This window comes from Ostrinia furnacalis, unplaced genomic scaffold (assembly GCF_004193835.3).
Source record: "Ostrinia furnacalis isolate ACB-3 unplaced genomic scaffold, ASM419383v2 OfSCF7554, whole genome shotgun sequence".
Classification (NCBI taxonomy): Eukaryota; Metazoa; Arthropoda; class Insecta; order Lepidoptera; family Crambidae; genus Ostrinia; species Ostrinia furnacalis.
Window position 1 is genome coordinate 560,150 of NW_021137793.1, and position 72,089 is coordinate 632,238.

At 37.5% G+C, this 72,089-nt stretch overlaps 2 protein-coding genes across 3 annotated transcripts in view; one reads left to right on the top strand and one right to left on the bottom strand.

Moving 5' to 3' along the window:
* Positions 1 to 955: 955 nt before the first annotated feature.
* LOC114365095 (zeta-sarcoglycan) lies at positions 956 to 25,322 on the bottom strand. The gene is made up of 6 exons (XM_028321565.1): positions 25,022 to 25,322; positions 6,280 to 6,505; positions 5,822 to 6,011; positions 4,524 to 4,716; positions 1,804 to 1,927; positions 956 to 1,267 (listed from the first exon to the last, which is right to left on the bottom strand). Exons 1-6 carry the CDS (start codon positions 25,102 to 25,104, stop codon positions 1,073 to 1,075), a joined length of 1,011 nt encoding a protein of 336 aa, XP_028177366.1. The 5' UTR covers positions 25,105 to 25,322; the 3' UTR covers positions 956 to 1,072.
* Positions 25,323 to 68,488: 43,166 nt separating this feature from the next.
* Positions 68,489 to 72,089, top strand: part of LOC114365080 (delta-sarcoglycan) — a 5,567-nt gene continuing 1,966 nt past the window's right edge. Inside the window, exons 1-3 of one of the 2 annotated variants that reach the window (XM_028321540.1) lie at positions 68,489 to 68,630; positions 71,205 to 71,499; positions 71,938 to 72,089. The exon at positions 71,938 to 72,089 is cut by the window's right edge and continues 62 nt beyond it. In XM_028321540.1, coding sequence (XP_028177341.1) covers positions 71,251 to 71,499; positions 71,938 to 72,089 — 401 coding nt within the window. In that variant the 5' untranslated portion in view covers positions 68,489 to 68,630; positions 71,205 to 71,250. Of the gene's footprint in view, positions 68,631 to 69,038; positions 69,299 to 71,204; positions 71,500 to 71,937 lie in introns of those variants that run through there. The other variant, XM_028321541.1, reaches the window with a different exon arrangement.

Sequence of the window (72,089 nt, forward strand, 5' to 3'; positions counted from 1 at the left end):
AAAGACATGTATTATAGGATTACCCGGTTGCCTTATAGATCTGACTCGCATAGTATAAATAATAATAAATATATAGGTATAGTATCAAAGAATCTACATTTACTTAAAGTTTTTAAACTTTTTTGCTCAATAAAAACTAAACACGTTCGTTTGAAATTATGTTAAACCATTTATGTATTTCCTTACTACAGTTTTGCCGAATATTATTATTCATGAACACTTTTGTGAGTATCACATCCAGTCAAATAGGTAATTTACAAACAATAACTTACTTATTCCATAATGACGTGTGAAGCTGTGCTTTGATGATAGTACTTTAGTTAACAACAACATTGTTTTTGCCAATCGTTATCCTAAACGTGATTCCAAAAGGCACTGATGTTAATTTTAGTGTAAATCGATACGTTTTATTAATCGTTGTAATTTCGTAGAGTCAATACTCGAATACATAATAACTTCAAGTTAACCAACTAATTTTCTGTGTCAAATTCAGTGCTTGTTTATAGTTATATCGGCTAAGATAATATCCACATTTATTTACAAAAAGCGAGTAAATCAATCTTTCAAAGTTAATCAACAAACTTTACCTATATTTACCAAGGAACCATCACGCGGCGTTCAAATTGATAATTTGAATGATAAAGGCAGAAACTATAAAAATACCTTAAGCAAATTTCAAAATAGACTATTGAGAACATTAAGTATGTTTTGTACGTACTAGAGCAGCCATCTAACACTCTGTATAAGGGATATTATATTAAATCACAAAGAAATGATCATTGAATGGCACGAATTGAAAATAGTGTTTATTTATTGATCATTTCTTTCAGATTAAAGACAGAACTGTGCGTTAAAACACCGCAAAAATTACAATATATAGCACAAAATTGCATTAAATCTCGTTTCTAGTACCTTGCACCTACATTAATATAATTCTGTAATAAATCGGGCTACGCTCGTCTCGAATAAAATCATATCGATTATTTTTGACATCACATGTATGGGCTTATCGTCTAGAATCGATAAGATTATATCGTGGCGTGCGTCTTAGCCTTCCTGCTTGTGCGAGCCATCATCGGCAGATGAGGCTCTCCTCGCGAGCGGCGCAGGCGCCATGTGGGGGCGCTAGGAACAGCTTACCGTTGCTGCACGCGCATAACTGGTAGATGTTCTGGTGGTGAGGGTCGTGGGAGTGCGGCGTCGAGGGTGGCAGAGGCAGCGCTGACTTTAGCTTGGGCATGTATATGTTGGGTGCGTCTAGACGAATCTGAGAGAGATAAATATAGTTATTAAGAGCCTTAATTCACTACGCCTAAGTAATGAATGGCATACGCTAGAGCTTGTATTTAAACGGTATTACCTTGCTAATGAGTTCAACATTTTTCAAATGCCATTTTGGCGATTGTAGAGAACGTTACTTAACCAATTTAGAGCCTAATAAATATTGAACTGATTAGCAAGGTAAAACAGTTGAAAAGTATCTTTTAACCAAAGGGCTAAGCCTGCTGCCAGATCAAGGTCGCAACTAAGTGTTCGGTTAGCGAATGTTCCCGGAAAGCTGCAGTCCGCGAGGAATGGCGCCGTATTACGAGGAACATCACTCTGTATCGTGATTCACAATGATGACCATGACCACTCTGACAAGAGTGTACCAACTGAGAAGAAGAAGCCTGCTGCTTAGCTTGTGGGGTGAGTCATTCATTTGAATTTCATACAGAAATAAAGGATAAATTCATAATAGAGCTTCGAACGTGTCTTCCTTCATGGTGTGCGTTATAATAAATCCAAAGCACAAATACTAACGGCGCCAGCGACGGACTTGAGGTGGAAGGTGGTGAGGCAGCTGGCGCTGATGTCGCCGGCCCGCGACTCCAGCGCGATGTTCTGCGACGCGTGCATCTCCAGCGAGCGCGTCGGCGACTCTAACCTGTCGAAACGAAGATCGTCAATATCTAGGAACGCTGAACTTTAAGGCTGAGTTGCACCACCTTATTTTAATCGTGACTATATCTTATCTTAATCCTCCTTATTCGGTGTTTTTATATGGAGTTTAACAGAGTTTTGACGTTTGTCAAAGTTAAAGTAAGATAGTGCAACCCAGCCTAATAATTATTATTTGAACTATGGAGAGATCCATGTAAATAATACTTAAGAATACATTTGTCGCTAATTAATTTTCATTTGACATTATATTTCCCTCTACTTGTAAATTGGGGTTTCAGTTATATAATACAATAAGCTTTTTTTAAAACTCCACCAATTACTTACTTGATGTAACTGGGTTCGAATTCCTGTTGCTTTTTTATTTCCATTAGTATCATTAAACTTATTATTTAAAATTTCTTATTACTAAAATTGCCTTTACCAATAAATTTCGATCGCGACTGCTAAAATTGTGGCAAATTGTAGGTTCTAAAGATTACTTGCGGAAACTTTAAACGTCCATTTGTTATGCTATGAATAACTTACGCTAATTGTTTCCAAGGCGGGGTGAGCGTTTGCACCGCTTTCTGCATGCAGTAACCCCGGGGGACTGGTCACGGTCAGCGCCTTGGCGCCTTGTTCCGGCAACATAGTAGCTTCTCGCTCCTTTAGCCGTGACATGATCACTTACAGTAATTGTTTCGCAGGTGAAGTTTGCAGATGTTTGCATCACGTTCTGCAGTCCCGGCCAGTGCCTCGGCTTATACTGTTTTACGTCCGGTATTGCAGTAACGTTTGGCGCTTGTCATGGTTTGATCACGCTTTCGCACCATTTATAATTCTCCCACTAATTGCTTCCCGCACAAGTGGCGTCTGCACCGCGTTCTGCAGGTTGACCCCGGCGGGGCTGGTCACGGTCAGCGTTTCAGCGCCCACGTTGACCGCGTCCTGCCCCACGTAGGTAAACACACAGGTGTCTCTAGACAGCTTTAGTCGCGCTTCTGTTAATCACACTAATTGCTTCGCCGGCGGGGCCCGCACGAGTGGCGTTTGCACCGCATTCTGCAAGTTGACCCCGGCGAGGCTGGTCACGGTCAGCGTCTTGACGCCCACGGTGTCCGTGTCCTGCCCCACGTAGATATACACACAGGTGTCTATAGACAGCTTTAGTCGCGCTTCTGTTACTCACACTAATTGTTTCGCCGGCGGGCCCGCACGAGTGGCGTTTGCACCGCATTCTGCAAGTTGACCCCGGCGAGGCTGGTCACGGTCAGCGTCTTGACGCCCACAGTGTCCGTGTCCTGCCCCACGTAGATATACACACAGGTGTCTATAGACAGCTTTAGTCGCGCTTCTGTTACTCACACTAATTGTTTCGCCGGCGGGCCCGCACGAGTGGCGTTTGCACCGCATTCTGCAAGTTGACCCCGGCGAGGCTGGTCACGGTCAGCGTCTTGACGCCCACAGTGTCCGTGTCCTGCCCCACGTAGATATACACACAGGTGTCTATAGACAGCTTTAGTCACGCTTCTGTTACTCACACTAATTGTTTCGCCGGCGGGCCCGCACGAGTGGCGTTTGCACCGCATTCTGCAAGTTGACCCCGGCGAGGCTGGTCACGGTCAGCGTCTTGACGCCCACAGTGTCCGTGTCCTGCCCCACGTAGGTATACACACAGGTGTCTATAGACAGCTTTAGTCACGCTTCTGTTACTCACACTAATTGTTTCGCCAGCGGGCCCGCACGAGTGGCGTTTGCACCGCATTCTGCAAGTTGACCCCGGCGAGGCTGGTCACGGTCAGCGTCTTGACGCCCACAGTGTCCGTGTCCTGCCCCACGTAGGTATACACACAGGTGTCTATAGACAGCTTTAGTCACGCTTCTGTTACTCACACTAATTGTTTCGCCGGCGGGCCCGCACGAGTGGCGTTTGCACCGCATTCTGCAAGTTGACCCCGGCGAGGCTGGTCACGGTCAGCGTCTTGACGCCCACAGTGTCCGTGTCCTGCCCCACGTAGGTATACACACAGGTGTCTATAGACAGCTTTAGTCACGCTTCTGTTACTCACACTAATTGCTTCGCCGGCGGGGCCCGCACGAGTGGAGTCTGCATCGCGTTCTGGAGATTGACCCCGGCGGGGCTGGTCACGGTCAGCGTTTCAGCGCCCACGGTGACCGCGTCCTGCCCCACGTAGGTATACACACAGGTGTCTATAGACAGCTTTAGTCACGCTTCTGTTACTCACACTAATTGCTTCGCCGGCGGGGCCCGCACGAGTGGAGTCTGCATCGCGTTCTGGAGATTGACCCCGGCGGGGCTGGTCACGGTCAGCGTTTCAGCGCCCACGGTGACCGCGTCCTGCCCCACGTAGGTAAACACACAGGTGTCTCTAGACAGCTTTAGTCACGCTTCTGTTACTCACACTAATTGCTTCGCCGGCGGGGCCCGCACGAGTGGAGTCTGCACCGCGTTCTGAAGATTGACCCCGGCGGGGCTGGTCACGGTCAGCGTTTCAGCGCCCACGGTGACCGCGTCCTGCCCCACGTAGGTAAACACACAGGTGTCTCTAGACAGCTTTAGTCACGCTTCTGTTACTCACACTAATTGCTTCGCCGGCGGGGCCCGTACGAGCGGAGTTTGCACCGCGTTCTGAAGATTGACCCCGGCGGGGCTGGTCACGGTTAACGTCTCTGCGCCCACGGTGACCGCGTCCTGCCCCGCGCCGAGTAGTAACGCTCCTCTTGCGTCACGCACCTCTAACCGCGCCACATTCACCTCCAGACGGTCGTGGCCTGCACAAACATCACTTATGTTAGGTACTTACCTTTTTCGAGTATTTTGAGGTCATGTATGACAAGGACTATTTAAGGGAAACGCGTAGTTCGATAGTTGACACTGTTGACAGTAAGCTCAATAATATTTAAATCTAAGAAAAAACCTCCTACTAGTAACAGATCGCTAGATACACACGGTTTTTAAATGCCCTACGTTCATTTCCAGCCGATTGTGGGACCACTGCGAAAGTGACATCGCTAGTCTCAGTATCATGTTCGGTTGAGATATGCGATTGAATGCCAAACGTAACTTGGCACCGGTGTAGTCGAGTGCAATTGTAACATCGTGTTTCCTAAAATTGCTTTCGTTTGATCGCTACTACAGCGCTCTAGTTTCTAGTCGCATTACATTCGTGAAATGATTTTGGCAAAAACTTTTATCTAGAGTCAAAGTAGTTCTGGCTTACTATAATAATATCAAACAATGCAGTTTACTGGATATAGCTTGCAATTTACCGCCCTAATTTCTTTAATTTAATTTAATTTCTGCCCGGCCGGGTTCGATTCCCGGCCGGGCAGAAATTGAAATGATGAATTTTAATTTCTGTGACGGGTCTGGGTGTGGCTATGTATAATATTTATGTATTTAAAAAAAAAAGTATATAAGTAGTATATCCGTTAAGCTAGCACCCATAACACAAGCATTAAGTTGCTTACTTTGGGGCTAGCTGGCGCTGTGTGAAATTGTCCAAAGATTTATTTATTTATTTATTTATTTAGAAATAGGTTTTAATAAAAGACACCGTATTAGCTACACTAGCACTAAAACTAAAACAAATTATTATTGACCAGCAGCTATGCTACCGACCGCAGTTTGTGTTGGCATTAGAGTTTGATTGAGAGATTGTGTGTCAATTGCAGCAACAGGTCCATAATTTCTCTATAATTAAATTATAGTGGTTTTATTACCAAGTTGGCTATAATACAAATTATTTGATAGCGCATAATAAATCGAACTGAATCCCTCATTGATGCATCCAAACATTTCTATTGTCACATATTTAAATTGCCACTAAAAAGCTCGGTAGTTCCTAAAAATGCTCGCAAATGCAGGTGGGCTTACCTAAAAATAGCCTACTCTGCAGCAGCCCGTGGGAATCCCGCGTCGAGACGCTGAAGTTCCTCGAGGACTCCACGGTAATGGGCTGTCCTCTCCGAGACTTGATGCTTGACGCGAATAGCGAATCCAACACCAGAGCTTGACCTAGGAGCTGTAGCCCGCCCGGCACGATGCGAAGCTGACCCATTCCATCCTAAATAAGGTAAATTATGTTTGGATACAAAAATATTAAGGCTGAGTTGCACCATCTTACTTTAACTTTGACAAACGTCAAAAATCTGTCAATTTCCATACAAAATTCACCGGTTATTATTATTGTTACGGTTAAATTAAGGTGGTGCAACTCAGCCTAACACAGTTATGATAGTCGCAACTGTACTTGTTTTGCGATAACGGAAAATAAGAATCATACAAAAAGCAACTTATTTCATTCAAAACTAAATTATAAAAGTCAAAATTACCGAATTAAAATCCAGCACTTTCAATACCCACAGCGTGAGCGCGAGATTAATGATCATCATAAACATGAGTGCCATGACGAGGACGTAAAGGCATTTCTTGCGCCAGCCGTAGATGCCAACTTTGAATTGGCTATTATAACTGTTCCTGATCGAGTCGGCCTTTGTGTCCCGCCCCGTATTGTTGTTCAGGATGGGCTCCGGGGTGATCTTGTCGGCGTATGGTATCCTGAAAGAAATATATTTCTTTGAAACAATGCCAATAGGCCCGCGGAACTTTTATACGTTTTTATTCAAAGTTAAAAAGAACGCGAGATTGCATTTTTAGTATTCGCTCTATAGAGAGCAACCCATTTTTTCCACTACCTGTCGGAGACTAGATGGAATTTGAAATATCCCGTAATAATGTGCCAATACCAGACATTTAGTTTTTTGTTTTCATCATGAATGCAGCAAAACATTTTTTGTAAACGAGCTGAATGAATACAAAAATAATTTGGTATCAAAAGCGTTGAATTACATTCCAAAACTTTTGTACAAAAAGTGCAGATTTTTTATGAATAGACGACCGAATATCAACCTAACAACTCTGCCCTGTTATGTAGTTAATAGATGCATTTTTAGATATAAAATAGCTTAGTCCGATACCTGTATTAATTATTTATAATATATAAGGGAGAGTCCGGTAATTTGGACCAGTTTTTTTCAATCCCATTTTACACATAGTTTTTTTTTGTTTTTGCTAATGTTCATGGTATATAATTAAAGAGAAATTATTCAACTTACTATTTCATAGGTATTAATCAACATAATTGTTGTATATTTAGCACAAATCAACAAAATACGAGTTCAGAGCTTCGGTCCAATTTAGCCAACCGGTTCGATAATTTGTACCACAGGGTTACTAAATTGGATTTCAATAAATTTCAAGCCTATAAAGAAAACTATGGCAAAATATTATACATTCTTAACAAATTAGGTAACGAAAAGGAACAGTAGTTAATAACATAGACAATCGATATTGTTTTACACGTTATCACGATTTTGAGTAAAAGTTTTGTAATTCCAATTATCGTAACGCACACTTGTACCTAATCTACTTTGCCAGTCTTTTGCTTTCATTTATTGTTAGTCAAACATAACTACGCTATTATAACTTCAAAATATGTTTAACTAAAAAAAATATCAAAATCCTTTGGTAAAGTTCCATACAACTTGATGTGGTACAATTTAGCCGACTAGGTGATAGTGCTTTTAAAAAATCGGTAAAAAATATAGCTTATAAATACCGAAAAATGTTTCAAATAATTGTAATCCGCACTAATTTACGCTTCTAAATAATATATTAGATACACCCTGTGATTAAATTTAACAAAATTACAAACTAAATATGCATTGTCAAAAGTTACTTGAAAACAATGAAAAAATACTTTTCAAAATAAAACACACGTGTTCCTTGTCACGACAAAAACCAAATGGCCGATATTAATTGAATTTAGTTGTGTATCGCTGAGTGTTGCAATTACAGACATTCAATAAATACTTTACGAAATATGAGGGTGGTACAATTTACCCGGCGGTACAATATACCGAACTCTCCCCTAATATAATATGTATGTATTTACAAAAAAAAGCATTTAAGTATGTTTATATCCGTTGTCTAGTACCCATAGTACAAGCTTTGCTTAGTTTGGGACTAGCAGCGCAGTATAAAATTATTATTATTAATTTAAATAAAATATTTATAGTAGGCACGCCTCAAACTATCAAGTTACATCTCATAAAGTAAAGATTACATCTGAATACCTATTTAAAACCAGTTTTCATTGGTAAGGTCAATTGTAAACTCAATGATAAATTAATATTAGTCCATACAAACGTGTCTTGTAAGTTCAGTACAATAAATGTAAGTTCAGTACAATAAATGCATTCACACAAATATTGGCAAATGTTTCCGAACAAAGCTTTCTGTGTTCGAAACAAGTAGCAATAGGTGGGTTTAGTGTTGGTGAAAGTGGAATTTGTCGCGGTCACTGTTTGGAAGCGAGCTTTGAGCATCGCGCCCCAACACATCTCGCTTGCATAAATCATAACTTTATTTCCTCAGCGATCGCCAGCACGTCTGCCGCAAATCACGCAGATGCCGTGGCATCTTGGGAGATCGTCCTTAAAACTTAAATCCATGCTTTCAACTTAGCCCATTCTTACACGTTTCAAACGTTATCGGAACAATTTTATTGAAAACGCATTGTTTTATTGTACCTACTTTTTATCTAAATTAATGGACGATTAAATTAAGCAGATACTTACATCATCATCTGCCTAATCGTACTTATTAGGTGGTAGACCTGCTACTAACTAAAATAGCTTTAATATTTTTTAAACTACCATTAACATTTAAATCAATGCACCATGTCTATAACAGGCATAAAAAAAAATTAATGGCCTACGAATACTTTTACGATCCAGTTGAAATTGTTTTTGATGTAATAAAATTAAGTGTAGGTACGTAACTACTATTCTGTTTGTTAGACTAAAATAGTAGGTCATAAAGTTTTTAATAGCTTGTGCGATATAAGCAAGTTTAACAGTCTACATACATATCAATTTGTAGCGGTAACCATGCCAGCTATGCGCAGTAACCACACGATTAACTGTCTGCACAGTTCGGATTAAAGAATCAGCAGCTTCGTTAACAACAACCGGCAATTAAGTAACTAGCTCTCCAAACTTATTTACGTTAACTATGGAAGTGTATTCAAAGTTCTATTTAAATTATAAGATTTCGATTTTACAGCAAGCAGATGCCCGCGACCTTTAGAAATTTAAGTAGAATTGTTACAGTCCAGTTTTGACTGTGATATTGAAAGTGATATTGACCAAGAGCATCAGTCAAAACCAGTTTTGACTGATTTTTGCAGTCAAAAGTGGTTTTGGCCGATTATGAGTTTTGATTTTGACTATAACAATAAATAATAGGCCTAGTCTAGTACAGGCAATGTGATTTCAGTAAAAATATTATTATTAAGTAAGCGTAAATTAAGTTTTTCTTTCTTGTAACTTGGAGCACCAAAGCGACGATGCAACCTATATCCCTAAAGAGCGCATCTTTTGCGGAGACATGTACAAAAGCACCCACCCTATCCTGTATTCGTGAAACTGGCCACCGTCAGCGGGCGAGGGCCATAAATTTCCAAGGATTCGGGCGCGACAGGGCATTGCACACTGAAAAATTCTAGTGGCCATTCTTGCGCGGTGTAAGGGTTATGTTCGCCGCACTTGCATTTTACGTGGCATTTAGACCCGCCTCATGTATCATCATACATTATAAAGCATCCTTGGATATGTTATTTTAATCATTTATGAAATTGATTTAAGAAGTTCATCTGTTGTAAATTTCATACCAAATTAAGTCATTTTTACGGTTTCAGAGATACCAAACGTCTCGACTGCAAAATCACCTCATTTAGCTACATAATTAATTTGCTCTACTTATTCACGCTCAATAAACTTTCAATTCAGTGTCACCGAGCGTTTAAGGTTATTTTACGATTTGACCTTACTTCGAGGATAAAACTGTCAGGGCTGTCTGTCCAGATTTTCTTTTCAGTTGAAGAGCCGCTTAAAATGCAAACACAGATTCGTCGCGCGTCGCGGCGTCGCGTCGCACCCAGCGTGTCCCACGCAGGATTTAGCCTAATCCTGATACAATAAGAGGGGAACCCGGCGCGCTCAATTCTACATACTCTTAACCCTCCCGGCGAGCTGGCTTGTGTTTATGGAACAAACAAATTACTTATATCTGACTGGCTATGAAAATCTAAGGAAAATCCAGACATTTTGTAGATCTATTATTTGTCGACGCAATAGTGATGTTACTACTTTCAGCAAGCTTCTATACAGCTAATCAACGAGCCGAGAACAGAGAGGCGTTCGTGTGGAAGAACACACATTTTGGTTGCGTTCTATAGAAGGTAAGTTGATGTTTACAATAGTTAATTTGCTTTATTATATGAATGAAAATTTTGAACGAAAATTAAATGAAATCTAGTATTAAGCTAGCTTTATATCGAGTAAAGGCGCATACTGTAATATTAGATCTTCTTAAGTAGATCTTAATGCTCGTAGTAAACTTTAAACTCACTATAATTAGCTTTCCACAACAATCGGGGCATCTGAAGTAGGTCGAGAAAAAAAGGCCAACATAAAATTGGAGCAAAATCTGTGTGAGAGGCTTCGTGCACTTTATCTCGCCGCCCAGTCCCGCAACACGTTTGGGGGTTTTACGCGGCATTAGAAACCAATTACAGTGGTAATACTTGCCGTTCGCGGACCTTCTGTTCAGATAAACGGCAAAACACTGACGAAATTTTAAAGGTCCGTGTATGGCTATAGATAAAGACAATACACGTGCCATTACAAGCTTTTAAGCTTTGAAAAGTAATTTTATGAAGTAATCTTTTGAATGTCACTGTCTTTTCTAGCCATTGAATTTTTCAATATTTACATGAATAAATTGAACATGTGCCCGGCGGCCAGGCGCAGAAAGTTTCATGAAATAACTTCGTATGAAGTTCCGACTTGGTTAGAGTGGTTTGCTGGAATGTTTTGGTCCACTTACACTTAGCATGTTGAGGATGTATAATAAACATTATTTTTAGAACTAATGATAAAATGTAATTAAAATATGTGAGTTTAGATTCATATTCAAAAGTAAGTTTTCTAATACATGTAAAGGAAAATATAGCTGTATTTTGCTTTACAAACACATTATGCAAAAGAGCATTAGATATTGCAGTGCACTTCGTCGTAGATGACTTTTTATGCGGAGCTCATTGTAATCACCCGATAATTTAATGCTAACGATGCGATGCAAGAAAATTGTGTTATTATATTAAATACAGGGTGATAAAAGGTATAAATGGGGTGGAATCTAATAAATTCTGGTTGGGGAAGCGTAAACGATGTACACGGATACGGGCACGTAGCGCTGTAGCTTCGTAGCACCGTAGTCTCGTAGCTCGTAGGCCAGCCGCCAAGAATCGGCTACATTTGTTTGTACATTTTCGCTATTTGTACTTTTAACAAAACATAGATTTTCGCGTAAAACGTTTTCGTAACATTATTCAATGGTGTTGTGATCTCTTTTCCGCGTGGTTATGCATGCGAGTTTCAGTTTATCATAAAATATTAGCACACAGCTTTTTGTTTTGTTTTTTTATCGGAATGTAAAATACATAATACAGTTTCACCCAGTTCACAATTTTGAATATTCCGTTCATAAATAGTTAAAGAAAATAAGTACATGTTTATTTCATAACGCGCTTGGCACGTTATCTCCAGGTCTAGCGCAGTGGTTCTCCCTGCGAGTGGGCGAACGCCGCAAATGAGCCATATTAATCATTCCCATCACGGGAACTCGACTTCTGCGCTTCTTCCGCTCCCAGATTCTGTTAATAGGACAGCCTCGTTGCCGCAAACAAATAAGACACGTTGGACATTGAATCACAAATAAGATCACGAACAGGTAGATGTTAAAAAGGTTGTTTTGGAAGATGGACTTCTTCACACATGCAGCTAGTAAACAGAACTTTCGGAAAATGACCGTAGGCTTCTTCACAAGTCTTGAAATGATGGTCACGTAAAGTAATGCTATTATTTGTCAGGCACATCATACGTTAAAATGATACAAAGCTACGCTAGTAAAACATAACTCTTTAACGAAACAAAGCAATTGATTTATGTCTAACGTGCCATGGAATATCAGCTCGAAATCAGGCCTTACGAAGTGGCACGAACTAATTCTCAATTCAGGCACACACTCGTGGCTGCGAGCGTAGTATATCATCGTAGACGCATCCCGAAACATCACCGGATAAACGATGTAATAGAGATCCTGAGTGAGCGTAGCGCTGCAGGCTTTGACTGCAACATATACATAATTCATAGATTGTGTTGAATTACTGGCATTTTATATGAAACGTAGGTAGTCCGCCAATGTGTGTGCTAATTGAGCGTTTCACCGCACGCCGACCGGCGGAATGCGCGCCGCCGCACATTCGTTAGCAATATTCCGCTAACGAACCAAACTAATGGCTATTAAGTTGAATAACGTAGCACTTTGCGCTTCGAATACGGTACACAGTCCTCCTGACACATGATTCGAACAGTTTTTTAAAGATGCCAAAACGAGAGCGACAAAAAATATCTTCATGAACATTTCGGCAAAACATTATAAACACTAAACAATAAAGCTTCTCAACAATCCTCTAGCTAGGGTAATCGAAAAAATAAATAACATTTAACATAACGTAACGAAAAAACGGCATTCATATCCACATCAACATTTTTTAGTCGCGTTTCTCAGCAAACGACTTTGCAAGGCTCAGAGCAACAAATGCAAGAAGAACGAGTACAAATAAGAATATCCTCAATATTTCGGGTGTCAGGCGGTAAGCTGTGTAAGCTCACGCGCCGGCAGACCCATAAATTAAGTTTTCAATTTGCCAATGACGTATCGCTAAGACACCCCGTAGCTGCTACCCTTGAGCATGAACATTGTACTTTCTTGGGAAATTAAAAGACTGAACTTGTTTCATGTTTACCATGTCTGTTCAGTTACTGATATTTTGAACTTTAATACTAATACAAAGGAAAGTTTTCTTTGAACCACACTGAAGCAAATTACACTCTACGTCGTAAGTTACAATGAAATAGTGAACCATACGAACCGTATGCAATATTTCGTGGAACGTCATAAAACAAATATCTGCGAGCTATAAAATTATCGAGTATACACCCTCAGCAAATGTGCTTGAAATATTGGGCATGCAAATCTTGTGACTTCGGAGCCGTGTATTAAAATAAACGAAATGATGTTTAGCCGTTCGGTTCGGTTGCATGCAGCGAGTGCAACGCAGCCCCATTATGTGGCTCATAAATCACTTGCATTGAAATCTCCTTCCTCCTTCGTGTCGGTGAAACATCGCCGGAGCGACGGATATTTGAACCAACGCGCCGAACCCTGAACTGCCGGTCTACCCACACTCGCTGACTTCCTTTTGATAGCGCATTTCGCCCCCGTTAGTGCTATCATTACCATCCGTGTACTTGGAATATTTCGTCTCCTTCGTAGATATTCAAACGATTTTAAAATAGAATACTAACTGTGGCCACACGATACCTTTTTATTCGGAGCTGCGCAGTGCGACGATACACGGTTACGAACAAATGCAACGAATTTTTATTTCTTAGATATCTAAAGAGTTACCATTATCACTAGATACATATTAATAATTCTGCGTGATATTTATCAATACTTAATATTAAGTATTGATTGAAGATAGGTATGATTTAAAAATAGACTCAGGCCTAGGTATGTTCGTATGTCCAATAATCGAAATTGAATTTCAAATACACTTTGATTAATTCACCAAAACTTAGCTGTAGCTAGACTAGTACACGTACTCAGATGTGCTGTGCACCGCAATGTCATATTCATGTTCACACAATGGTCGGGCCAGCGGGTTCGAAGGAACAACCATTCACTCAATGTAACCGAATGGCTTTTGCATGTTGCATTCTGTAGTTCGAAAGCATTCGAACTTGTGCGATGCTCATATTTCTGTCCTCGTGAATTCGTTATAAGTGGCTTAACTGTCTGCCTTGCTAACATAAACTCATATTGATGATGTTACAAATCATAATGAAATGCTAAACCCATTTTTCAGTTAGTTTATTGTAATCCAAGTTACATCCTACGTGAGAGATAGGTACTATACCTATTTAAAGCATTCGTTCAGAGCATTTATTTTTTAACCAGAATTATAAATATTTTCCGGATTCATAACATGAATACTTTTATGCAAAAAATATAATATATTTTGCTCTTATTAGTTCCCAGAATTTCATTGAAACTAGTACGGTAGCTCAGTATTCGAGCGATAGTAGAGCGAATACCATCCACCCATTATAGATCCAAATATTAATATAACTTTTGATTACCTAAATTACGTTTACATAAACGTCATCATAAAAATCTGCAGTCTTACGACTTTCTCAAAAACTCGAAATCTTGCCTAGTTTATCATATAACTAACTAGTAGATACGTATAGATGCACCGAATAGGCACAGGGGTGTCATGTTCGGGCTAATACCTCGCCTGCGAGACATGTCGGCCGGCTCAGCGAAATGTCAAAGGGAAATTGAAAATTAATTTATGCTCCTAAATTTCATACACAGAGCTCTCAGAGATTGCAAATCGCTCGCACCAGACTCTTCGTGGTCACAAAGTGTCGAGCCATAGCAGGTAAATGCGCTATATCCATAATAACACGATCAACGTATCTATGATGGCCATAGTTACTTGAGTACATACTTATACAAAAAAATATTTTATAAATAAGCAACTCTAACATAAAACGCAGTCCGTAAATGTAATCTAGCAGTCAAAAAATAAAATTTCTTAGCATAACATTTCTCTTAATCGTACAAATGCATAACTGTGTCGTTTCGAAATTCAAGTAATGCGCAAATATTTTTGCTTCAATTCATCAAAGAAACACGTAGTTAAACTTTAGTATAACGTGCTACAAATTGCTTAAAAATAACGTAGCTCTGTACAATGCAGTTATAATAATAGTAGCTCTACATTTGGACATCACAGATTTTGACCATGTTCGTTCAGTTTAGCTAGGAGCGCATCACTGGCTAGTTGAGATCTGGATTTTCGGTTTGACTTATTGACTAATGGTATGCAAAATCAGAACGATTACGAACCGAAGTCTATAATCGGCCTAACATCTATCACGCATACCTTACTACAGCGAGTAGTAATGTTGTACAAAATCATTTAACCGCCAGTTCGACACGGATGCAAGTGCGGAGACACCGCGCCCGCTTTAGTGCGCCTGCGAGCTCTGAACGCACTCGCGGGGAGGACTCCCAGAAAGAGTCGTAAATACTCCCGACGCCGCTCACTTATAAATTAGGATCATAAAGCAGTTGCCGAAGTTTGTTGGCGGCACGACGACCATAAAACAACGCTTACATCTCTGAGGGGATACGACGCCTGTCTCGTGCCCCGCGCTCTTTCAATTTAGACAATGATGCGTATTAACTTCGCTTGCTTATGTTTAAAATTATAATGTTTTCGAGCAGGCTTATTAAATCAACGACTAAGATTAGGACTCTTAAATATCCGTTTAAATGCAAATTCAACCCGATCGATCCCAAATTGTTTCATCGTAGCATACTTAAGCTACGATTTTGGCTAAATATTCCTAAACGCCGAGACCCAGTCCAATATTAGTATGAAACGTGACATAGCACATTACCATGCCATTACATGCACGCTACTTGTTCCTTACTGGAATGCCTGGAACAATAAAATTCACTACTCCGACATTTAGGACCTTTCGAAATAATTGGGCGTACAATATTCACCTCAACATAAATAATTGTAATATTTACGGGAGGGCATGCTCGTGAAGCGACGAATGAATGTGAATCAAATTTCAGCAATCTGTGCCGAATTCGAATTAATTACATTTTATCGTCTACGATTCTGTTGCTGTTTTGGCTTGTCGAGCGACTATTTTATACAAGTATCTTCGAAATGAAATGACTTGAGTAATGGATGAATTTAATCTAAATGCTTGACATATTTCATTTATTATTTTACGACAAAGTTAACATTTTATAAATACTTATTTTGTATTATCGGCCTGTATTTTCTTATTACTAAGTTATATTTCGAGATTTCAGCAACATGTCCTAATTCAGTCAGGATTGATACCACTGACCATTTGAGGTTGAAATTACGTAGTACTCGTATCTTTACTTTTTCTTCCCTTAGGAAAATATTATATGAACTGCAATTAAGTAATGAACGCGTAGATATATCTAAATAGCACAGTTAAATACTGAGCAGTCTGACAAAATATGTAGAAGAGCATTGTAGATCTTAGTTACTTTGAAATTAATACAGACAGTTCCGTAGTTTATGTAATTAATGATCTGTATTTCGAATTGAATATTAACAATGAACTGAGAATAAAGATTTAAAGCCGCTAATCTTTTTGTGGCGGGCCGCAGATGTGCAGGTGTAACTGATCATTCAGAGATCGTGAAATCGCTTGGAAGTAATCGCAAAGGCGACTCGCCGCAGACGCGCTGCTCCCGGCAGTTTAGTCGAACTTGCTCGTCTGGCCCACTCACGCGGCTGTAACAACTTACTCACTCACTTTTGCGCACTTCGAGCTTAGTGCGGAGTGGAATTTAAATGATGTTCACACGTCCGCTAATATTGACATTGTATGAGTTATGCGGTGTGAGAATTAAAGAATTAAAGGAAGAAGATTCAGTTTTGTGAATAGTATGATTCACGCATTGCATGTTACGTAATTGTTATTTTATTATAACATTGATTATGCCCCCAGATGGTCTATGGGGGAAAAATTTTTTTACAAATTCTTTTGATGTCCAGGAATTTCAAATAGTTATTTATTGAATCTATATCTTAATTACATTTTTTTGTATTTCTTTCCTATAGTTGGTATTTTTAATATGTTGACACAAATGATAATAATACAGCTTCCCAATATAAGGAGATGACAATGCTCAGACACGAGCCCGCAGCACTTAGTTCAGCAAAAGTTGCTCGTCCCACTCTCGTAACAACTTGCACCCAATATGAAGTGGAATTTAAATGTCCTTACATCCAAAGCAACAGAATAAGTATAATTTTACCCTTACGAAGTTACTGTAGTGTTCGAAATAATTTAACTTCTGTCTTTATTTGAGCAAGGATTTAAAAAACTTACGCAATATTCAAATTATTTAATGGTAATGTGAAATGAATAGATTTCAACGCATCGCATTCAGAGATGTGTGTTTATCATATCAAAGAAGTAATTTTTCTAGACTGTTTCCCTTGTACTCGTAGATAGTTCTTTTGTAGATTTTCACGTATACTTTCTTCGATAAAATAAAAATACTTTTTCTGTTGACACAATATTTCCAATCTAAGATTTGATTCGGCAAAGAAAATATTTGGAGTGTACAAAAAAGGGCAAACACTTCGCATAAATGCTGCGTCGCTTACGTCTCGTGCTACGCAATAAAACATTTCAATTCCATCGACCCTTCAAAGGTTGTTGAAAGAAATAGAAGTTATGTTTTCGTGCACATCTGTAGTCGTAAGAGTAACGCGCATGTAAATAATTCAGCCGATACGAGCTTGCTCTCCCGGGCTTTGGACGGAATACCAACATCTGATCTGTGATTGCGCACGATAAATCTGTATCTCTCAAGGCGCTGACGTATTTTTGTTGCAAATAGGTGTTAACGTATGCAATCATTGTATGGGAGCATCTTTTGGGATCAAATATGTCAAAGTCATTTTTATTTCCTCACTGATGTTTCAGGGTTTCTGGTTTTGTGATAGGTTAAGTTTAGTTAATATTAATAACAAACAACTTGATTATAAATATTAATACTGGCGTCATGTTCTCTTTTTTTATCTAATCTTGACGTCATTTTATTACGAACAAATTGTTTTAGCAAGTCTTTATAGATTTAAAAAGGGTAATAAATTTTGAAAAGGTTAACGCTGTGGTTGTACAAACAAGCGCAAGCAAGGCGTAGGTACGTGACGCGCAACACTGATGTCATTTCCTGTTCCCCATGTCTTATAAGTAGATATGTCTTTATAGATAGAACTAAGTCTATATGAGTGAAGAAAGTCTACTTAGCTGGTAGTTAGTTACTTTGAAAGAAATAAAAAATAACATAAGGTGTACGTACACAACTAAAAGCATCACTTCAAATTAAAACTAAAGTTAGTACCTAATTAACAATAAAAACATTAGACGACACGGTGGGAAAAAGTTAGCTTCAGCTACACGAACATACAATTATTTAAGTACAGAAGTGAAATAAAATAGCACTGTCTCTAAATTATTATCGCACAAAAAATAAAAACGTTTACCCCAGCATAAAAACCGTCTTACTTAACGTTCAAGAAAGAGAGTGGCCTTTATCTCTATTCCGGCTTTACCCGGAAGGTACAAAGCTTACAAGTATATGTTCGTACCTAACAAACGAAACGGGCCTTTAGTTACTTTAGGCAAATGTAAAATTACAACCCTTTTCATTACGACACCGATGAAAAGCTTTATAGACAAAACGTACGTTCAACGAAATATTTCGACTCGCGAACAGTGAAACAGAAGAGCACCTTATTGTTTCCGCATAAAACACAAAGCAGATGCATCACACTGCAATATTTCGTTATCTTTTGTGGAGCTTCCGAGTAATCAAATTAACCGCCACTGAAATGATTTCGGTGATTCAAAATATTTTAATTGACAAACAAAAATTTTGGCCGGAAAATAGCGCTTAAATTGTGCTTGCATTTGCAGCATGTTAATTCAATGAATAAATATCACGTCGGAACAACATCAAAATCCACTTACTACGTATAGTCGTGCTTCACTTGGCATACAGTTTAATATGATGGCCATTATAGGATGTCTTTTTATAGGCGGAACGGCCACCACGTTTATGACAAAGTTATGTTGATGTTAATTTAGGTTTAGATACATTAAATAGAATCAATTCAGGGAAGCAGCACGCATAATATTTTTATCATGACTGTGTGTTGCAATGTAACGTTGGAAAAGTGAGATAGTTTTTATTTTCGTGTGACGAGTTTTAAAGTAACGAGCTATTTTATACGTGCTCATAAATTAAAAAATAGATAACATGTAGATTTTATAAATTCTAAGGTCATATGTAGGTATATGATGATCATAGATTTTAATCAGTTAAGTATGTAACTTTGGAAAAGCCTTTTCCGTTACCCTTCTGTAAGGTATAAATTTATTATGAGTATCTACTAAATAACATTTTTAAAACAATCCTTTGTAAAATCTATACTTATAATAAATCTGTAGAGAGGTCAATTCTGTACATGAAATATATTTTCAAAATAACTATCAGGGGGTGATTAGTGATCGATACTGATGCCAAAAATGCAATCAGTAAAATTTTTGTCTGTCTGTCTGTCTGTCTGTCTGTCTGTCTGTCTGTATGTTCCTTATAGAAACAAAAACTACTCGACGGATTTTAACGAAACTTGGTACAATTATCCTTCATACTTCTGGGCAGGTTATAGGATACTTATGAATTCCCACGGGAACGGGAATTAGCGGGAAAATCCTTTTGTATGAAAAATCTAAACCGCTTAAGTTAGACGCTTGAAATTTGGCATGCAGGTACCTTAGTAAACTTAAAGCTTAGTTACAACAGGATAATGCAAAATTCCCACGGGAACGGGAGTTAGCGGGAAAAAAAATTGCATGAAAAAGTCTGAACCGCGTAAGATAGATGAAGGTGGGGTAAAACGAGATCCACGCGTACGAAGTCGCGGGCGGCCGCTAGTATTGACTAGAAAGTTAATTGTGCTTCCGATTTACAATGCCTAAAACATCGTTCGCGTGACTCCCATAATTATCGAGGGAAAGCTCACCTTCACTTGGGTTACATTCATTCAGATTTCATAAAGCAAATTGTTAGTTTAACTAAAACTTTCATTCAATTTGTATTAGTTCGAAATTGATCGCTAATGTAGTTTGAACTTTTTCATCATTAACCTATTTTGGGCTACTCGATGCCGTTAATGATGATGCGTTCACTGAAAGAAACTACTAATCATAAGAAATGTACAAGTATATAATAATATGCTTGCATTAAGGTCGTGTATCTCAACGGAACATAAAATTTACATATAACTTATTTGCGCCGGAGGTGCGTCAGCTCGTAAATCTCGCGACAAGGGGATTTCTGTTTGTGAAGTTTCTTTTTTATTTCCACTTTATCTGTGTAACGCAAAGGACTGCAAATACTCAGACTCAACTCGGGAACCCGCTCAACTTCAATAAATCAATTTGTACATTTACTCGTACTTATAATGTTCTTACCAAACGCAGTTCGGGACGTGTCGAGACCAACTCCACGCGAATATGGAATGTGTGAAGTATTTACTTTGTACGAAGAAAGTTTATGCACAACGCAATCAGCTCCATCCACGTGAATTTATTTATGTATGTAAATTTTCCTGTCATGTAATTTCAGCGGAATTAAAACGTGCCCCCGCCATTATCATATTAATCAGCGCTGGACTCAGTTGAAGGGCTCTAATGAGAAAAACTGCAACACCAAACGCGAATTATCGTTGCATGAAAATGTCATTTTCCACTTTGCGAGATTCAAACAACAATCATAACTATGTCATCCCTTTGCAAACACTTAAACGGGTTAGCCGCTTCGGCCACGACCGAAATAAAATGAGTGGACGGAACAGTTTGTCTGGCTCTACGTGTCCATTTTGCATCACAAAGCTAGATGTGTTTGTCGTTCTATTTTAAACGCGATAACGCCAACTTTCCAGTCCTCGAAATGTGAATACCTTGTTGCGAAAATGTGACTAACGGAAACTGTACAAGTAACTCGACTGTCCTTCCGCGACACACATTCGCTCGCTCTCGCGCGGCCCCCGTCTACCTACTGTGGACCGTGTGACCATTTATATTCAAATTTCTTATTATAACTACCCGCTTACTTTTCTTTTACATTTTGTGTGAATTTATTTGTAAGTTTCCCCGTAGCACATAAGTTTTTTCATATATCTAGTTTCCTGAAAACGGTTAATAGAACTTGGTGTTGCCGATTGCTACGAACTACATACATCATCAAGACATTCCAAAATCGCTTTTAAAGCATATTAATATTTTCAAGGGTGGTATCAAAATGACAATCAATAATTAAGTTTTTAAAAAAATAAAACCGACTTCAAATGCGTGAACACAAAAAAAAAACTAAAAATTAAAAATATTGCGTATAAAAAAGTTCATCCCCAATTTTCCACCCTTGGGGGTTGTTTTTTCTATTATTAAATTTAAATGGGACCACCCTTGAGGTATTATCTATACGCCGAAAAAAGATTTGTTCAAATCGGTTCATAATTGGCGGAGTTATCGCGTAACAAACATAGAAAAAAAAACATACGGGTCGAATTGAGAACCTCCTCCTTTTTTGAAGTCGGTTGAAAATATCAAAATATTGATAAGTAGAAACGGAATATAACGTGCCAAATACAGAGCAAAATACGTTTCTTCTAACATTTCCATCCCGTTTACTTATTCAGGTACTAAGTAAGGATTAAATTGCGCTATCTACCCGTAGCAGATCTAACATTTAGTTAGACCATAATCAAGCGTGGCCGATCGCGCCGGTGCCATAATTCGTGGTTGAACGGCGGTCTAGCACACCTTCGAATGCCGATGTAATGGACGCCACATTAATATTTAGCAGGACACTATTTTGGCACCAGTCTATTTTGACTACCCTATGTATTTTGACACCAGTATTTCAAAATTGTTTTTACGAGTAGTGAAAACTTACTTACACAAGGTTTGCATTACAATTTTAAAAGTCTTCACAATATGAGGCACTTGATTTTTTCAAGTTTGAAATTAGTGTTACGTAATCGGTAATTCATTGGTAAGTAATTGTATGCTCAATTTGTAGATCGTAATTATTTAAGTCAATTTTTATTCATTTAAATATTCATTTATTTAAGTCAATTTTTCCTTTCGGGTATAAAACTGATATTGCCAGGTAATACCTATCCGCTGGGACATAATAAAACATTGTCACCTTTTTTTCGCCAGCGTGTGTACAAAAACATATTAAATAAGTATCCATTAAGATTGTTCCAAATAATCCTTACCCTTGTGACATGCAATAAATAATTTGAATTTGAATAATACTTTTCTAATAAACGTACGTTTTTTGCGGAATATAGGTTATAATGTATTTAATTTAGTTAAAACAAATCCTACATTTAGAGATTAGCCATCCAGCCGTAATATGAGGAGACTTTGAGATGAATTTCATATTATTTTATTATAATAAATAAAGGTTCGGACAAACCAACGCGTGCAGCGATGGCGATGGCGATGGCGACCACTGCGCGTGCAAAAGTTGTTTCACACTGCCGCGACCGCGATGGCGATCACTGCGCGTGCAGGTTGTCACTGTCACGCATATTGTCAATCACGCCTATTCGGCAAAATGGAAACTGAATTAAATGATTTGTTTGGAGCTTTTGATGCAATTGAGACAGTGGAAACACGTTTTCACTCAAGTTTATTCAGGCGGCCATATATTATAGAATGAGACAGGATTACATGCGGTATAGGTAGTAGGTATTGGTTACTCATAACCAAGCTATATTTCTGGCTTCGTTTGTAGTCCCTAGAGCCCTAACAATACCTTTTAATTAGATTTAAAGAAAGGTTTGATAGGAAGGAGGACTGCACTATATAAGGCTTTCTTGGCCTCAGTGGGGGAAATGAAACACAACGCGGACGTTTGATATCTGGTTTATTACTGTTATGCTATTGCTATATACAAGATTTACATAATGTACACAATACAATGTGTCCAGTCCAATGTGCCGTCGGTGTAGAGTGCCTACGGTGCACGTTCGTTCAGGGTTCATGGGCCAGTCGGCTAGGATGTTGTAGGTCGCGGTCGGTGCTGACGTGCTCGTACAGTATCCTTGTGGGCAAGTAAGATTATAACCAATTCATCTTTTTCCTTGAGGGAAAAAAATTGCCTCCATTACCTTTTACCATTGTCGTTCTTATCGTTAAATCGCACAAAACTACACAGAACTTAACACAACAGCTATCAAAATCAATTTTCATTTTTGGTGCAACAGTCATCTTGACATTTACTTTTTTTAAGGGAAAGGAAAATTACATTATGCACCCAAACCACAGAGTACAGTATAATAGTCCAAATATCTTTTTTGTCTTCAATAATAACCCAAAAATACAAAAAGACATCAGTTTTGATCAACTAGGTGTTTCTAGTGGCACTAAATTAATGACTGAGACGTTTGATGACTTTAATTAGGTTTTTATTTATGGTATACTTAGAATAAATTGCTCCAGGGCCTTTGAGAAAGCTGCAGACATGTACATTCTCAATTATTTTGTTCTGCAGATATAATATCCCAATTTTATTTATGAAGTTGAAGAAGCAGGTTCTCGAGAAAACTAGAATAATTTGTTTATTTCCAAAAAATAAGTTCTGAAATTGATACTTTATTCTATATAAAACCTTTTTATTATTCAAGTAGGTCAGACTAGTGGTATGTTATGAATAATTCATTTTTAATTGTGTAAAAACTTTTTAACAGATCCTACTTACTATTTATTACATCGATTTTAAAAAACAGAAACGTCACAGTGACAAATGTCGCGATGATCGCTGATCGCTGCGTGCAGACGCTGCATAGATCGCCGCGACCAATGACAGGACGCGTTGATGTGAACACATCGCTACAAATTCATACACGCTGTCTGGTCGCCATCGCCATCGTCATCGTGCACGCCGGCTGCACGCGTTGGTCTGGTCTAACCTTAACTGTTTCTTTAATGCTTTTGATAATTCAGTCACATTAATATAACACGCTCATGACGTCATATTATAATATCTTCCTATTAGTTATGTGTAGAATCACTTTATTTAATAAATCATGAAATATTATCAATCGATCTATACCAATAATTATACGATACCTACAAAATATTAATTAATTTAACCCTATGGTTACCGATCTAACGGTTCGTCATAATATGCCCTTAATATGTACCTACTCTTAATGTGTACCTAAACACAAAGTTGAATCAAAACCAAATAATAAGACAGCTATTTAAAAAAACCTATTTCCTACTAAAAAGCAGGGTCGCCTACCATCTTAGGGTCAAACAGAATATAAAAAGCATTATAATGGTAGAGTACTGAAGAATAAAATTTAAATGCTTCAAAAACTTTCATCATTCTGTCACTGGTAACAAACTTTTCTACACTTAATTTATATGAAAATTTCTTTGGCTGTGACTCGACCGCGTAACTTATTTTTAAAATTTTAAGACACTTGTTTAAGGATGTAAAACTTTCGTGGTCTTCTTCTGAAAAAAGGTTTTCACACCCAAAAGAACGATAACGTCATGCGCTCGTATAAAATATGCCTGCATTTTAGTAACTTAAGCCACAGACTTTCAAAACACTGTATNGAATGACCCTTCAATAGGAATGAGTAAAAACAAAACTCGGCGGAGGCCCTAAGTGAAGTTACAGTTGAAAATTAATGAAGATTACAAAATTCACGGCCATTGAGTTCCTCGCTTCGTCGAACCTTTGACTCTAAGTCGCTTGTTAGACTAAATTGAGAGTAATAATAGGACTCATTTGTTTGGGTTAAAGGTTTCGAATTCGCCCGTCGGATATTATTCTCCGCAATCAAAACGTTTGCGGAACAATTGCATTCGAAGCGTTACAACGATTTCAATTAGGTCACTTATTTATTTTAGAACGATGAGGAAGAGTTAATTCATTTACTTTTTCTGTTTCTATATGTCTTTGTATTTATGAAAACCTGTAAATTTAATTTTGCACCCTAGCTTTCCGACATTTTAGCACAATTGCATAGTAAATATAAAGTCAAAGATATAAATCTATTTATTTTAATAAAACTATTCTTCAATGATTGTAACTACCTGTGTTGTGAAAAAGATAAAGATTTTTGTAGATAATTTAGATGAATAAAATTAAAAACTTATAGATTTTTTTTATAATGACGTTAATAATAATGAAATAAATACTCACTTTCGTCCTTTGTGGTCCGTATAAACGATATGGTTTCTCGCGGCCGGAGTCTGCCGGGTTCTTCCCAAGGATTGCGACTCCATCTTGCCGGTCTGACCAACTATGCCTCCATATAGCGCGGCTTGACCGTACTTAGGTTTCAGAGAGTCCAACTGTCTGCTGAGTGGCGGCCAAAATTATTCCCCATTTGCCCATCCGCGCTCAACTACTTCGGATAGCCGGCTTGTTAGTGCTCACTCCCCAACAATGTATACAGCCTCGACTTCTTAGCAGCGGGAAAGTTTTGCCCGCTGTGTTGATTTTGTTTGTTAACATTGTCCTGCTAGAGAGCGCCTCCCAAAAACCCTTTTGTGTCCATTCGTTTTAAACTTCAGTTACGTGGTTAGGTCTCAAGTTATAACTTCGGACGTAATGGGAGCGCGTTATTGTCTACTCATCTCGCTTTAATAATGCAATCTGCAAAAAATAATTTTTGATACGAATGTATATTTTTTTTACTAATGATACCTAATTATGTTGCCGTCAAGCGGCTGACTTTTAAGCTTCAAAAGATGACGATTAAGCCCCTCTAAATTGTTTAACATAAATATTTCAGGAGAGTGAGGTTACAATTAAACCGTTAACTTTTGTCGGTCTATTCGACATACGTGGCTCGTGTGAAGACATTAAAGTATGTTATAAGGCCTTGTTATTTTATATATTTATATAAATACATAGACACCTTAGCAACCATTAGATGTATGTTACTTGTATCTAACAAGGGCAAAAAGGTTTGTGTACCGGCAAGTACATAAGAGTGTTTACATAAGAATATATTTACTTTCGGTAGGCGGAGCTTGGATCGAGGCGGGCTTATTTGCCATCGACAAGGAGGTGGAGAGGTGCCAGTTGTTTATCAATGTTCGAACAGGCCACGTTAATATTTTATACTAAATCCATCTCAACAATAAATCTTAAGGGACAAGAAATGTATGGAATTTTAATAACAATTCTCAAGAAAGACGTCTTCGTTTACAAAAGAAAATTCGAATAACAAATCACGAGCAGTGGACTTGAATTATTTCAGTCAAATATTTAGCAATGTTTTCTCATTTCATAAATTATATTTTGCAAGACAGTGTACAAATGGGCTTTAATTAACTGGGGAATGCCGGCGAAACGGCAAATATGCCGGGATCGCCGTCGCCCTGCAGCCGCGCCACTCGCCCACGCTAACTACGATTTACATTCGCTCTTATTTATTTACAAGATTGAGCAACACAATTTAATTTCATTTGCCAACAAGCCTGAATTTATCACAAGTGGCTCTTGTTATTAAAAATATGTCAGTTGTATAACTGCTTCTATCAAATTCATTAAAACACTTAGGCACATGGACGTTAAAAGCCTTTTATTTAAAAATAATAAAAAAATGTCTTGTATACTTACGTTTTAATTTTAATAAGAATGCTATTTTACTTTACTTTTAAATAAACCACATACCAAATAGTTTTCATTTTGTTTTATATTTAATTAAGACTTCAACAGTAACCTACATTAGCTACATTGTGTATTCAACACAATTCATAAAACTGGCACTACAAAGTTTCTACGGAAACGACTACAACGCTACGAGAGTTGCTACGAAATAAGTTGAACCGCGCGTCGCGCCCGGAGCACCAGAGACGTTCGCCTGCCAGCGAGGCTCGGAACCGACTGCGAACTTTACTCTTTGCTCCTGAATCGTCCTGTACGACACGCCATACACCAGCAAATATCAACCATATGCCTATAGATATTAAGTCCTATTTTCTTTAAATCCCATACAGATTCAGCTACGTGAGACGGAGTGAGAATTCTGAGAATACGTTACGAAAATCTAATTCTTCCTACGCGAACATAATGACGGATTTACAACTGAGGATGACGAGGACCTCAAAATTTTCGTAAAGTGACGAACTGTATATCGAGAGGCTCGTATTTTTAAGATGTGAGGGTTCAAATTTGAGGTAAGGTTCCTCGAGGGAGGCGGTCGTAAGGCTTAGGGGTGGCGCGTAGGACAGACGCATGCGTACATCTCCTGAATTATTTCACAAACTCCTGAACTAGTCTGATGTTGAACTGATTAGCGTCAGGGATTTATCAGAATATAAATTTTGAGGAAACAGGTGAAGCTTATTCATGAAATTTTGAGTCTATCCCTAAGATAATCTTACAATTTAAAACCCTCACACGTAGGTAACATTCTTACCACTAAGCTATTTCTACTGTAGATAATTAAATATCAAGTTCAAAAAAAACTTGAATGAAGACACATTGTAAAAATATTTTTTATTTACGAAAAGTTATTTTTAAGCATTTTCCAAAACTTCAATGTTATCTCTAATTATTATAAGAAAAGAGTATTGACAGATAATAAAAATCATCAAAAGTAAACTGTTGATAAAAAGTCAAAGAAAGTAAATGATAAAACTTTTATGGTAGAGAAACTTACTAATACTTAAAAAATATAATAATATACTAACACAAACTGGCCAGGCAACATTTATTTTGCATTCTGAAAGTTAATTTCTAAATCAATTAAATTCCATGTTTTATAATTGGTTGAAAAGCTCTCCAGAGCATATTTATTTTGCACTGTGTGCTTGACAAGTATCACGATTTTGTGCCAATAAAGGTTGCGGCCATCGATAATTATGTTTTAGCGACACGCAAACACGCGCCGCAAACCATAGAATATTGTGCACACACTCGGCATTTCAAATAGTGCTATTATACCCCAGCAGTATGAAATTCAATTTGTCAAAAACACAATTATGGTCAGGACTAAACAAATCTAATGCACAGGAATTAATCCAATAGTCAAACAGGCATCAGTTTAAAACTATATAATAATAAATATTTTTTGATTTGATTTTTTGATACGATTTTAATTATTTACATACATTTTTAATTAATAATATTTTAAACAGACATTAAGTAAGGTATTTCAATTTGTTATGCAAACTCCTGATTATGCTTTAAAGATGTATTTAATCAGACCAATGAAGTCAAACAAATATCTATCAAATATTTCACATTACCATACAAATTATAAAATGACTCTATTATTATGAGTCTGCACTCAAGAATAGATACAAGTCTGTGATTGGTCTGAGTATTTATATCTGGCTCTATGGTATAAATCTAGTTTTGAGTATCAATCCAAATTAGAAAGTGAGAACATTACCAGAAAACATTTAAATAATATTACTAATTAATAGGCCTACAAATCGATTCCAATGGTCTCTTTTCGATTGAAAATCGAATAATAAGATTATAGAGCTGGGCATAGAACGAAGGCCGCGCCCGTCAAGGATCGGCGTTTACACGACGTTGTAACTCTCAATATGAGCTTTGTTACCGCTTTGTGCGGCGTTTCTTGTGTCACTGCATTGAATATATCGGGTGCTTTCCTTTGTGCACGGAATATTGCTCGTCTTTTGTCGAAATGAACGTTACCTCCCCGCGAGTTGTTTCTGGAAAGAATTTCGCGATTGCAAAGTAATATTTCCCCTTAAGAATTTCGATGTGTTTCTTTCATCTCGAAGATGACTTTACTTCGTATCATATTGTGTCGCGAATCGTTAGCCAGACCTCGGTCCTGATTCTTGTAATAATGGTTCTTTTATAAGGCTCCGTAATCCTGTTTTAATTTCGGTGCGAAAATCTTTTATTATTTAATCCATTTCTAAAAGATCTTTGAAAGGATTATTGGCAAATTAGTTCTAACAAATACATTTACAGAATAAATCCTTTGTCGTAGTAATTGCATTGGCTTGCCGTTTCAAGTCCAATAGTCTTCTGGCCACTAATTAGGGTCGGATTAGCGACTCGCCGGTGAGATCGCCCGTGTAATATACTCGGGAGATTGCTTGTTAATTATTTCAAAGTTAATTCCGACACGGTAACCCAGGAACTAATTACAGGAAGTATTTGGAAAAACGCACTATCGCTTCTCTAATTGCTTACTCAATTTCGGAAATTCGAAAGGGTTTGTTCAAGGTAATAAAAATCAGACCCTTAAAGTTTAGATGGAATGATGTGATTTTCTATTGATTAGTAATAAGAATAATTAGATAAATTAATCATGCATCATATTAGGGGAGAGTTCGGTATATTGTACCGCCGGGTAAATTGTACCACCCTCATATTTCGTAAAGTATTTATTGAATGTCTGTAATTGCAACACTCAGCGATACACAACTAAATTCAATTAATATCGGCCATATGATTTTTGCCGTGACAACTAACACTTGTGTTTTTTTTAAAGTATTTTTTCATTGTTTTCAAGTAACTTTTGAAAATGCATGTTTAGTTTGTAATTTTGTTAAATTTAATCACAGGGTGTTTCTAATATATTATTTAGAAGCGTAAATTAGTGTGGATTACAATTATTTGAAACATTTTTCGGTATTTATAAGCTTTATTTTTTACCGATTTTTTAAAAGCACTATCACCTAGTCGGCTAAATTGTACCACATCAAGTTGTATGGAACTTTACCAAAGGGTCTTGAATTTTTTTTTAGTTAATCATATTTTGAAGTTATAATAGCGTAGTTATGTTTGACTAACAATAAATGAAAGCAAAAGACTGGCAAAGTAGATTAGGTACAAGTGTGCGTTACGATAATTGGAATTACAAAACTTTTACTCAAAATCGTGATAACGTGTAAAACAATATCGATTGTCTATGTTATTAACTACTGTTCCTTTTCGTTACCTAATTTGTGAAGAATGTATCGTATAATATTTTGCCATAGTTTTTTTATAGGCTTGAAATTTATTGAAATCCAATTTAGTAACCCTGTGGTACAAATTATCGAACCGGTTGGCTAAATTGGACCGATGCTCTGAACTCGCATTTTGTTGATTTGTGCTAAATATACAACAATCATGTTGATTAATACCTATGAAATAGTAAGTTGAATAATTTATCTTTTAGTATATACCATGAACATTAGCAAAAACAAAAGAAAACTATGTGTAAAATGGGATTGAAAAAAACTGGTCCAAATTACCGGACTCTCCCTTATATTCACTGTAACATAATAAACATTTAAAATCATACAGCTATACTGTACCTATCGTACCGTAAACTTATCAAATTATATTATTTTATTTAAATATTTCATTTTCACAAGCTACATGAAATACTGAAATGATTTCTGCATTAGCTAACCCAGCCAACACAGTGTAGCTACAACAAAACTCGATCAGATATTTTGTCTGTAATTATGAATTCGCGGTACAATCCGGCGGCAGACAGAACAACGTGATAAAAGCTGGTTGTATGCCGCACACGTTAACCCTTTAGTGGACAACAGGGGGCGATAAATGCCCGAGCAATCTTTAAGTGCGCATTTTGTGGGAAAGTTTTACTTTTGAAGACTATAAACTCTACTATAAAAGTACTACTTTTGTTAATAAATGAAATAAATCATTATTTATACGTGATGTGAACTGCTGGTTATACTAATAATTTTATTTATTTTTATTTGATTTTATTAGGAAAACCAACAGAAATACAAATAATGAAACCTAAAATTAAGTAATAAGTTTTGATAAGTCATCAAACCGCCTCTCCGTTGCTAAATGTTACAGGCAACTGGTTGGGAAGTGCTTTGAAAGGTGCGAAGTTGAAGATACATTTTTAGTTTTTTACTATTATCTTTCTGATAAAACTTTCAACTGCAGTTTTAATCAATTAAAATCAAAAAGGATATACGTTCAATAACATGAAACATAAGCTGACTATCCAATAAAGGTAAATACTGCCTCAAGCAAGCTCGACCAACTATAGCCCGTGTGTCCCCAAAGCGCTGAACCAACGGCTAATTAACGCGGGATTACCGAACCGACCCGTCCACTACTTACTGTTTGCAGCCGCGAAGACAGAGCAAATAATGTGCTGACCGATATCTTTCATTAGCCACAAACAAGGACAGTTTCGCCAAAGCGGATTACTGTTTTGAATACTGTTAATTCGGTTACTGTACTCATCTTACATTATATTAAGTGTAAGTGTCTTAGTTAATTGTACATTGTTTACAGTATGAGGAATTGCAGATATCTTAACTAATTAACAGTTGTCATTTAGCAAATTTATTGTATATAATTAAAAAAATATATCTATAAATAAATGATTTCCTTAAGTAGGTACCTACCAAACCACACAAGAAAAGCACCAAATAAATCATTATTAAAGCTCTCCACTTTTCCTGCACAGTGGTTTTCCTTATTATTTCACGGCCATTTTCGCGTAGGTGAAAAGGGGAGCGCTGCCAATCAAAACAACAGCGGCATAACAATCTCAAATGTGACGGAGTGCCTACGAGCCAAAGCACACGATGCGTTGCGGCGCCGCATCACAAAGATTTCGCTGTATCACGTGTCGTGGCGCCGCACTGCTCGTGTGCCCTCCACAGATTTCCGCCGCCGACGGCCGACACCGCTCCGACGTCGCACCACCGCCGCCACGCATCGTGTGCTTTGGCTCTACCGGTTAGTTGCGTATTCAGCGCGCGCGCACCGCAGCTGGCGGCTGCAAATAACAGAAAGAGCAAGTCCTCAGGGCATCGCTTAGCTTTTCAATTTCCCTTTCCGAATTATTCGTGCTAATCGAATACGACCGCGGGGTCTGGGGACATAGTTGCAATGATTCATTCATGAGACTAACGTTACAGTCCAATTGAGCCACTAGACATTATTGTACCCGATATCGGGACCGCGCGTAGTGCCGAATAGCAAGGAGGCGGCTTCTTAGGTGCTCATTGTGTATTTATTTTACTTTGGGCGCCATTGTAGCAGTTAACTTTAATTTTTCCAACAATCACTTCTCAAAATTAGGAGGAAAAATGATTTTTTTTTAAAACTGCCCCAAGTTTTTAATAACAAAATTTAAACCACCAAAGCTTTTAATTCATCTAACATTCTATTCACTTTGAATCTGAAAAATGTGCAATGATGAAGTATTTGCAAAAAAATTCCACTCATTACTATTATTTCAATGGAATATTCCGCGTTGCTATTAGTACAGTTGCGATGCATTTTCGCTTTTGTTTAGTCGTCGATGTGACGTCTCGGGGAGGCGCTAACATTACGCCAGGGTTGTTAAACCTTTTAGATATTTTTATTTTTAATTCAGCATTAAACATTTTCCTACAAATAATTTCATATATCTTCGATCAATCACTCTGACATCTTATTAAAAATATAAATGAACTTAAGTTTTCAATCAGTCACTACTTTACTCTGTCATTAGTAGTATGATACTAAGTATTGTAGGTGTGCTTACCTACTACGGATAGATGAACAGATGAAGTTGTAAAAAGTTTTTTTATGGGACATAAACACCCGCAGCCCCGGGGGAGTTACAGGCTTTGGATAAATCGATACTATTCATTTTTTACAAATCGACACTAGACCTTTATTATGCAACACACTTAGTTCAATGTTGCGCTTTGGATAGGTACCTAGATGCTTTAAAGTTTCAGGAGCGTCTTTTATGCAATTTGTGCTGCATAGAAATAGAGAATTTTTATATTTTTTTGTGTTCCAGGCGATAATTCGATTTGATTTCAGGATTCGTAAAACACAACGAAAGTCACATTATTTAGGGGTATCAATCTCAAATACTTACTTTGTGGTTATACTTTTGTACGGCACCTTCGCTTCACGAACCATAGGTTCACCACCCCTGCACGAGGCGCTGTGCAAATGACGCCGCGAAGGTATTGTCGCTCCAATAATGAGCGCGGCCGGCCGGCGGGACAGCGCGGAAGAGGAAAATTAAACCTCTGGGCCCGGCTCGTGTTCATTACTCTACACCCGTGTGCCTACCATGAGTTCACGTTAGGTGTGTTCGCTAGCGACTGCGTAAAAAAATGTCATTAATTGTATGACATATTCTGCAGCGCCCCTAGCGGCTACTTTCAAGAAACAAAATCTTCATAGAGATTTTTGACGTTTTCGCTAGCGAGCACACCTAACGTAAACTCATGGTAGGTACACCGATTACTCTCGTTTGTGAATGCGCCGTAAAATATCACCGCTGAATGGATCTCTGGAATTAGAAGTGATAATTAGTGTGCCACTAAGCTGCGTGTGGGATACACGCATGCAAATGTGTTGCTCGTTGCTCGGCTCAGAGGCGTTATAGATAATCTGCTGAGAAACCTCTAAGGATCTCAAACGTTGCAGAAGATTTTCTTGATTTTCACCAAGGATTTTTACCTTTTACTTAGAACTTGGACTCAAAGGTCTATAAAGCTTCAAGCATTTAAATAGTTGAGTAAGCATAATCGATTATACGAGTAACAGCTTCCATTGTTACCTACCTTACCTTTTGTAAATTATTATGTCTATTTATGATAGTTTTCCAACCAGTTTAACTTAGGTAGTTACTTATAAACAATACAATTATAAAATGTACAATGAAAACTAGGCACATGCTCTATGTGATCAAGTAGAGTAAAGTACAGTAACAGTGTTACCTACAATCTTTCTATTGTTCTAATAAAGAAATCTCCGTAAACACATACACGACTTACAAAAAAAGGTTTTCTATCGTCTCCTGTGAGCACAAAGCGCGCTTGCGTTTGTTATTACCCGTTCGGAGGTCGCCCAAGTTTGTTTTTCATCCAACACGGTGGGATATAAATTCCGAGGGGCATTGCTTTAAGATTTCAATTTCCTTTCCGGAATTACTTGTACTCTAATCGAACACGCGTCGGCGGGGGGACTCGGCCGCAAATTACTCCCGCTCCGCGTGCGAATGTTTAAAATGTATTATTGGGATACATTCTTAATGTGTCCCGAATAATGGTCGTTGGTTTTAATTATTCATCGTCTCGGTCTCGCCGGGGGAAATAATGATGAAACGTTTTCAAAATTTCTACTGATCGTACAGATTTTTGTCGTTAAAAGCTTGTTGTTACTGTTTTGGCTTATTTTTATCCTTTTAGTCATGTAAATTACAATATAAGGAGAACTTTATGCCATAAGATATACTCTACCAGTTACTCTACCTGCCTATTTGTATTTAATCGTAGAGATTGTCATTTAAGTAATTTCATGCCTACTTTTCTTTCTTTCAGTTTGACATGCGATTAAATACGATAAAACTAATAATGCAGACATTTTAACCTTAAACAGAACTAAGTAATTATTACAACATATTACAATGATGTAATCCAACGTCACCGGGTTACATAGCGGGCGCGGGTGTGGAGGGAGCGCTGCGTATGCGTGCGACAGCCAGCGCTGATTGTAAAGCTCGCAGACGGAGCCTATTCGATTACACGCCTCGCCGCCCCCGATATTTATTGTCATCGGTGCAGTCGTACGACACGGCGGCGCTACTGAACCGCGCTGAAAAATCTCTATTCCCAAAATCGGACGAAAACATTCCAACTATCCCCCGCCGTCCGCCGACTTCACAAAAAAAGTGCTCGCGCGGTGAATGTTCCTGTTGTTTGCCGTGAATTGTTATAGCAGATTTTTGTTTATAAATAACGTGTTTAAAAATTTCATAATTTATTTCATTTATATTATTCTGCATTACTAAACTTTTTTACCTTAATAGAATTACCAGCGGAGCGGATAATGATCTGTAAGCATTATAAAGCAATAATTTCTAGAATGATTTCTACATAAAATTTTGTACGAAATTGAAATTTCTTAAAAGAACTTACATAAACTATTCTGCGCCTTCCAAATGCCCCTTATCAAGACAAGTCGCGTAATATGGAAATCCGTGAATAAATAAGAATGACTTGCTACCTCCAGAGGCACAGCGTGAAGATATTTCGTACATAAATGTGACAAAAAAGCGGTGAGGCGGCGTAACAATCGTCGCTAGTGTCACACATGTAAAAGTGTGTCAACTTAACAATTTAATTTTCTGCATCTTTTTTGTTACTAAACAAAAATCATTAAAATCTTTTCAGAACCTATGGTTGGTTTCATAGATGAATGAACAATAGCGAGAAGCTCAATACAGGCTAGCTTACAGTTTGTTAATTGGTCTAAATAAGTCGCTACAACAACAACATAATTTTTTTGAAACAGTGCCTCTGAGAATAACTTTGTCAAATTTAGAATAATTTTGTTATCATGATATTTATTTATGAATAGAACGGTAATACCAATTAGTAATTACACTATTCAAACAAGTAACAAGGTTCAGGATAACATTTAAATATTAAAACATATTTAAATTAAGAAAACTACATAAATCAGATGCGATTATTTTCACAGTAACACACAGATGTACGTCAATAAATCGTCGTATCAATAATCCTCCTTCTGGTGCACTCGGGTAAAAACGATAAGTTTTACTGTCAGATGATTTTTAGATCACAATTATTTCACTATCGAAATATAACAATGCAAAAAACTGTTGCAACTGCAATTGAAAAACTGAAAACTTTATTTCTTGAGTTGGCTTAACGTTACACGCCTCGGTCGTGTTTGCAAGGCGCAAGGCACACGTCTCGTTAGTAAAAAGTGACAACTGTATGCGATTTATCACCTGCACACGACGGCCCCGCGTCCCGCTTCCTTTCTAAAACCTGTCACGACCTACGGCTGGAATGAAAACAAACGTCTACTGCTGAGCCGTAATAATGTCTGGGAATCAGCTGTCCAGGTGGATAATCAGGTGCCGTGTATCTCTCATAACAAATGCAATGAATTTATAAAAGCCGTAGACGGAACTCGACTGAAATCAATCGATTCCTTCTGATTTAGTGAGCCGCTTCTAATCATCATCATCATCCTAAAATATCTTTAGTCAATACTAAGTCATAATGTAAGTTACGCTAGCAATCTACCAAACGAGTTAAAAATTTTAGTTGCTCTAACTAAAGTATTAAAATGGTGTTATTGAAAAATAGGTCTTATTAACAAATCGTTAATAGAGACGTCTGTGAAACAGACTTTCGATCTTTGACCTCCCCTCGACATTAACTGCCTCGCCACTGCAATGATTTAATAGACTCGACCCAATGGCGACTACTATTAAACTTAATAGGGTCCTTGTTCATTTAAATGACCCAGTGAAGTCATAGCGTAACCCAGTTAGCTAAACGAACATCCGCCGTAGTTCAAGGGTATTCAGTGTATTGAATGGATGTCGATAAAATCGTTTTCAGAACTAATTCCCGCAAAATGTGGCAAGAGTTCGTAAAACTATAGTCGGCTAATTGGTCGATAGTTTCGAAAGGTAGTTTTATTTCATTGAATTGTTTCATTGCAGTAGTGGATAGTTAGCGATAATAAAATAAATTATAATTATACGGTCATAAAAACACATATCATAATTTATACATTCGCGTACAAGTAGAGCCTTATTCAGATAAGACTATACAACAACAATAGGCAGGCATATCCAGTGCCAATTATAAGTTACCTGACAGAAAACAGGGTTACAGGGTTGCCATTCAGGGGAGGTTTCGTTCAAACAGACGAACAAATGCTTAAGTGGTAATTTCGATGCTATAAGCTGACATTTTTCTGAAAGCTATTATTGAATTGAATAAATCCATTAGTACTTATTTATCAAATTGATTGATGTTAAAATATGTCCAATCTTAAGCTGCGAATATGAAAAATTCCAAAGATTTAGTACCGGTAGATAGGTTACTTCAAAGGACTAATTATTAATTGTTGTATAATAAGTCCTTAATATTGAAAAATAATAGCCATGTGACAGGGGGAGGACTTTGTCCACTAGTGGACGTCATGTGACTGAAACGACGAATAGCCGTACTTGGCAACAGCTGCTGAAAAATAAACAATTGGCAGCCCTAGCCAGAAGTGTGTGCGCAGCGTGTGCAAACGTGCAGCGCGACAGTTGGAGGGCCGCGCGCGCGCCTGTTGACACACGCGCTGTTTAGCCACGTGATTACCTTGGGTTAGGCATTCCCTTTGTGACTGCTGCTTAGTCTAACTGCATCCGCTGCTAGCGTAGCATTGTGGGCCTATATTTGCCACTCATAGCACTGAATAATAAATTGATTCCGTAAGCAAACTGGCAAAGGCAGAATCATTAGCATAAGATAGAACACACATGAAATCTCTTCACAGAACACTTTTATTTCTTTTTTAATGTTATTTCATAGGTTTGGCTAAAATTGAACCAATTCCATAAAGTAAATCTTAGGCAAGTACTAAAAATCTATACGATTTTGGCAATCAATTTGAAATTGCCTGCGATTTTATTGAAGGATTCCATTTCATCAATATGATAATTGCGTATTTCTATATCTATTACGTATATCTACTTATCATCTAGAAACATAAAACAGATCCAGTTTAATACCTTTTGTGAACAAAGTGGCTTTTATAACGGTGGCTTTTATTTTACGACTGCACCTTTAAAGCGGCATGAGTCGGCTCACTTACATCGTGATTAAATTATCATTGCAAAGTCGAAACACTGCAGTTCGTTATATCTACCTTCAATATTTTTCATTATGATGATTATAAGTATAAAATTCAGTCTAAAGGAGCCCTACAAATTTTTACTTTAGTAAAACTCTACATTGGAGCTTTTAAAAAAGCTTACTTTATCAAATCATCATCCAACTAAATATTTTCACTAAGTCTAAATAACTTGTTATAAAGCATGAGCCAAATGGAATCTCTAAAAGCATTTAGACCTCTTTGCAGAACGAGTGTTAAGTCTAAAAGGTATATTATTTCAGATTTTAATTTGGATTTGAACTCTGGCGTGCCTCCCACCTACTTAGTCTGCGCGAAAATAAATTATTTTAATATTTAAGCCGGCGCAAAATAACGATGCTGGCTGTGTTCCGGCGAGATTACGAACTAATAACATTACAAAACAAGCAGTTCGCGGCAAATTATGCATGCACTTGCGGATCATTACCTAAGCTCCTGGCCCCCGTTCAAATTCTTCGGATGGCTGCGAATTGAATCTGTGATAACTTACTACTCTGCATCATTTAGCAGCCAGCAGATATGCTTTTGTTTGTTTACTAACAACAAACACTTAAAAAACACTTACAAAAAAACTTCATTTATAAAATTGAATGGGAAAATATTTGCGAAAATTACCTAAGTTAATAGGTATGTTAGCGGCTATTTAGAGGAAATGACGCGTTTGTTTCACACATTATTAAATAACATTATACAGTCCCGTAACAAAAATAAATAAATAAAATTCTCAATCTTTGAAATTTCAACAAAGAAAATTAGAAAAGCTTTCATGAAAAGCTATATCCCGTCGTTTTCATTAAACGTAATAAGAATAAGAAAACTAATAGCACGGAGCAAGAGTCGGGTAACATATCAGCACGCCCGCCGGGAGGGCAGGGATTAGTTCACTCTTTCCGAATCGGAGGTAAACATCTGAACGCGCGCTCCCGCGGGACAGAGGTGAGCGACTGTTTGCTACCTCCAAATCCTATTAGTTCCCGTTCGCTAACTATCAGCTGTTACAAAATTAAATGACGGATCAGATAACCGGAGCAGTAAAGCCACTCAAGTTTTATGACCGCACAACACTATTGTCTTTCACAGCCAATTTATTTTTGCAAAGGTGTGCCATACACGATTAATGTACGAGAGTAGGTTGTAAGGTAACATTATTACTATGGATGTTCCAACAAGGGTTTAGGAACTTGGAAACTACTACGCCTGTAATAAGTATACCTAAGTCCTTACTTCGCATAGCCTAATTGTGAAAATATTAATTAAAACTTTCGAACTCCAAATTCTACTTGAGCACACATACTCCACCCGTATTCACAAACGATACTTACCTATGCAAAGCAGCAACGCTATGCGAATGATGCGAAATTAGACATTTCTCAATGCGTTCCATATGACAAGCCTTTCAATTCATAAACAATACTTAAACGACCCTTGACTATGCAAAATCAGAGTGTTGAATAGAGTTCTGTGATTGGTTCGCCTATGTTACGCACTTCACTCCGCTAACTGACATGACATTCCTGTCATTCAAACGGTGCAACGGTTTATAAGTGTCGTTATTTTGTGGATTTGTGAATTAAATAATATAAATAAATATGGATAAAACTACAATTATTATCAGGTTAGTATGAATATTTCGATTAATAATAATAGTGAAAATCATGTTTCAATCATTATTTTTCAGATAAAAAAGCTGCCGTTTTCTTCTTCCGAAAGAGAGCTGCTGATTGTAGCTTAATAAGAGAAAGGCCTATTATTGAAGACAAGCATATTATTATCCTCTCTAAAATATCGAGTTGACGAAGCAGGCCTGGGAAACTCTAACAGTGGCTTACAATTCTCAACCATATTTTATGTTTCACAAAGGCTCACACATCAACTGAAAAGCTGCTGGAATAATTTAAAGACCCAAAGAATGAAAGAACTTTCTCAGGAATCAATCAAACGTTCACTCGATATTTTAGAGAGGATAATAATATGCTTGTCTTCAATAATAGGCCTTTCTCTTATTAAGCTACAATCAGCAGCTCTCTTTCGGAAGAAGAAAACGGCAGCTTTTTTATCTGAAAAATAATGATTGAAACATGATTTTCACTATTATTATTAATCGAAATATTCATACTAACCTGATAGTTGTAGTTTTATCCATATTTATTTATATTATTTAATTCAAAAATCCACAAAATAACGACACTTATAAACCGTTGCACCGTTTGAATGACAGGAATGTCATGTCAGTTAGCGGAGTGAAGTGCGTAACATAAGCGAACCAATCACAGAACTCTATTCAACACTCTGATTTTGCATAGTCAAGGGTCGTTTAAGTATTGTTTATGAATTGAAAGGCTTGTCATATGGAACGCATTGAGAAATGTCTCATTTCGCATAGCGTTGCTGCTTTGCATAGGTAAGTATCGTTTGTGAATACGGGTGTTACCTAGCTTCATAGATACAGTTCCCAAATTATTGCACACACTTTGTCTTAACTAATTAGAAGCCATTAATCAGTATCGATTTAAAGTTGCCAGTTATCACTTACCATTCTACTCCGCTCGAAAAATAAAAGCCTTGGAAATCCTCTGCAGCGTTCAAATTCTTGGAGCGCTGTGGCGAACCGTCTTTGCCTGACGGCGGTAATAAAAACGGCTTAAATAGGATTTTAACCGCGAGTTCCTCGCCTTAATTAAATTGGATTTGTGAGTGAAAGAAATATACGTGAAAAATTCGTGTCGATTATGTCAGGCGAATGAGTTTTTGAATCCCTTTTTGTAAGCGGATTATATACGTCTCTCGCGGATTATTATGCTAAATGGCTGTGCATTACTGTAAGAGATATGATTTTTGTTTCTACTCGCATTAAATTGCCGCTCGACGAGGCTTGGGGGCTGCGGGGCGTGAAGAAGAAGCATACGGCAGGATGTAGCAGCTGGGCCCCTAGCACAGCTTGTTCTCTCATACCTCCTATGGCAGATGAAAAACCTCTAAATATATTGGTATAATATTTTAGGATGTTTCTGAAGCCAACGGATCGAAAACTACTTTTATAAAACCAATCATAATTAAAATACATAAATACTAATACTTTACTTACCTAAGTAAATTAAAAGATCCTCTCTCAATTTATTCTTACTGTGGAAATAATTATACATAACTAGTGGAATAGAGTTCTCTAATTATTGTGCTCCCATTGCTGTCATTATTTTTTAATTGTAAAATAAAAATCACTTTCATAAAATAATAACAAACCATTTCGCCTGAATTTACAACGGCATGGGTACGTTCTAATTAGCCAAATGATATTTTTATGACCGTTACTCCACATTCTCAACAGTTGATTGCCATTTCATTGTATTATTGTAGTAGCATAATATTAAAACTCGGGATGACGGCAGCAACAGCTGCAGTAACGGGGTTTTAATTATCACTTACAACGCCTTTCAGCCGCGGAAAATTACTCCCATAAACCATTTAGAACAGAATAGCTAAACGATTTAAGATACCAAATTATTAGAAATTTGCCGTCAAATTTCTCCCTCGAATACGTTTTCGAAGATTCATTTGCTTCACTATGAAATATCACTAAGCCGTAATTCAATTAAGTTTATTGACATTTTCGTCTTTTTGCGTGGACTAATTAAATCAAAGGGCGCATACTATTGAATAACATTATCCCCCAATTAACATTCGGGGTCGATTTTTAAGGCGGTTACAGACGGGCCGGTGCAGGCAATAAAACTGCTCGTCCCTTATCCGTCATTCAGCCCTTGGAGATTTCTTCTGGGGGAATAATTTACGTTGATCGTCCGGAAGGGGAGCGTAACTGCCTCACTGAAACTTTAAGCTTTCACTCAGAACGGTTGCGATTCGCTGTGCTTCAACTTTAAGTAATAAATTACTTTCGATAGAACACTGAGAAAGTTAATTGGGGTACTTAATAATTTCCTATTAAAATAGCGTTAGAGCCTTTGTAGTGGTGTAGTTCGGTTAACATCGTTATTCGCGTCGGGTTGTGCGGGGGTTATGTTGTAGTTCCTTTTAAATTCGCAGGTGCGGCGGGCAGCTCGACATGGTGACGTTTCGTTACGTGTCGATGAGTGTGAATAAAGCCTTTGACGGCTTTTGCGGCATGCATTTCAAGCGGGGCACTTCTATTTCAGTTTACACGCAATCACGACCAAGAACGACAGGGAAAATCAAAAATGTTATCGCTTTAATGTGCGTTAACTATACGCTGTTCTATTGCATGTTATTTATTTAGCAACTCAGTAATTTATAACTCTTTCTAACTCCCAAGAAATTAATCAAAGGAACCTGAAACTTTGGTTACTTATAGCTTAGGCTAGGATTGATTAAAATAATAAAAAATAAAAAAGGATTAAATAAAAATATTAATAGTTTGATGACGTCGAATTTTTTCGTGAAAATCGTATAGATATAGTTAATTGGTACAAATTAAAACAAATATAGGTACTATAACTAGGTACCTATTAACTTAATAAAACATCCTTACCAAAGTGAACTGTAACGGAGTGGTGGGTAAGCCTTAATCTTAGCACGTTACAATGCCGGAACGACAAGGGAAAGTACCCTGAAAGTTAGTTAACGAGGACGGGTATTTAACATTCCGCAAGACGCAGCGAGCCCTGAGCGGCCGTCTTGTTAGAGAAACATTACCCTCTTTTGGCCGGGCCGTCGGGTAAAAAACACCCGGGCATATGTCACGGTAAGCCATGGCTGTTATGCTGCTGCTATTAACTACGACCCTACAACAGTTCGATTTTTTGAAGTTGTTTATTTAAAATTTAGTTTGAGAAGCGACTCTATCGCTAAGAAATTTTAATAACGAATGATTGAGTATCGTTAATAAATGCTTGCATTTATACTGAATGATATAAATATTTTTAGGAAATAATAAATCCTTTGACAATAGTAGAGGCATCAACAGGATAGAAAGCTGATTGTTAGTAGAACAAATGGAAAGGGAATTCCCCGTGGATTTAATTAACACTGACTGTCGATTAACAAGCATTGTCGCTGCGCTGTGCTTTAATCGCAACAGACGTAATTTTATAAAACACTGTTATAAAAACTGTTATGTTATACAACTACTTATTTGTAAAGTAGAAAAAATTATTATGAATGTAATTTCGATATAAAAAGGCATTTAAACCAGGAACTACTGAATTCTTATTAGCATAATAGTGATGTATTAATATGACGAATATTATGAACTATTTAACTTCTGTTTCGCTAAAAATATTGGGTATCATAGAGTCCTGAATTACATCAACATAGCTATAGTAATGTTAGTAATAGTCCTGTAACGAAGTGTTTATTTTTTCAATGTCCATGTCTGTCAACTCTACAAACAGTTGTTTTAGCTAGAAGGTTGCTTAACAGAAACAAAACGAATCACGTAATCTTCATCACAGTATTAAATAATAAAATAAGTCAAATAATGTCATGATAATGCCACAAAAACAGCATTGATACTGTGTCACATATCGGTGCGCTATCGCACCACCCGCCATAAAGGGCAAGCCCGCGGTGTGCCCACACGCCGCGCTAATTCCTCTTTACGAGTAGCGATGAGCCCGCCCGATATACTTACTACTGTTTCTGCGAATCTGATACCAATCGCACACAATAACAACACTAAAACTATATAATAACTTATTGGCAAGTAAAAAAGATATTTCTTTAACTCTATGATGAGTAAGTAGGCATCTTATTTAGATACAAATTAGGCTTAAAATCTCTAGTAGTAGAGCTGTTGTACGTAGACTACTGGAGGTAAAAAAAGTACTAACTTTCGAACTTTTTTCATAAATACTTTGCTCGGTAATATTTATCTCTTCTAGATAATTCTTGCACCTTTCTTCACCAATTCTTATGAATAAAAATAGGTATATCTAATTTGACTCCAATACAAACGGAACAGTTCAGTGATCTCGCAGGATAGTAGAGCATAATAGAGTATGACACGCCTTTTTAAAGTAACACCGCTGGATATTCCAATATCGGGCGTTAACCTTTAAAATGTGGACCTTTATCATGTTGCCATAAAGTAGAGTGCAGTGGTCGATGCAGGTTCGGTGTTAATTCTTGTTTACGGCGTTTCGCTTTTAGTGGCACTGTTCAAAGCGACGAGGCGCGTGAGCCGGCGGCTCAGCCCGCTCGTACGGTTCAATGCTCTATTAGACGCACTAAGATCACTAACCTCAGTGCGGTACAAATAATTCACAATCATTCAACAGTCGGGGAAGTTCAATAACGAACGATTGGTGGTTCGGGTTATACACGCGCAATTGCCATATTCACTAGGTACTCACTCTCTTAGCTTCTGGTTTTGTCAACTAACATAAAGCCTCTAATACAAAAAAAAATTACATAATCATAGACAGAAAATTACGCTACCACAAATATTTAAGCCTTCGCATAACACTTATTTGCATCACAACAATTCTAAAACGGTTTGAATCAATTAACTCCATCCTCATTCAAAACAATGGACGTTCCCTAAAATCGACTTTCAAAAACAACCCTCAACCAAAATAGAAACAAAAATATGTTTTTAACATTAATCCGTAATTTAATATTAATTTATAGTCGAAAATCACCCTCCCACCGTCATCGAGTCGGAAAATAACGGAAGTATTTAAAAGAATAAGACGGTGTTTTGAAGAGGTCGGGAAAACAATTAATCATTCCGTTCTTTTATAGACCTAAAGGTTGGAGGACACAATTGTTCTGTAATAGTAGGGTTGTTCTTTTGTTACTCCAAAAAGCGTATTATGATCGCTTTAGACACTGCCGAAAATTACAATAGTTTCCATATCGCTGCTCTCTAGCCGTCTTTTGCTGCTTAAGTTTGGTAGTGTACGAGTATACCGGCTTGTAAATGGGATCGCAGTATTCCGTCAGTATTTAGACAATACCTCCAAATAATGGACGCCGCGAAGCGCATTAATATTGAGGTAAATCTTATTAGGACCGCTTAAACGCCGCGATAATATCATATTGTTTTGAAACTCACCATCCGCGTTTCCTCTCTTATGCTTGGAAGGGTTCCATCCTCAGGGACAACCGAAGCCTCTGAATATTCATAGTATTATCACAAACTGACTTACAGAACTGAGCATCCTCGTAAATATATAATACCTCGGTTTCAGATAAGTGCGGTTAACGTTCCTTTTGTAGAAGTCCATTACAAAAGAAATAAATATTATCGAGTAACTGGAGTGTAATCGGAAATACGTCGTAAAAGGTGTTTTTAAAGGTTTGCCTGGTGGTATTGGAAGTAGCATTTGAGATGTAATTGTTGTGCTGATTTCCCGAGGGAGACGCAAGTTTTCCCGGTCCGAGGTTCTGAGCTAGATGTATGTACCGTTCGAAGCTCGCCTTCCACGTTTCTAAACAATAATCCAAAAATAAGGATTGTTAAATCGATTCTGAACAAGTTATCACGTTATTGATGTAACAAACAAGCTTAATTTCTTTATTTTACTTTAAAGATAATGTTGTTAGATGGCTTGCTTGGAAGTTGACATTTAAAACCAACGTTTATCAGATTAATCCTCATCGCTAAAATCTGGATTCCACAATGAATCGACCGCTGAAAATTTGCGAACAACACAGATAAAGATACCGTGCGATACGCGCTGGCCCGCTAAATGGTTCATAAACACATTATTCCGCGTCAAAAGTGACGCCAACTGCTGTTAATTCCGCCTAATATCCATAACAACCTTTACGCGGCTGTCATAACAGGGTCCGATATAAAGATGATGGATATCCCCGCATAAACGAAATAAGCCGTGTGTACAAGTGCGTTCGCCAGCCGCTGCGATGCGTACTGATAAATTGTATGTTATACGTCATACCACCTAAAACACCTGAATACTTTAATAAATAAATTTTATTTAATTTGATATCGGTTCGGATATTATCCCCAAGTAAATTATTTGGCTAGCACTAAAAACTTATGATTGTTATTTGTATCACGTCGTTAAGAAATCAATAAATAGGTTCGGAAATAACACAAAAAAGTCCCTTACAAAGTTACAAATAATCATAAACGTATTTGTAAATGCCAAGAGCAAATAATACAAAAGGCAATAATCTTTTTACAAATGTCGGCGCCGCGTCGTATGTTAACTTGAAAAATATTAAAAAGGCATCGTTTGCCGGGCCGCTATCAGCACTATCAATCATCGCATAATAGGCCACGTCCCCTAACACACGTTCTTAAATAATTTGTCAAAACTCGCGCCTCGCTCATACTGCGAACATTTTCTACTTAGGTGTACCATTTTTCTAGACACTTGTGCCGATGATTTTTCATTTGAATGCTAGTAACAAGTGTGAAGGGAACTAGGATGCCTAGATGTATTTAAATATAAAAATCTAAGAGAAAAATAATTTATTGAGCTTTTTCTAGGGGTTAAATTAAGCTTACCTATTGTGGATTTAACAATGACGAATGAATATCATTTTAAGATTAGTACACAACATTATTTCAAGTAAATGTTGCGTTATTCAGCTTATTATGCCTTAAGTAACTAATCTACATAGTCAGTAGATACAGTAGATACGTATAATCTTCTCTATGTGTAGTACTTGTATAATGACTCTATAATTTAGATGAACAAACTTTCCCACGCACACATCGATATCTATTCATGCGAATAATACTTTTTTCAATTTGGATTCGGCCTCAATTCTAACTCATAGATCAAGCGTGCGCTAGCACGAAACCATTACACTTTGTTGACACCAACGAATGCCCTTTTACATATTCACCCCGAGCACACAAAGATTGAGCCGTGAAATTGAAAATGGTTTCTATGAACCAAATTTTATTCCATGCACGTACACGGCATATCGTCACTACAAGGATCTATTCCTGTTTCATGTTTTACAAGTGTTTTATCGCGTAGATTGCGTTTTTTCATTCCTCGGTGTAACTTATTTTTGAGTTGAAGTAAAAAAGTAACGGAGGAGCTACGGTTACCTTGTGGAGTAGAATAGTCAGGATCACAAAGGTAATAGCTACGGGATGGGCTACTGTTAAGGGCTAATGTTTGTGCTATGAATATGAGTGATTGCTCTTGAGTTGTAAAAGGCTCTTGTGTATAATATAAAAAAAAGTTTTCTTTGTCCAAATAAAGTTTCCGTTAAAAACTCCAAACTTTTCACTTTAGTGAGATTAAAAATAAAGTTATTACTAGGTAAATATCTAGAATAGATTTGTTAGGAATTAAATAACTTTGCCCAGACCATTTCTCAATGCTGGTCAGTACAGTAGAGATAGCATAGAGCTAAAACGCGGCTAATACATCGTGTTTTGACAGAAGTGCACTACACTGCAGGAAGTATTGCTCACTGAAATAAATTACCTCAGCGTAAATTGAAAGGGGGAAAGTCCCGGACTCTGTTCAAGCTTATTTCGTCTAATCTACGTCATAGGTTAGAGCGTTTCGATGTTTCATATGGGTCAAGTAAACTATTCCAGTTTTTTTTGTTAGCATAATTCTATAATTATGCTAACAAAAAAAACTGTCTTAAATAATTTTCCCGTGAAACCAAGGGCTTTTTCCCACGGAGACATCACTTTTTTGCAGGAACTGTTTTTTGCAGGATCCCCTTTAATAGCATAGGTGTTTAAATGTAACGTTTACATTAGTGTGCGTTAGCGTTCACACGAAAATTTCGTTAGAAGTGTCCCGCAAAAAAAAACAATAAAACAATCTGTTCGAATTTGTAGTTCGAATTTCAAACAATTTATGACATTTGACAAGCCAGTTTTGCGAGATCCTGCATTACTGGATGCCGCAAAACTGCATTGCCGTAGGACTAGTAGCAAACCCTTTTACCACGGTAATAATATCATACAGTATTGTAACTTCATATAAACAGACGAAACGAGAATTTTCTTTCGAAATTCAAATCTCGGTATGCGCTCGGTATGCGAAATTCGGGGGTGTCGCGAATGTGCCGAATGGACGTCGGTGGCCAAGTGTTAAAAATGACAAAACTGATTGAATTTGAGTGACCGTCATTTACGGTCAAATTGTTCAAAAACTAGTCAATTTGTCATTTTCAGTCAGTTTGATTTGAAATGAAAATTATATTGTATTAAACCAGCTTTTGCCCACGACTTCGCTCGCCAGAAATTAACGGAACAGATCATTATGATTATTAAGTTTCAAAATTATTTACGTAGTTTTAAATAAATTAAATCTACTAATCACAAAACAACACACATTTTTAACCTATTCCATTCACAAAGTATTTTGTCTGTCTAACTAAATAAAAAAGTACTTACAATCACAAAACTAGATAAAAATTGTAAGTAGGCAGATGTAATTAAACTGGGTACCTACTGTAGGTGGGCAGCCCTATCGCATGTTGTCATACTGTGACGTACCGCGCGACTGTTGACATTTATTTCAAAAATATGGCCGAGTTGGAATACTGTATTAGATAGTATTACCGTGCTTTTACTTATTCATTTTCCATGTCAATAAATATTGAATCTCTTTTAAAAGCTTCAAAAGTTCTACTATGTTTCACGTCGCTTGATATTTTGTCATTAAGCTACCTACGTGCCGCCGGTGATATTTTCCTGGTTATTTGGGTTCGGAAGGTGCTCAATCTGTTTACCCTGTAAGTATTGAGAAAAGATCGAACTAATCCCAGCGGGTTCGAGCCAGCGCAGCGCTGGATGTGATAGATACTGAAAATTGCATAAAATCCATCAACACTACCACTTTGTGTAACGTAGGCTATGCCCGCTCGAACGACTTGGGCTTTTCTGCTGGTAAATTAAATGACAACACGGATCGCTACCTCATTGCCATCAATAGTACAAGGTGTATTATGCAAATATGCAGCTCTTTTTCTTGACGTAATGTACCGGTATTTTAGATTATTCAATGATTTTTTTAATACCTGCTTTAATACTGAACTCTCCTATTTGAGTTTTGCTTTTTCTTAATGAACAGCGAGTATAATATAGTCTGGAATTCTGGACGAACTTTTTATGGATCTAACATAAAATTCATTAAAATAACTCAAATTATGTTACTCGTTATTATTCAAGATAAACATATGGGTATAAGGTACTTTATAAATTGTACTTAAAGTCTTAAAATTAAGCAAGGTATTGTCCCTTTTAACATTAATAGCACTAACTCACTAGGTAAACAATCAAATAAAACACCAGCAATGAAAGCACGGATCATATGAGATGGGGTCGCTCGAGAACAACATATTTTTCGTTTAGCTGGCGGATCGCTCTCGGATCCCGAGTCAGCTCTCGATCGCAGGCTGAACCCACATGGCGCCCGTGACCTCATCTCGATAGTAAAATGGACAACAACAATCTCGACTCTCAACAACTTCACGATTAGATACAGTTTATAGTGTGAAGCTCAATGCGCCTGTAAAATTTTATATTTTATTTGTCAGTGTTTTATGACTTTGCAAGTACCTACACAATAAGTTTCCATTTAAAAAGGCAACTGAAACAAATTACTAATACATTTTAGTTTTACGAATTAATCTCTTGGCGAATTCTCGTTATTATTATCGATCTGAAAATACATATTTATGTAAGTATACAATAATTACTTAGGTACATATTTTTTTCTTAACGGCACATTGTAATTCTTAGTTTAATAGAAAATAGATCTATGTGTATTGTTGTGTAACCTTAACCAGCATTCTCTTCAATCACTCGCCGCGGGACACTGTCGACGCGTGTTCGACTCGGAAACATGGGCCCTACTCACCTTACATCCATATCTTCTGCCTTACATGCTACTTGAAAGTTGAAATTTATTACCCTTAGGAATAAATCCTTTCCGTCCCAAAAGTATTTGTATTATACTCGAATCTGCTAAACGTGTTATTATATTAATTACTCGGGAAAAGCATTGCTGAACCAGTTCCTATAGGAATTAAATTCTAAACCTTGTCAGCGCTACATATTTCCCTGTTACCTATGTATAAAAGCCGCAACAATATACGCAAGTATCTAAACTTTAAACAAATCATGACGTATGGCATTCAGTATTCATAAACTAATAGCAGTAAAAAGCATTGAAACGCGTCGGACGCATGAAACGTTAGCCGGCGATTTCATGGTGAAAATGTGGACAAAGTACTAGTGTTGACACAGGATTAACTAGTGTCATACGCGCGCTGCGCTCATTTGTTAGCCGCCGGACGGCAAAATATGAGAACGCGTTGGTCTGTTTAATTTGGCCATATTCGGCCACAATATTCATGCGAAAAACACTATGGAAATGTTCTGTAATCTGTGGCTGGCCCAGCCTGATTACAACACTCGATTATTGTCTACCAAGTCTGTAACAACACATTCCTTTTATCGATCGATTGAATTATAGGTAAGTATCGTTAACGTTTTTTGTTGGCTCTACTAATACGTTTTATAACATTTTAAAGTAAAGTAAAGTAAAAAAGTATTTATTACTAAAAGATGTCACATTGTACAAATTATTCTGGCGGTCTCTGCACTAAGCAAGAAAGCTTGTATCGCAGCGGCCAATACAAGTAAATATCGTGTCTTATAGATACATAGTCATTTAATTTGTTATCATAATTCAATTTATGCTTAGTGACTAATTAATATAGGTTAGTATTATTTATTATTAACAAAATGAAAGCCAAATTCCAAAGCAGAGTTTAATCCTGAGTGTGGTTTTGTCCAACTTTGCTGTTGCTGTTTTAGTAGTTATAATGGCTCTCTTTGGTGGTCTGGGAATTGGTGCTAATGCAGCTTGTCTCTACAACGGAACCATTTGTTTATCAGTGTTAGTATTTTAGTTAACTTTCTAGTTTGCAGCTCATTAAGATCATAACTAAAAATTATGCAATGAGTTTGCATATTGCGTAAAAGATCTAGCAAAATTCATAGCTAAAGTGTCATCGTGTTTTATGTAAAGTATTGGTCAAGGAGCCAATTTAAACTTAGCATACCCATGTTGTGGCCAACATAAGCTCATAACATAACAACAACCTTCGGAACAAACAATTAAGTTACGCATGATTGATACCCGCTAACTTTACACCGCCACACTTATATCGACGCGGCGTGATGGATAGCGCATAAAAACTATGTTTAAAACTTTATAACCTTTCAATAGCCCCTAATGTTCATCTTGACATATTCACGACCTGTAGGTATGTGTGCATGCATACAATATTATCACGCCCATTTACATTATTCCCGAAAACTATTAACGTGTCTCGGGTGAGACCAGTAATTAATTGTTGTGATAAATCATCATGTAGTAAATAAGCAATAGGGTTATATTTATGAGCATAAACTGATTTACATCAAAACCATTAAGGGTAATCGGATATACAAAAAGTACCTGACCATTACCTATTTAAAATAATAAATAACTTATACTAAGTTTTTTGTTTATTCCGGTTATTTTACGACTGAAACAACGAATGGATTTTTTTAAAAGTATCGCAAACAGTAGAGCACAAAGTGTTAGAGCTGAAGAATTTTGACAAATTGGTTAAATACGTGTACAGGACCCACGCAGCGGTGCCGGCCGTGATTGATAGGTGTTATAACTGAGCGACCTCCGCTCCTCACACCTCCCCGTCATATCCCACGAATCATTCCCCACAATCCGTTACATCTGAATACTTAATGAAACAAAAATTGCAAATGTCAAGCAATATGTCTACCAGCCCTATGAATACTAAAGATACTATTTGTGGATCATTCGCATACGAAAAATTGAGACCCGCATTTCCAACCTAAATGATACCAATACATCACCCGAGTTTAAGGAAAGTCATTACGGCTCACGACTTCTGTCGCTTACACCCGTACGATGCGGCAAAAATCATGAAATCTGATTTAAAAGAATGATACAGGTCGTCAGAAAACAATTGGAGAAACGTGACCGGAGCGCCGATATCTCGCGGGCGATCGCAACACGTCGCGCCGCCCAATGCATACTAAGTAATCATACCAGTTTCAATTTTACTTCCCCTTCAGGAGATACTTCATAACATATTACAATGCAGAATGCCTTGGTTGTTTGCATACCACAAAAGTTTTAACCATAAACATTCCTAGAGAGACAATATTTTGTCGGTTTGTTCAGTGCACGTAGAGAGTTGCTGCGAAGCTCACATGTAGGCGACTTCTTATAAATAAGTTATAACCTCGTCTAGGTATCTGGTAGGACGAACGTTAACCCCTCTCGTGCGACTGAAGACAGCAGCCCGCATGTTAATGTTTCCCATCACAAACACGTAGTAATCTATTATGTGCCTTTGATGTGCCAGGTAATTGCATCAGCAGGCATCGCCCTTTCGAATCGTCTCGAGTGCTTAAAGTATTACGTTCAATTTGGTACGTGACAAGCTCATTGCTCACAATTGAACAATAAAACACAAAGTAGAACTAATAAGCATAAATCGAACTATTCAATTAAAGTGGCTTCAAACCGTGACGTTGCCGGTACTTAGTATTCAAACGTATGCAAATTACAGACGTGCTATGCAATAAATGCCGACACACGGATCACAATTCGACAATTGGCATTTACGTCGCAATCGCATTGTCTATATATTTCGCACGGCAACAGTGTTCGGCGTGTCCTTAATTACGAGCATTTATTGAGTGATGTTTTTTAACTGTATTAAAGTTTTTATACTGACAGTTTTCAATAAAATTCAGTAACCATAACCAATGCTGAAACTTATTATTAGTAGGTACTTAGTCATTACATAAAATATTGATTCTTAATGCATCATATATAGAATAAAATATAATTATATGCAATATAATTATCCGAATATATTTTATCAATCAATCTTGATAATCACGAGACATTAGTAAAATTATGACACGTTAATTGTTAGATTTTATGGCAAGACTCCGCACAAGATAGCTCGGATGCCACATTAAGCCGACAATCAACGAGATCCGGCGCGACGACCCAAACTGGATGCAGCAATAAGGTATAAAATTGAAGTGAGTAGAAACCAAGAACAGAAATTGGAGCTTTCAAAAGACAGCCATAGAAACAACTGCATAATCAGCTTTGCGTCGATTAATATCATGATGCCCGCCGGGCGCGTCCCCGACTGCCTGCTCGATATTGCGGGGACAAAGAACTAAATTATTACCTCCATTTCTTCAACCTCTTTGTTTTAGATACAACGTGGCTCCTCTTGCCATTATTTTCGATAAAGGCATGCAAGTATTAGTTTCCAGGAAGCATTTTTACAACACTAATATGAACATTTACACCACAACAGGTTAAAAGCTAGAGACTTTTGCATGTTTGAAAACATAGCTGTGTAGGAAATTGATCTTCGTTTAATTTCTACAATATCACTAAGATAACTTTGTTTCAGGTTAACTTGCAATTAAACTCTCTGGTTGAAACGTTACAAAGAGACACAGCGGCGAGGACTTTGTAGATTCTTAAACTACTTAGAAGTAATCGCACTAAACAAAACTTTTGTAAGTAAGACGACGCAACGATTTAATTTCTCTAATTAGATATTACGAGTAGAACAGGGAAATTGCTTTTGAAAATTCACTTTGTTTTTGGTCATCCGATCCATTTAACCTGCGAATATTTAATGTATTAGTGGCATCTACAATTAATAAGTTTAACAAAAACTTAAGAAGTTTAAACTTCAAGCCATTCATTAAACCTCAGACAGAACAAAGTTCGCTTTACAAAGTGACTATCAAGAAAGTCTTCTGAGCGCTTTCTTAGTTCGTATAAGTAGGCGAGCGATTGCGCTATCGATTCCCGCGTCCTGACTCGATGCATAAACTCAAATTCAACATACAATAACAGTTGAGAATCGTGGGCCCGGCCGAACGAGTGCCGGTCTTTGGTCTCGCGCCAAACTGCGGAGGTGATGTCATTGTAATGTACTTGTAAGTACTAGTAGCGTAACCATTGCTGGATTTTATTTCTTTGTTTTGCAGTTCCAGTTTATTAGATATCAATTTCTAGTTTACACTAGTCCAATTTATCACAATTGCGTCTGTGTAAATAAGTATAGATTCTTATTCATTTGCATGATTAACTTCTTTCACTTCAACTTTCATGAAGAGTCCAAGATCAAAATCAAAGAACAAAAATTACTTCCCCATACTAAACAGCCTGTCAGCTTTTATTAAGTTGATTGTTTCTTTCAATGATATTATCATTCTTCTCTCGCTAGATGCACGCGAATAAAATTGAAAACAACGCATGTAATATTACCGCCTCGAGGCGGAACACCGTTGCGGCCAAAGTTAGCAAACAGTCGAACGAAAGTAGCGAGCATAATGGAGGACCCGCCTTATCCATAAGTCATAGAAATGAACGAGTGGTCCAACAGCGGCCAGGACAAACACCCAGCGACAAACAAGCCAGGTTCAAGAACCTGCTCGTAAAATCCAAACGTCATTTGTTATGGAACACAATGAAAATTCCTATTTCCGTAATGAAAAGTTACCCCTCAAGAAAACATATCTTTTTTTAATAATGCATTTCGGTTCACCTTCACAAATGTAAGACAATAATTTAACCACTTAAGTACTCAAAAGAACAAAAAATCTTAAAATGTACAAAGTCAAAATATCCAATTTAATTTTCTCTATAAAAACATTGTTCCTGCCACGTCTACTGTATCATAATTTTAATTTGATTAACTCTTACAAATTGCAATCATATTGAGCTACCTTTCCAAGAACTGAGAAGCGTCTGACAGGGCGGCATTTTCATTAGATTCGTTGCAGCAAGTAAAAACTTAATAAAGTTTTACTAAAGAATTTCTAATTAGAAATTTTAGCTCTTCACGACATAGCAATATTTCAGGCTCGTGAAGGTATTTCCAATAAAGGACTTTGCCAAGTCATAATTCTTCAAAGTAGCGTGTAATGAGATGTGGATATAACGGCATTCTTATAAGATTTAGAACACCGTATTCATGCGCCAGTAAAACTTTGAAATACTTAACCCAACTCCGCTCCAAGAAAACTGTACAAATAAAACGCTCTTGTAGCGAGCAACTACTATTAAACCCTTCACTTTACACATGCGAATTAAATAAAATGTGGTCTAAAATACACATAGCTGGTACTTAATTCAAACGAAAGAAAAATGGCCGCAGCAAATGGCGCATAAATTTTGCTTCGAGAATAAGTCGAGGGCATTAAGAAAATGTACATTACAATTGTGCAGAACATAAAAATGGATCGTTATTGGTTATGTGATATATACTCGATCGTACCTTCTTAATAAGTTATTTTAAGATATTTTGACATTTGTAAATTATAAACACTATTATAATTTAGATTTATTTTCAATACGTACTAAAGTAGTAAAGTTGTGAGCGTATCCCAGATATCCGCTTTTCAATCAATAAACAAACACTGCTTGTGAAAATGCACCGTGCGGATTAGAAATTTCAAAATTTACGACGATGAACCCGACCGTAGCACCTCTATTGCAGGCTTTACTGAATTTACATAATACGCCCGCGCGTAGAGCTATCACAGCTCCCGAGAACCGCGTTCAAGTATGCAATCGTGTCACAGAAGTCGACGTTTCAAAAGTAGTCACGTAAAATTTTACGTTTGAGCTCGGCATCAGTGCATCGACAGCGTTTCGAAGCTAATCCAATCAGAGCCAATGGCGCTGGACACGGTGTCAATTTCACACATCGGGCCGCCGACAACGCCCGCAGAGCGGCCGCCGGTCGCACTATGCGATCTTGAATGTACTCCACTAAAAATAAAATGGCCAGCCGTTTCACACGATGTTAAATATTTTTGAAGTTATCCAACTGTTAATAAAGAGATTAAAACACCTCAATTGAAATAAGACTTAAGTGAATAATGAGTTAAAAAATTTAAACACACTTTAAAATAAAATCCAGTACCTATATCGCAAATAACCTAATACAATAATTCAAGGCAAAGCATACCGGATCAATTTAATATTACCAGATGTTTCGTGTTCTGTTTATAACCATCTCAGCTTAAGGAACTCGACGAAAAGAGCCTTTTACAAGCTTTCCAAGCTTTTTATACCAACAGCTCTCAAATTCCCCATAACAAATGCTGTACTTACAAAAATACCTTCGAGGTACGATGTTTTCTCTCCCAATTATTTATGTGGGCCGGTAAGCCGCACACGTAGTGTCTGTAAATATAACGGCAAAGAAGCTTTTAATACTTATTATTTACGATCCCTAATAACTAGCGCGGATCGACTGCACTACCTGCGACCGCCGCCTGCCTGGACTTGTCTGGAATATTTAAACCTCCCTCTACAATATGTTTGCATAAAACAGAAACCGATAAACTTACGCGTTATCAAACTAGTGAACAACTGTGGTTAAAATGGTAAAATAAGAAAAATGAGTTTAAACCTGCAAGCAACAATTTTGAATAAATAACATTAATTACAAGCATCTATATATATAAAAGAAAGTCGTGTTAGTTACTCCACTTATAACTCAAGAACGGCTGAACCGATTTAGCTGAAAATTGTCAGGGAGGTAGTTTAGAGCCAGGAGAAGGACATAGGATACTTTTTATCCCGTTATTTATTGCCATTAAGGCGGAACAAAGTTCGCCGGGTCAGCTAGTTATTAATAACTTCAATTGGAGCTAAGTAAAATGAAACGCATTTTATTAATTAATTAGTTAAACGAATAAATTCACAAGTTTTTATGTTAGTTTCAGTTCAGTTGTAGTGTCTTAGTCCTACTCAAATGAACATTAAATTATCTCGCTGAATTTTGCGAACTTTGAAGCACATAATCTGTCCCTTCTAAGACTCATCTCATCACAAAACAAATAATTTAAAACGAAAAACAAAAGTGGGAGGAGCGGGTAGCAGTTAAACGATTTGTCGGCGTATTAATAAAACGATTAAACGAAGCTCTCGGTGGTAATCTGGGAGCGACGCGGCGCGCCACAGATGGCCACAATTCCCGAACTTTGATGACGACGCGCATCTCTAGACGGGAATCAACCGGCGATTACTACTACTCTTTTGTTGCAGACTGTTTACGCTTGAAGGGTGTTCTTTGGACGCCTTTTCATCTCGGAAAAGACCAATTTAAAGTTTGAAAACACAATTTTCTGTGCGATATATCACGAAGTTGCTTGGAAAATCATTGGCTAATGTAACGTCTATCGCAAATAATAAGATTAGATCGCATAGATGTATGCATTGTGATAAGAAGGGAAACTAGCTCATTAATTCCAAGGTAGCGCAAACTGCGCAAAGGACAATAATTAATTTAGCATCGGAGATACTAAATTTTTCTTCTTCTTCTTCTTCTTGTCTCAAGAGTCGAGTACCGTTTTCTTGACATACGTCAGTGATCGGTAGAGCGCCGATTTCCATAGGGCTGACTTCGGTAAAATAATGTGTGACGTGAGGTGCCAAACTGCGGAAAATAGCGGAGGAAATACATGATTGATTTAGCATGAATTATCATGAATAATATTAACTACTTATTTACCTCTCATTCTTCTTCTTCTAATTCGTTACGCTCTTGGCAGAGCGGTCGTAGTCACGTTGAGGCGAGTTTCTATTTCGAAAACAAGGTATACGAATCTATCATGTAACTTAACTATAAGTAAAACATACGCCCACCGCCATGAATCAAACAATGGATAAAGTCGACGAACAAAGACCTCGTACAAAAACATTAAAGTCCCACTAATTTCGTGTTTAAAAGGTAACTAATGATAGGCAATATAATAGTCAATCGGTGTCCGTCGTTTGATGACTCGTCAAAATTGCTTCCTGCGCTGTTAAGTGCAGGAAATTGTGACTCCTCCATCGACACACCCGCCGAATGCTAACTGCTTTCGCGTACACACCTTTGATTATCCCACATACACTCCTTGTAACTTCGTCAAAAGGCGATCAAGCTGCGATTGATTTATTCAAACCAAGATTCAATATAAACAGTAGTGTTACCATTGAATTTTTAACTGAATCCCGAATAATATCAAATGTGTTTTTGTGTAGTCATTTACCTAGTAGCTCATGTTTAATGTAACCTACTCGAAATTTCTAGTTTGAGGGCCAAAGAGTGTTTTACTATCAGACTGAGGCTTTTTTTCAATATTATAAATGTACTAGCTTTCCGGTCGCGGCTTCGCCCGCGTGGAATTTTGTCTGTAACAGAAAAACTTTATTGCGCGCGTCCCTGTTTCAAAAACCGGGATAAAAACTATCCTATGTCCTTCCCCTTCACGCGTCATCTACCAAACTATCTCCCTGCCAAATTTCATCAAAATCGGTTCAGTGGTTTAGGCGTGAAAGAGAGACAGACAGACAGAGATACTTTCGCATTTATAATATTAGAATAGATCTGAAATTGCCAGTAAAAACCCTTATAAAAACTTAAATATATGCAGACCAATTTCAGTAAGAAACGAGAATTGACGCGACAAAGATAACAAGATTAGGTTAAAACTATCACAAAAATTAAAACCTAAGTAAAAATAACGTCGTTTTCTCAAAAAATAAATCATGTTACCTTTTGGACAATCATCTTGTTCGAAAGAAAGAAAGAAATAAATAAGTAGAATCAGGCCTGTTCATCTCCGCGAGTTTGCATGGAAAACAAAACACGCGCGATGGCCCACCTACAGGATACTATTACATACTATTCGACAAGGCCTCACATACGAGCGAACATTGACTCACGCACGCGTATTCTTGTGTATGATAGAAGAAAATAAAGAAAATGGTGTACTAAATACTGTGCAGTATTTAACTGCCTAAATAATAATAAAAACACAGAAAGTACTTTTTTAAGTTGCCTCAAGACACTGAGAGGTAAATAAGTAGTTAATATTATTCATGATAATTCATGCTAAATCAATCATGTATTTCCTCCGCTATTTTCCGCAGTTTGGCACCTCACGTCACACATTATTTTACCGAAGTCAGCCCTATGGAAATCGGCGCTCTACCGATCACTGACGTATGTCAAGAAAACGGTACTCGACTCTTGAGACAAGCTAAATTACACCAAATTGTTAACGACATTGAGCATAATTTTTTTTAAATACCTTCGCGAAGAAAACCTTCTGTACGTAGTACTTATTATTATTCTGTGGTAGAATAGACAGACACTCGTGCTAGTTCGTATCTATGTAGTGACGACCCTAGGCCCAGAATATAAAATTCGACAGAGTTACAAATTGATTTACCTTTTTATTCAAAAACTGTCCCTAGTGCTTGGTTGGATAAATCCACGCCAACGGTAAATGGTGCTTAAGGCAATATCTCGGCAACAGCAGCTGTGAAGTAATGGCGCCGACACTTTACGCGATGCGATTACGACCACCTAAACATTCATTACAAGTAATGTCCGTCATTTATCTGTCCTAATCACTATGTGAACGGTTGCCCCCCGTTTGTACCGCGTGATTATTTGAAAAATCACAAGTGCTTCAGTAGTATAGTCTGAAAACAAAAGCACTCTACCATAATAAACAACCAGACGTGATAAGCGCCACTACCTTCAGCAGGTGAATACCGCTAAATGTTTCACGGTTTAATCAAGCCCAAGCTATCAGGCAAGACAAATAGTTAGCTCATCTGCATCTATACGAGCCTGAGGTGCCGCAAACAACAGAGCCTCGATATTTTACGTTAAACTTCTTCCCATATGTATAAGGAGTAGTGCAACTTTTGTATCGGAAAGAATAATGTATCTTTTAAGTTAGCAAGCTAGTTTTTGTGGGCCAATAGGATACGTATCGGGATCGTAAAGCGATTTCGCATGGTTTCTAAAGCATCGGTCGGTCGGCTAGTGCTCAATCGCACTAATGGCAAGAACCGCAAGCGCAGTCTCCGGGGACATACTAACTAAATATGTAATGGTTATTCGGAGCGGCCCCGCTACACTTAGACCCTGCTTCACATTGACCGGTAAAGTTACGTGCAAGCTTCCAAATTACCATGTGCGGACCAAAAAATTACCTTTGTGATTACCATTCCATGGCATGATAAAGAACGTCTTGTTTTCTTTATTGTCTCAATGGGTTTGTTCAAAGCTTAGGGAAACTAAACACGTCCGCCCTCGAGTTCAAAAGAATTCACAGAAAGTGCGAGTGCAGTAAAACAACTTTTGAGCCTTATTTTCTCGTTCCGAAATTGCAGTGGATTTAAGCGAGATTTCATTTGTATGGAAGCTGGTATAATCTGGAATAATACCGCAGTAGCGGCAGGCCTTCAAAGACGGCACTCGTCCGCGTCGCGGTTGCCGCCTGTAATGAGTTTTTTAAATGCGCAACACATTCACACACCCCGGCGACTCCCACTGGATTTAATGTACTGCGAGTGCAATAGAGGTCGCCTCATTTAGCGAAAAACTCCTCAACTTAATTGGACCTTCAGAAATAATTATCGGCAGCGCTAGTCTAATACAATAGAGTATTCAATTCTTACGTCTTCAGGGTACCATAACAGTCCGCACATCTAGTGTAGGGATGAATAAAATCCAACTGAAGCCGTCTTGATTACTGCGACCCGGGCGACGCTCGACGGTTCAGAATTGGACGGATTATGAGGAATTTAAAAGACGATGACAATTTGAATATGAACAAGAAAAGTATTTTTTTAAATTGGACGAATTTTCTCTTTGTATCTCATAAAGACGCTCTCATTGTTGAACTAAATATGACGTATTCATTTTATTGTACGCGCTAAGGGACTGATTTCAATTTCTTTGTTGTCTCGATTGTGAGCCCTGGAACGGTGATAGAAATAAATTTGGATTTTGGGTTCATAATAATCTTATTATGAGTTTTAATATTAGAGAGAGAGAGATGAGGTAGACAAAGGTTTTCTGCTTGTGTTTTCTTGTAGTGCGTTTTGAAAGAGTCGTTGCAGAATTATGCAAAGAGCGTAAGGCGCGTCGACAGACCCAGGGAGGGCGGAAGGAAGCCGGTGCTAATTACTCGCCGCCCCGAGCGGAGCCGGGCTGCATCCTCTGCGCGCTGAAAGCGGGGGAAGGAACCGCCGCACTCGCACGCACCCAGCCCATGTGGCGAAACTACTGAACCCTTTGTCCCTTTGAGCTGAGCTGAATGATAATCAAGGAGGTACAATTTTAAATTCTTATAAATACGAAAAAAAAAAGAATGGAATAAAGCTGTAAATCCATTTTATAAGACTATGTTTAGAATAAAACTACCTTAAAATTGTAGGCACGAGTATTTTTATATATTTTATGTTTCCCATTTAGACCCATTGGGTTCTAATTATAATCGTACATATCCCCACGGATTAGAGAAAGAGTACGAGGACCCGCTATGTGTGCATGTGGGAGTAACGATTTACCCACAAATTGATGCAAATCGCTTTTTGTTTGCTCGTTCAATTCCAATGTAATTTGCCATTAGAAAAACAATCTGTTATGGAGAGACTTTTTGTGCTTTTCAATTGTTTTCCAGTAAAGTTACACAAAAACTCTGCAATCAAGTTATTCGTTTTACATAATCTTATTTTCTGGCCTTTGATAGTGAAAATTCATTTCATATGGGTGGCTGGGTTGCACCTGTGGTAGCACCATCTTACTTTAACTTTGACAAACGTCAAACATCTGTCAAACTCCATACAAAAAACACCGGTTATCGTTAAAGTTACTGTCAAAGTTAGGTGGTGCAGCTTAGCCATTTTAAATGAGAAAGTACAGGTAGGTAATGTAATTAAGTAAAGCAATAGTTCATCGAAAAAATGCCTAAAAGCAACATTAGAATCAACTAATTTATATTCTTAATTAAGGCGCGCCAATTAATAAATCTAAACGTGAATAAGAATAAAGAGTCTTAATCTTTATTGCTTTTAACTTAGTGCTTAGGTAACATTTTGTTTGAATAACAAATTTATTTGTTCTTTGTAATTAATTACTCGTTTATAAGTATGAGAAAATCGTTAAGATTTTCTTTTTGAAATAGTTTGTTTTTATTTTATAACGTGTAACAAATTTTATTTAAAACTACTGCTTCTAATGTCTGTGTGAATATATGAGATACTTAACTAAACATGAACGCCAATATGTACATAAATAAAGCCAAGTGTACATGTGGCCAACGCGCCAGCGCGCTACGACGCGTAATTCAAAGTGTAGAGTGTGTATTTGTAATAGGGTAAGTCCAGGATAGATGCCCCACTTTTTGAAACAGCTCTGTAACTCAGTCAGTAAGTTTTTAACGACAATTTGACCTTAGTATCTGTAAACTTTGGTCTTTCGTCTATGATATTACTATAATTATTTTAGTTTAAGTTATACCGATTCTGAGTAAATACCATTTTAATTGACCTCTAAAAAGTGGGATAGACGCCTAATGTGGGGGATAGAAGACTCACTGTATGATTGATTCAAAGGATAGATGCCTGATGCAGGGATAGATGACTCGTTAATACAGTTTTTGAATTCTAAGGATCAAATACATTTTGAAATCAAACAAGCCAAGTATTATTATTTAAAATTGTTTGTTATAAATGAATTAAAAATGAAATTTAGTATTTTTTATTAAAAATAGTACATAGTACATCCACCCGAAAAACATAACCCTCCTTCTAGCGCAGTCGGGTAAAAAGGTAATTCGATCAGACCCTATTATTACTTTTCTAAGGTTAGCCGTATTACATTCTTTTTTTCTTCTTAATTACTTGCTACTTGTGACAAAAAGAGCAGGTTAGGATAGATGCCCCTAGGTGCATGGGATATGGCCCTAAGGGCATCTATACCCAAAAAAAATTAGGCAACTATCCTTTTAGCATAGGATAGGTGCCTTTTTTAATAAAAAATATAATAACACTAAAAATCGAATTAAACATGGCTATCCCGTCTAATTTATAATATAGTCTATCAAATTATATAAAAATCTGCTTCATTTTACAGCTGAGAAAAAAATTATGCATTAAAAGATACTTACCAATTTTATTTCGACGCTCGCTAAGGTTTGGCCGCGGAAGATTTTTGCTCTCACTGGCTAAACGAACGCACTCTTTGATGGTTTGCGAGGCGAAAAGTGGTACGGGGAGGTCCCTTTCTATTATACGTACTATAACTTTAGGCTAAGTTGCTTGTAACATAGTGTACTTAAAATCGCGGCACCTATCCCACTGGGGCATGTATCCTGGAATTACCCTACACGACTTCGGAGGCTCAGAGACGACGCGAGGCGCGGCCGCGGGGAAGCCATTCATAATATTGTAATAACGGCTTCCACCAGCAGTTATTCCGTGCTTAAACGTTTTACTGCGGTCATTATCTACCCGCTGAAAGGATATGCAGGCGATAAATTGTACGTTACCTACACACCTACAGTAGGCAGGCACTTATCTTAAATCTAACCGCAACCCGACGTCTTTATAGCGGAAATAATTTATTAAACTGTAATTGATATTTCGGCACAATTACAACCAGTTGCGAAGACCTCCAATCGGTTTCTTTAAGCACCTTAAAACTTTACGCAAAATAAAAATAATATTTTTCCAGACGTTTATGAATCGAAGGTAAGTCATGTTTTTTTTTAATAAACTTCTCAAACGACAACGACAAATTAATTAATTTGATAGAGAAAACGAATGGTTAGCGATATTTGTGTATACATAATAGATATCTCAATGTGCACATAAAGGGAGCGCGCCTTTCCTTTGGCAATAAAGAGACCATTTAATCGAAGCTTATCTGCCGGAAGCATTCATTAGATGATTGCGCCATTACTAGTGGACTCTTTCCGAGGGACTCCACCCTGTTCGGGCATTTATTTGTTGAACAACTTGCGAAAATCCTTTCCAATTTAGAGTTCACCACATGATCCGTGGCTATTGTTAGGCGGGCATGCTCAATATTATAGAGCTCTGCTAACATTTAAAAAATAATAGAGCATGAAATTGTTAAGTTAATAAACTCTATTCTATGATTGTTACTGTATGCACTATTTTAATTCAACATTACTAGTGGTCGCCCGCTGAATTATGTCCTGAAATTACTATTACAGCGTAGGTGTTTACAGTCAGTAATTAAACTAGTAATAACATTGTAACACAATAATAACACGGTATTATGTATACAACTTAAGCTGAGTTGCACCGCCTTATTTTAACCGTAACTTTAACTAAATCCGGTGATTTTTGTATGGAGTTTGACAGATGTTAGACGTTTGTCAAAGTTAAAGTAAGATGGTGCAACCCAGCCTTAGAAATTTCATGTAACCTAACAAAAATGGACGTAGAATAATCTAATAAAGAGCATCGATATGACTTCGACTCGAAGGGCCTATGTGGGTACACCCTTCGATGGCACGTGTGCGGGTGATAACACAGTTATCACGTAGATAAAGGTAATATAATTCTGCTAAGCCAAATAGACTGACTTTCGTGAAACGATTGCGAAAAATAAAACAAGATGTAGTATTTGTTTAAATATTTGCTCCTCGAACATCCTCATTGAAAAGATATACAGAAGTTGATAAACGTGGTGTTATGTACAACACGACCAACCCTCGTATCAACATGGACAACAAAGAAATTAAGAAAGGAGAGGAGGCGTCGGAGTGCTCCGTTACCTAATAATATCGGTCCTAAACCAACACGTGTGAACAGAGAGGAGAGTTCTTGTAAACGCGAGTGCAAATACGAGGACTCTACTATGTAGAGTGACCACGCTTCAAGGTTTGATGGTAGATATATTTTGATGTGTTCTTTCCGTCTACGACTATTATTTTGAATCGCCTTCGCAACCACCATTTGATTAGGTATGCTAAGACCTTATTAATGTCATTACCTAAAGGTTAGGTAATCTAAGACTAAAGACTAATCTGACAAAATACAACAGACAAAATAATTATACTCAAAGCTGACAAAGGCGTCTACAAAATACCCTACATTTCTTGTGTTTCTAAATCTATTTATGAAGTCATGTTTAAAAACACTAAAAAACACTGTAAATAAATTCCTAGGTACATTTTATTCTCAATAATAATTTCAAAATTAGTAAGATTTTTCCCGACCCGTTTTAAATATGGAGGCCCTACAATAAGGGACTTGTGCCGGTGCCAAATTGAGACAAGACTGCAAATAATACACGTACCGGAATATTTACACTCAATTTAGATCATCAAGCGCGAATATTAACCTGACACCGCAAAACAATATTGATTGATAATCGTATAGTAATTAGCTTTGATAAAAGCATTATCGGGTGGCAATATTGCATAGAGCCGTGAACGAGGCAAATTGATTGATGCGAATTATCAAAAGTGTGAATTTATTGGGCGATCGTTTTATAATTAATTTATATATAGTCTACAATCAACACTCGATTAAGCTATGATGATTTTATTAAGCTAAGATAAATTAAGTACTTTTGATTGTAAACAAATCCCATTCAACATGTAAATCAGAAATTATAAGTCCGCGTACAATCTTTTAAACTTACTGAAATCATCTGAATTCAACGCATGAAAATATTACTAGTATTCTATATTACAATAATGTTTGGTAGTGAACAAAAAAGCATTAAATCGCAGCAACATAAGGTAAGCAGTTCAAAAGTGGTGCATAGAGCGCGCGAGTCGCGGCCGCCGGCAGGTGGCTTAAATTACCGCATTTGTTACACGTTTACACGAAACTGTATCAATATTTCATGCGGATTTACACGAGCTATCGCGGGGTTTGCATTTTGCTATCATACAAAAATATCTGCTCGGCTTTTTGTACTTAAACCGCTCTACAAACTGCGTGTGACGGCTCGCACGAGTGAGTAACTGAGTACCTACTTACAGTTTGTATTCGTACACGCAAATTACTTTCGAACAAGACTGAGTTGAATCCTTACAATGACAACTCACTCAAATGTAAACGTGAACTATTTCCATAAGAAAGGCATTGCAAAAGTTTTTCAATTTTCAAGTGACGCAGGTATGATGGAGAACTCTGGCTTCGGACCCACGCGACATAGCCGCGGTATTGTTCGGTTTCATAAATGGAGTCGACGTTATTTTCAAGTAAAATATACAACACACGTAACACTTAACTTTATACAATAACTGTACACACCTAGTTAACATTTTTATATAATATGTTATATGCTTAGACTTAAATGCTTACCGGAAGTAAATGTGGGTAAATATAATGAGGGATAAGGATACATAATCCCTCCACTTAACTGAACCGCTACTGTAGCTTAAACAAACATCATTTTATTCCATCTTCGTTTTTCCGTCCAATCTTTTAGAATTAGGTTTTTGAGTTTCACAGAGCACCTTTTATTTAACCCGATAAGTGCGATGGTGCGCCCGAGACGGGCAGGACTCCATTATGCGGCATCACGGCGGGATCACGGGGATTGTTTCCTAAAACAGGATCGAGTGGGAACTGTGCCTGAAACCTCCCTATACATACCGAGGCGAAGAATACATACAGCGGCATGCCTTTGTTTGCTTACGAAATCGTTGCGTTTGATGTCTCTATCAAAAAAGGTTTAGGAAACTTTTCAATTTTACTAAGAAGACGAATAGTTTAGCCAGTACAAATTCATATTACACGCATATGCAGACTTTTAAAATCAGTCTATGTATGATTATACATTTTTTTCTTTAAGTGCTATCGGTTTGCACTTACTTCCTTAATTTTACTTTTTGCTAATGGATATAGCACATTAGTCTTACTATAAAAACGAGACACATAAAAATACTGAAAACACCATTACAAGAATATGTACCTACATATTTTTAAATACAAATGCTATATAAATATTGCAAACACGACAATCTCAGTGCTCTTCGCTCTCAATAGCCCCGAATGTCCGTTTCTTTTCTGGTTTACTTATCAAAAAAGTGCTTCGTGTTGTCCCCGGGGCCCCCATTTATCAGCCCAATAAAACTTCCATGAAACATTCGGTGACGTCCAATATGATTTCATGACTTCTCCAAGAGGGCCTTTGTAGGGCCCTACATGAAATATTCCGGATTATTACGAGTCCTTTCTTTATACGCGCAAGTGTAAACTTTTATGTTGTCACTGACACTATGCCTAGTCCTGGATTATTTTAGTAGGCCAATTGGGTCGGTTATTACTGATGTACATAATAATATTGATATCAAAAAAGACAATCCTCCGCTACAAACTGTACTTTTGCATTGTGGTGGAGACTCAGTACATCTTTATGCACTGTTAATTCTTCTTACAAACTAATTCAAAGTTTATAACTACGTACCAAGTACCAATAATTTTAAGATTCTCAATGTATGTGACCACAGAGTAATTTTTCAGAAATCAGCTCATCTCATGATAGAATGAGAATATCACCTACCCTACCAAAATGTAACATTCCCATTTTAGTTTTATTTATTAAGATTTCGAAAGTCAAATCTCATATTTATGCGACATTTTTTGATTACATAATTAATAAGATTTAACTTCGATCATTAATATTTTAAATGCAATGTCCATTCATTCATAAACCACATACACGAGGGATAAATATTTTTAGTTCATTAAATTCAATATGTGCTTGTATTAATTGGTTGCTAAGCAATCTGAACATTCGTTGCGTATAAACGTGCAAAGGGTTCTTCGATGAAGACTGGTCAGTGTAAAGCCGTGCGTTTAATATTATTACCAGTGTGGAAAAAAAATTGATTAACCATTGGTGAAGTTACCGACGCACTCACATAACGAAAGTGCTCTAAAATCGAAAATAAAAGCTCAGCGCAATGGATCATGATATTCCGCGGCGTACGTGAAACGCGCCGATATAATTGAGTTTTACAATACCTATTTCTATGTGGATAGAGCCGTGAGTCTCTGTAGTGATGTGGCTCAGTCAATTGGGAACGAACGATTTTGAAATCGTCAAAGCTTAAATAACACGTTTGTTGAAATTTGACATAATCGCGTGTTTTGTTGTCTGGTTATACAAAAGTGATAGAGGCCAATTAATAAAAAATAGTTCATAGCTAAAAAACAACAAACAACAATAAAGTATTCAACTCTATGTCTGAAACATAAACTTGCATCCTTAAGTTCCCTTCGTTTTATTATCTACGCGTTTAATGTATAGTTACAGTGTTAATAAAACAGAAAATACTATAACTACACCAACATCCATCAAAAGTATGTTACGTTACTTGTACGGATAAAATAAAAAGCCTTACAAACATGCAACACTTTTGGAAAAAAGCTTGCTTCTATGAAAAGATAGAATCCAAGTTTTCCAAAGTTTTATTTAAGTTGTGAAGACAAATCAAGACAAATATTAGTAGTTTTTCAAGTGAGTTTAACATTAAAAAGTACTTACATTTTATTATTTAGACAAAATATTTATAATTTATATTATGTCAATATTCTATCTTAATTAAAAATTTGTAACTACGTAGTAGTAGGTAAGTATTCGTAGCAAACATCGTAGCACTGTCCGTATTAAATATCGTAGCAGCGCCTGTAATAATGCTACGACATTTACTACTGTAATGCTACGATGAGAGGACCACAGTTGTGTTAACTAAAAGCTAATTTTCACTACTGAAACAGTCACTTTCTTTGACTTCTAGTAGTAATTTATGAAAGTCACTCAGTGAACTTTAGAAAATAATAATAATCTTAATGATGCAACATGACTGCGTGCAATATTTAAGTAAAATATTATGGTTTTGTAGATTGACTACCTTCTTACTTAATAAAGGACACCCTACGAAACCCCAAAAATATTGTACATACCCATTCTCATTCGTTTATCCCGGATGCTCTGCGATAACAGGGTCGCATCAACGTTAAATATTAACGGGCTTTGTATGAAGGTGTCAGTTAATGACACGTTAACTAGAATTTGTAATAAAGGAGAGCACAGCTGTAGCAGAGCATTCCCGAGTTATGTCCCGCGCGAGACAGGCGCCCGATTAAAAATGCAGCACTTCAAAACGAGCAGGAATCGGCACCGCGTCGCTGGCGCACGCCGCCGCCAGTGCTGCCTCGGACGCGGCGCGGCGCGGCCGCGAACTACTCGTGCCCAAATGTGATCCTGTGGTCTTCCATGTGTTTGTGATTGTGACCTCCAAAATGACAACGTAAGCGGCTTGCAAACATATAACCCTACACTATTAAACATTTTGTTCTGTAACATAAATAACAAAGCCCACGGCCGTTAAATTACAATATTAACGCCTCCCCGATGTAATTAGTCCAACACCAAAACGAAGTCGCGGCGCGTTACGATCGTCCGCCGAATCCGTAAATTAGAACGTTAGCGCGAAATAGGGTACAGTTTATTTTTAAAACATTGGAATCAGATCGATCGTGGTACTACTGACATTCATAAAACAGAAACGCGGCCAGCGAGAGACAGGAACGCTGCAAACGTCGGTATTTTATTTACGTGGAGAGCACGGCGATACCCGTTCCGGTTCTATTTTCGCACTATATCGTTTATTATGAGGGCCGACACGCCGCGGCATACGGTCGCGCAGGCCACTCCACTGCCTGATATTATATTCTGGAGCACGCCGCCTCGCCTCGCGCTAGATATTTCGAGTGTTGCTTCTACCACCTATGAATTTACCTAGTCTCAGTCACAGAACACGCCCGGTGCAGCCGCCCGCATCGCTTAATAAACCTTTAGCGATAATATCGGATTTATTTGTCTAGTTTCTCGTGGTTGCGCGTTTCACGTCAGAGAGTTGTATGTGTAAACAACACAGGATTGAAACCGGATTTCGCTCTATGATTTTCATAGACGGTGCGTGTATTGTGTATTATTACTGACATACCTCACTGCATGTATTGAATAATATGGACTTTGTTTCGTTTTGAACAATTAATTTGTTTCTTACCTCGTAAAAGCACCACACTATGCATAAGTTTTCATTTAACTTGATACTCGAGCTAGCATATATGTATATTAAACCACTGGAATTGCTTTTTTAAACCAGTAACTTCATTAAGTGTTATATTGCACAGTGCGCAATTCTCGAATGCATGCGTAAACTTTTATTTTAACTAGACTAACGAGATGTGAAGTTTTATGTATTTGATGTTTAATGTTTTGCTTTTAATAAACACCACTATTTGTATATTTTATAAAATTTGGTATCGTTTAAGCGTTTTGTTTTAATTCTAGCATATTTATGGTTCTCATATTACCCAGTAGACATTTAGTTACTTATTTCTAAGAGGCATGTAAAAAGATAACAATAACTACACATCGTAAACGAACCATCTTTGTGGCTCACGAGGCTATTGTATTACTATGAAAAGCTTTAGCCTCAAAGCTCTACGCCGCACACAAGCATATGAACATCTAATAACTGCACACTTTGCGTCACTGTTTCTGGCCATAACGCAATCATGTCCACAGCTATCTGCTTCGAACGTGTGTAGAGTAAACGGCATTAACACGTGTCTTACCTGAAATCCTAAGCGAACGTACAATCAGCCGAAATAACTGTCTGGAATCGGAAAATAGCACCGGTCGAAATGCAGTTCATTGCTCGACCGTTTAATTAACACACGATTGGTCTGTATTCCTAAATTTCAGTGCATTGCACTACCGCATCTGCCTCTATCTTCATGTTATTATGATATTTCTCATTTTTCACTTTAGTTAAAATGTTAAACTTATAAATTATCATCGCAGGCTTTAAGAAATACGATGACTAATACAATTTTTGGATCATTATCCTTTGTTCTAAATTAAACTATATAAAAAAAAAGTATATATCAATAGTAAGGCAAAATTATGCATCATATACTTATTACTAAATGCATCATTACTTATTACTAAATATATGGTGTGGTGGATGCATCCCTGATTTCTATGTAAAATAGGTGCCTATAATAAAATAAAATATCGTTTCAATCTAATTTATGTATAGTACAAATAAAATCGTTCAATGGCGCACCAAAATTGCCAATGTTCCGACACAGTCGAATATTACACTGAAAGGAGCTAAAGCATCGATGCGAAAAATAGAACTACCAGTAAAATAAATCGGGGCGAACTAAAAGTGCTATTCGTGACAAAGTATGGAAGTAACAATAGGCCGGTTTGCAGGCTGTTATAGTGTTATTAACGACATTCAGCCTATTTAAAGGGTATTTTTGAAAGCCCCTGTGTTATATTCATTAGTCGGCGCGCTCCGCCGTTCATTAGTGCACTCGCACTAGTGCGCTTTATCCGCAAGTTTTGTCTCGTTCCTACCTTGTTTTTCATTCAATTACCAACCAACTAATTGAAAAGTCAAGAGTTGTCTAGCTCACAAATTGATTACTACTAAACACATCGAAGAGTGGAAGTTCACTACACACAACTTCAGAATCCTTTGTATTTGTAGTAAACTACGAGTATAAATTTGTTTATTATTTCTAAAACTAACTCAAAAGACTTTTCATTACATTAAATAATTAATTAGTTCCAACGTACCTAAAGAGTCTGTGACTAGGTGCTATGAATTCTTTTATACAAAGTAGGACATATTAATTAAAAATTGCTGTTCCAACATTGTAATTTTTGTGCCGCTTTGTTCAATATTCTCTAAAATTGTACTACAGTACTACGGCTGTAGGTAGTTATATGGATACTTACGTGCACAATCATAGCACAGTCCACTTAGCCAATTGACAATAGATGTAATCCTTTGTTACAGGATTACGCGGATCTCCACTAAGCGGGTTAAGTAGCGGTCACGCAGCATGAGCGTGGAGGACCGGAGCGCTAGCACCAGCACCGGCGTGATCCGCGGGTGGGGCTGCACGCCGACCGGCGACCCGCCGCCCGCCACCGTCTGCGAGGGGCGAAGCCCCACCGTCTGTCTCCCCGCCGGACTAGTCAGGGGCTGGAGAAGAACCTGCCTTTACGCCATCATAGTGGTGTTAATGGTGCTGGTGTTTCTAAACATAGCGCTGACCCTCTGGATTATAAGCACGTTGCGGTTAAATGCGGTTAGTCTAACTTTCTAGAAATAGTTTAAGCATACACTAAAACTAAGTACAAGAAAGCTCCCATTGTCTGTGTACGCTTCGATCTTTTAAACTACGCAAGTTTTAATGCAACCTAAGCCTAATTTCGAGAATAACAACACTTTGCGAAACAGGGGCTAGTCGTTAGTATTTTATATGATAACTAGCTTTTGCCCGCGGCTACACCCGCGTGAAATTTTGTGTCACATATCGGCATAAATTATAGCCTATATGTTAATCTGGGTTACAAACAATAATACTGTAAAGTTTCAACAAAATCCATTCAGTAGTTTTCACGTGAAAGAGTAACAAACATACAAACTTTCGCATTTACTTATAATATTAGTAGGATAATACTCGTAATACCTACCCTATAAGAATATAGAGTTTCAGTAATCTCAATCATGCTCTTCATTGTAGAATGGCATTGGCCCAATCAAGATCATCAAGAACGGCATCCAGCTGGACGGGCAGGCGTGGGTGGTGGACCAGCTGGCGGTATCAACAATCTCCTCGGCGCCCGCGCAGCCCGTCACCGTGCACTCTTACCGCAACTTCAGCGTGCTGGTCTC

Excerpts from the sequence above, each read along its gene's own strand:
- LOC114365095 (XM_028321565.1), bottom strand. The coding sequence starts at position 25,104 with ATGGAGTCGCAATCCTTGGGAAGAACCCGGCAGACTCCGGCCGCGAGA. Across the intron at positions 6,012-6,279 it reads AAGTGCTGGATTTTAATTCG|GATGGAATGGGTCAGCTTCG; the intron begins GTAATTTTGACT and ends TACCTTATTTAG. Across the intron at positions 1,268-1,803 it reads TCAAGTCCGTCGCTGGCGCC|ATTCGTCTAGACGCACCCAA; the intron begins GTTAGTATTTGT and ends TATCTCTCTCAG.